The sequence below is a fragment of the Amblyraja radiata genome, chromosome 38 (assembly GCF_010909765.2).
Source record: "Amblyraja radiata isolate CabotCenter1 chromosome 38, sAmbRad1.1.pri, whole genome shotgun sequence".
NCBI lineage: Eukaryota > Metazoa > Chordata > Chondrichthyes > Rajiformes > Rajidae > Amblyraja > Amblyraja radiata.
The window spans coordinates 17,691,232-17,763,320 of NC_045993.1; the positions used below are offsets into that span (position 1 = coordinate 17,691,232).

General features: G+C 47.2%; 1 protein-coding gene, 1 long non-coding RNA gene and 1 pseudogene across 2 annotated transcripts; 1 reads left to right on the forward strand and 2 right to left on the reverse strand.

Annotated features, from left to right (window-relative positions):
• Positions 1-10,636: 10,636 nt before the first annotated feature.
• Positions 10,637-10,813, forward strand: LOC116967153 (annotated as a pseudogene).
• A 10,760-nt stretch (positions 10,814-21,573) lies between these two features.
• Positions 21,574-29,358, reverse strand: LOC116966991. Its single transcript, XR_004410107.1, has 4 exons — positions 29,315-29,358; positions 28,040-28,124; positions 25,389-25,504; positions 21,574-21,603 (listed from the first exon to the last, which is right to left on the reverse strand). It is a non-coding gene; the product is annotated as an uncharacterized LOC116966991 (long non-coding RNA).
• A 2,652-nt stretch (positions 29,359-32,010) lies between these two features.
• LOC116966987 lies at positions 32,011-52,290 on the reverse strand. Its single transcript, XM_033013410.1, has 8 exons — positions 52,253-52,290; positions 49,819-49,912; positions 46,300-46,352; positions 41,973-42,058; positions 34,916-35,137; positions 34,430-34,501; positions 33,201-33,244; positions 32,011-32,273 (listed from the first exon to the last, which is right to left on the reverse strand). Exons 3-8 carry the CDS (start codon positions 46,325-46,327, stop codon positions 32,099-32,101), a joined length of 627 nt encoding a protein of 208 aa, XP_032869301.1. The 5' UTR covers positions 46,328-46,352; positions 49,819-49,912; positions 52,253-52,290; the 3' UTR covers positions 32,011-32,098.
• Between the last annotated feature and the right edge of the window lie 19,799 nt (positions 52,291-72,089).

Below are 72,089 nucleotides of genomic sequence, written 5' to 3' on the forward strand. Positions count from 1 at the left end.
TTACCTGGTCACACTGATAATGGTTGGCCAATTTCCAGTCCATACTAAAATTGCTGATGTTTTCGTAGGTCTTTGGTCCAAGCCTTTCCAAAGTAATTAATTCAAGCCAAAGAAAGACACAAAAAGCTGGAGTAACTCAGCGGGACAGGCAGGCAGCATCTCTGGAGAGAAGGAATGGGTGACGTTTCCGGGTGGAGAGATGTAGTGAAAGGCTTGGGTTGGAGTGGATGTGGAGAGATGTTTCCACTAGTGGGAGAGTCTCGGACCAGAGGCCATAGCCTCAGAATAAAAGAATGTTCCTTTCGGAAGAAGATGAAGAGGGATTTCTTTAGTCAGAGGGTGCTGAATCTGTGCAATTCATTGCCACAGAAGGTTGAAACATATGACTGTCTCTGCCACAGAAGGTAGTTGAGGCCAGTTCATTGGCTATATTTAAGAGGGAGTTAGATGTGGCCCTTGTGGCTAAAGGGATCAGGGGTATGGAGAGAAGGCAGGTACAGGATACTGAGTTGGATGATCAGCCATGATCATATTGAATGGCAGTGCAGGCTCGAAGGGCCGAATGGCCTACTCCTGCACCTATTTTCTATGTTTCTATGATTTTATACATGCACACAAGCAAATGAAACAATCCCTGTTCCTAGGGGGCGAGTGAAAACCATCCCAGTTGCAAGGAATGCAGAAAGCCACGGTGGGGGTGTTGTGTTTGCCAGAATTTGCAACTGAAGGAGATGAGACGGAGCCGTTCACACCTTTTTGTTTCTCTGCTTTTTTTCTCTGTGTCATTACAATGGCTCAGTGGCTGTGCTTCCCTTGGAGGGACTGCCTTGCCTGTATTTGTGAGACGCAGGCAGGCAGGCCTCACCTCACAGGGTTCACTCCTTTTTGAAACCTTTCGATTTGTGCTCGCCCCAAGCGATCAGGACCCACCCCAACGCAACGGTGGTGTGAGCATTGGATTCTCTAATGTGAGGTCAAAAGGCAACAGCCCGCCCTCGTCTCTCTCTCCCTCACATCGTGTTAATATGGTGATAATAGTGACATTTAACAAGCGCTTAACAGTGACCGTTAACAGATCGTCTCAGAGGAATCTTTGACGGCACTGGGCCTGTACTCATGGACCCATTGCAGTTCGCATACCGTCCGAACAGATCCACGGACGATGCGGTCTCCCAGGTTTTGCACACCGCTCTCTCTCATCTTGACAGCCAGAAGGGGGGCTATGTGAGGATGCTGTTCATAGACTTCAGTTCAGCCTTCAACACGATAGTCCCCACCAGACTGGCCGGGAAGCTACTGGAATTAGGGCTCAACACCCCCCTGTGTGCCTGAGCCCTGGACTTTCTCACCGCCAGGCCCCAGGTAATCAAGATGAGAGGGAATACATCGAAGTCCCTCACCCCTCACCCTGAGCACAGGATCGCCCCAGGGTTGCGTCCTCAGCCCCCTATTGTACTCCCTGTACACACATGACTGTGTGGCTAGGTTCAGCTCCAACTCAATAATTAAGTTTGCTGAAGACACTGTGGTGGTGGGCCTGATCTCAGACAACGATGAGAAGGCCTACTGGGAGGAGGTGGCTGATCTAGCACTCTGGTGCCAGGACAACAGCCTCCTCTTGAACATCAAAAAAACTAAGGAGCTGATCGTGGACTTTAGGAGGGCACATCATCCGAGGACGTACACACCATTGAGGATAAATGGGGATACTGTGGATAGGGTGAGCTGTTTTAAATATCTGGGAGTCCACATCTCTGAGGATATGACATGGACATCACACGCCGCAGCACTTGCGAGTAAGGCAAGGCAGCGCCTTTACCACCTCAGGCAATTGAGGAAATTCAGAGTGTCTCCGAGGAGCCTCCAGTGCTTCTACTCAGCGGCTGTGGAAAGCATCCTGTCCGGAAGTATTACCATCTGGTTTGGGAACTGCTCTGCCCAGGACAAGAAGGCTCTGCAGAGAGTAGTGTGTTCGGCCGAACACACTATGGGAACTTCACTCGCCCCCCTGCAGGAACTATACATCAGGAGGTGCAACTCCAGAGCCAATAAAATCATGGGAGACCCCTTCCACCCATGCAACGGACTGTTCCAGCTGCTACGGTCAGGCAAACGCCACCGTTGCCATGCTGTGAGAACAGTGAGGTTGAGAAGGAGTTTCTTCCCAGAGGCCATTCGGACTGTAAACTCCTATCTCACCAGGGACTAACTTTACTGAACGTTTAATGTAAAAGAATATGTGTGTGTTTATGATTGTGTTTATATTTTGTTTGGTTGTTTGTTTGTCTTTTTGCACAAAGTCCATGAGCATTGCCACTTTTCATTTCACTGCACATCTCTTATGTGTATGTGACGAATAAACTTGACTTGACAAAGATGTTCAAAACAAATGTGCTTTCTGATCCTTTTATTTTATTTATATTTATTTATATTTATCATGGAGGGAGTGTAGGAGCATAAGGCCTCAAATGCAGAAAATCAACAGAGCGCTCCATTCCACCACTCTCTCATCTTCCATACCCATTTTTGCCTTACAGGCTACAGCTCATGGCATAAAACCCGTAGTAGATAAAAACAGGATGACTAATGGACAACGGTATGGGCCTGAAGTAAACTTTGTACCCACTGATAAAATTCCCCTGAGGCCCTGCGTATACCGTGTGTTTTGTGAACCTTGTCTTCCAAGCCGCGCACGTATAGTGAAGCATTTCTCAAGTTCGGCTTCACAAGCATTGTTCAAAAATTCGTGGTCAAGTCGCAATGTGTTATCTGTGCCAAGGTTTTCAGCCATGAGTGCATGAAGCCCAGCAAACTGAAGATCCATTTGGAGTCTTGTCACAGCGACCTGGCGGGGATGGGTGTGGACTATTTCAAACTAAAAGAAGCCGTACTCAAGGGTTCATCAAATTGAAGCAACGTTGGAGGCTTCATACCGGATTGCTTATCGAATCGCACAGACTAAGAAACCTCACAGCATCGGTGAAGAGCTTATCAAGCCATGCCTTCTCGAAGCAGCAAAGTTGGTGCTGGGGGAACAGCAGTCAAACAAGTTCAGGCAGATTTCCCTTTTGAATGACACAGTCAAAAGACGAATCTGGGATATGAGTAATATTCTGCTGCGTAGTGTTCACTGTGAAGAGCAGTCCAGTGTATTCACTGCAACTGGATGAGTCAACAGATGCTCATGTTCCCAACTGCAAGTCTACGTTCGTTACCTCGATGGAGAAGCCATGAAGGAGGAGTACATGATCTCAGAGCCATTGGCCATTACCACTCGGGGAGAAGATGTGTTCAGAATGCTGGAAGCCTTCCTCATCAAATATGAGCTTGGCTGGGAACGCCTTGTTGGGATGTGCACAGATGGGGCACCTTCCATAGTCTTCAGGAATTAATTGGAAAGCTAGACTAAGGAAAGGAGAGGGGAAGAAATGCAATCCGTGGGCAGGCTACGGAACCGGTGTTCCTGTGCCCAGTGGAGATGTGGTTCTGTTGTAAAATAGTAAGATTAAACGAGAACTTACCAGTTTGAAGTTTGATCGTTATTTTATGAGGAGTAACGTTGAAGGAATACGTGAAGAACCCCGCCAGGACGCATGTGTGTCATTCTTCAAAGCAGCGGTGTGAAATCACAGATAACAGTAATGACTAAACATAGTAAGATTAGAGAAGAGATACCAGTTGAGTATATGATCAAGGGTTGGAGCGGAGGGCACGTATTCCCTCAACGTTACTCCTCATAAAATAACGATCAAACTTCAAACTGGTAAGTTCTCGTTTAATCTTACTATTTTACTTCGGAGTCACGTGAGTGACTACGTGAAGATTTTAAAGCTCTGTGATTTCATGCCGTGGAAACGAGTCCATGCATCACATCTGCCTTGATTATGGGGAGAATAGAGTTAACATCATTAGACATCAATACGATATTGAGAACCCAACGATAAAAATATTAACACCAATTATTGCCCCTATTTATGGGGTAAACGATATTACAGAACTTAAATTTGTTTCTGCAAATGTTCCAGGTTCAATGACTGGTTTGTTATAAAGTCGTTGGAAAGATTCCTCCGTTGACCATCCTGCTGTCTTGAGGAATTGGTCCATAGGAACGTCCACCTTCATAGCTGCCGATGTAGCTGCAGCCCTGGTGGAGTGAGAGTTAAAAAATGCTAGTGTCTACTCCAGCCTTTATTAGGACCTGTTTTAGCCATCTAGAGATGGTCTGGGCTGTCACTGTTTTGAGTGGCTGTTTGTAGCTGATTAAAGTGACATATCTTCCCTCTGATGATCTTAGTATACTCCATATATAATAGTAAGTGTGTTACAATACAGAGACGACCATCTGTCGGGTAGGCCCTGAATTCTGTTTTTAGGCCTGCTGACCCGTCTGTTCTGTTTGACTATTTCATAGATGTGAAAAGTTAAATTTCCAGATGAATAATCATGTTGTCCAACCTTTGTTTCTGTTGAGACTGGACCCTTTGTGCCGTGACCAAGGCCATCAGCATGACTGTTTTCATAGTCAGTTTCTGTAGGGACAGAGCTGTAGCTGAAGACCAGTTTCTTAACATGGTCAGTACAATGCTCACATCCCATATTTGGGAGTACCTGGTTCTTGGTGGATTAATATTAAAATGCCCCACATGAATTTGGTTACCAGGGTGTGTCCCAACAGAATGCCGCTCTGTTCCTTGCGACAGGTATGTTGACAGAACACTTCTGGTGCAGTTGATGGCACTATGACTGAGCCTCTCATCGTAATGGAGGCTTGCCAGGAATTCCAGAACAGACGGGATGTTCTTAGATCTGTGGGTGATGTTTATTGTTGTGACAGTACTTCCCATTTCTTGATGACACCAAGTACTGATTTTTTGGTGGACTGTCTGTGGCCCGCTGAAATAATTCCACATTCGGTCCGTCAGTCCCAGGTGTAGAAGAGGTGCTTTCAACTCTATAAATTAATAGGTTTATATATAATTATGACATGGGTAACTCCCCTTGTAGCGGGAAGAAGCAGTAAATTAGGTCTATGATGGATGGTGATGCATGGTTCTAAAACCATGTCGATATCACCGGGACCCATGGTTGAGTAGGCCAATCAGGTACTATCAAAATACCAGACGCGGAGTCTACTGTTTATTCCTAAATACCCGACTGATGAGGCAGAAGGAGGGAATGCATAAATGATCCCCCAAAGCAGCGAAGATGCATCTGTAGCCACTGCCCCAGGTTCTGGTTCCCAAGAACATAATTCGATAACATGGATGTGAATAGGTCGTTATCTGGTGTTCCATACCGTGCTGTTCCAGCAATACATTTTTTATCCAACATCCATACAGTGTTTCTAGACTTAGCGTGACCTGTTGTCTGCCACTAAATTCAGTTTACCTGGTAAGTTGGTAGCTGATATCCAAATATCTATCTGGATACACTATTGCCAAATTGTGTTGGCCAGATAGTCACATGATGTCGATATGTTTCCACCCATATGGTTGACATATGCTACCACGGTGGTGTAGTCAATTTGTAGTCTAACATACTGGTGATATAACCCAGAACAATATGACTTAAAGCCATGGCATGCACTCACTTCCCCAGGTATTTATGCCCAGCGTTTGTAATGATGCCTCCTCTGCATTCCATCTCCCCCACAGCTGGAGATGGAATTAGTAGCATCCCAATCCAAGTGCCCATCAGTATGTAGTTCCATAGACGGGTAGCTGTTAATGTGTGGATTGGAACAATGCCTAATGTTATGTTTCCAGCATTTTAGTATCATAGTGGCCTCTGTTGGTAGCTTATAGGTCTTTCAGAATGACCCCCATAATTTTTGAGTGACGCATGATTGCGCTCAGTAATTTGATAATGTAAAGGTCCGATTTATGTGGCTGGAACACAGCCACTAATGCCAATTATTCTACTACCAGTCTGATGGATGGTTTAGTTTACTGCAAGCCTCCATTAAGGCTGTACCTTTTCTTACGGCAAAGTCACTGACATGTGAACTGTGTTAAGGGTGAACCGCAGATGATCTATTGTGTTAAATACATCTGTGGTCACCTCCAATGAGTACTGTATAGCAAGCATCCTCCGTGGTCGTTGAGGCGCTGGTGTCTGGATCTGTAGTTTGGTCTGTGTTGAGGGTTAGCGCATTCCCCAGGAAGTAGTTTTTAAAATAAGGCCAGTGCATCCTGGTGATCTAGTGTCATGTCTTTTTGTTTATTGTGCGGGCGAACCCGTCCCGCTGTTAGGACTTTTAGAACTTTCTTTCGTTTCAATTCCCTGCCCTGCCATGTTTTCAAATACACTGGTTGATACTGGGAACATTCAGTGTTTTGCAGTTCCCTGATGGTAAGTGTCTTCCAATAGGTTTTCTGCACCCCATGTGCACTAGGGGTATGTTCTGCACCCCTGTTCAGGTGCAGCCCAGAATTGACCCCCTATACTCCCCTCTGATGAGGGAGAACACTGTGCAGCCCTACAAGAGGTACTGCTGTAGGACTTATTAGCTGCCCCCTGTGACTAGTCTCCATCTCCCGGAGCCTGCCACTTACCTGCTCCAGCTGGCTCCGATGCTCTCGGGCACCCAACCGGCTCCAATGCACATGGTCACTGGCCATCGCAGCTGCTCCTGAAGCCGCTACTCCCGAGGCCGCTCCTGCTCCAGTTCCTGCAGCCACTCCACCCGGCTCCAATGCTCATGGGCACTGGCCGTCGCGGCTGCTCCTGAAGCCGCTCCTGCTCCAGCTCCTGCAGCCAGTCCAGGATTGACCCTCGGTGTTCCCCTCTGATGAGGGAGAAACACTGTGGAGCCCTACACGAGGTACTGCTGTGGGGCTTACTACCTGCCCACTGTGGCTAGCCTCCATCTCCCGGTGCCTGCCACTTTGGGGTATTTCCTCCAGCAGCCGTTCCAACTGGCTCTTATGCTCTCGGGCATAGGCCGTCGCGGCTGCTTGAAGCTGGTCCTCCTGCAGCCGCTCCAACCGGCTCCAATGCTCTCGGGCACTGGTGGGAAGCAACCAAGGAGAACATTAAGAGGTTCTTCATAGCCAAAGGGTTTCAGAGAGCAAGACAGAGTCAGAGGGAATTGTGCCAACTCCAGACAGATTTGCAACAACTGCTCCTTCTGCAGTCGAGGGGGGTGGATGTGAGGGAGGAACTTAGAGAGGTGAAGGACCGGCAAGCTCGGCTCTTTACCTCTGAATCCTCCAAGATCATCTTCCGATCCAGGGTCCGCCATGTGGAGCAGGATGAGACGTACTCACGTTTCTTCTTCCATAAGGTTCACAGGGGGAGCTCTGTGATCAACAGCCTTAGGGAGGAGGACGGCTCGGTAGCATCCTCGCAGACAGACATGATGAGGATCTGCAAATCCTTTTACACGGAATTGTATGACAGAAAGGCCACAGACAGCACCGCCTCCCAGAACTTCCTGTCCTCTATCACGGAGGTCTTGGAGGACAGCAAGCGGGAGAGTCTGGACCAACCACTGACCCTAGAGGAGCTGACTGGCTCCATCTGCTCCTTTGACTCGAGTAAAACTCCGGGAAGCGATGGCTTACCGGCCGAGTTGTATTCGGCTCTGTGGGACTGGGTGGGCCCGGACCTGCTGGAAGTGTACAACGACATGCTTCTAGCCGGCAGCATGTCAGACTCCATGAGGAAGGGCAGCATCACCCTAATCTACAAGCAGAAGGGGGAGAGGAAGGATATAAAGAATTGGAGACCCATAACATTGCTGAATGTAGATTACAAGATCCTGTCTAAGGCCATCGCCAACCGGGTCAAGTCTGCTCTGGGACAGGTGATCCACCCGGACCAAACCTGTGCTGTACCTGGCAGGAAAATCTCAGACAGCCTAGCGCTGCTGAGAGATACCATCGCCTACGTGAGGGAATCCGAAATTGGATCAAACTGCTCTACACCAATATCCGTAGTGCAGTCCAAATCAATGGGTGGGAATCAGACAGTTTCCCTGTAAGGTCTGCAGTCAGGCAGGGTTGCCCTCTCTCTCCTGTCTTGTTTGTCTGCTGTATTGAACCTTTTGCCGAGTCCATCAGGAAGGATGCGAGCATAAGAGGAGTGACATTGCCAGGCAGTGGGGGCATTCAGGTCAAAACCTCCCTGTACATGGACGATGTCGCCGTCTTCTGCTCGGATCCAAGGTCGGTCCGCAGATTGATCAGCATCTGTGACCAGTTTGAGTCGGCCACGGGAGCCAGGGTGAACCGCAGGAAGAGCGAGGCCATGCTCTTTGGCAACTGGCCCGACCGATCTTCCATCCCCTTCACCATCAAGCCTGACTTCTTGAAGGTGCTGGGGATCTGGTTCGGGGGGGCTGAGGCGAGTAACAAGAATTGGCTGGAGCGGATAGCCAAGGTGGGGAGGAAGCTGGAGCTGTGGAGGCAACGCTCCCTCTCCATAACCGGGAAAAATTTGGTCATCAGGTGTGAGGTGCTCTCGGGTCTGCTGTACTTGGCACAAGTGTGGCCTGTCCCTCTCTCCTACGCCACGGGGATCACCCGGGCCGTCTTCCAGTTCATCTGGGGGTCGAGGATGGACCGGGTGCGACGGGTCACCATGTACAAGTCGGCAGACAACGGGGGTAAAGCGTGCCCAACGTCGCCCTCATCCTGATGGCCACCTTTGTGTGTGGCTGCATCAGGCGGAGTGTAGAGCCAAGGCACGTGGGCACTAAGTGTCACTACCTGCTGAGGTTCTACCTGTCCCCGGTGTTGCGAAGGATGGGCCTGGCGCAGATGCCACGCAATGTGCCAGTCAGCTGGACACTGCTGCCCCATCTGTCGTCTGTTGAAAGGTTCTTCCGGACCAACACCTTTGACCACAAGTCCATCGGGCAGTGGTCAGCACGAAATGTCCTGCAGGCACTGCAGGGAAAGGACTCGATGGATCCGGTGGCGTGGTTCCCAGAGCAGACTGCCCAGCTTGCCTGGCAAAATGCCTCATCGCCAGAACTGACCAACAAGCACCAAGACCTGGCTTGGCTGGCGGTGAAGGGAGCCCTCTCAGTTAGATCCTTCCTGCACCGTCGGAACCTCACTACCAGCGCACGCTGCCCTCGGGACGGCTGCTATGGAGAGGAGACGGTTGCCCACCTCTTTGCAGAGTGTGGATTTGCAAAAAGAGTCTGGAGAAGTATGAAAGGGTCCCTGGACCGATTTATCCCGAACAGCTCCGTCACAGAGGACTCTGTGATTTACGGACTGTTCCCAGGGACACATTCAGAGACTGACATCGAGTGCTGCTGGAGGGTCATCAACTCGGTGAAAGACGCTCTTTGGTCTGCCCGAGCGTTGCTCACCACCCAGCAGAGCGAGATGTCCGTCAGGGAATGTTGCCGACTGGCCCACTGCAGACTGCAGGAGTACGTGCTAAGGGACTCGCTGAAGCTTGGTGCAGCCAACGCCAAGGCTCGGTGGGGGAGGGCCACAGTCTAGGGTCCTTCCGCTGCTGGACATGGGGGGCAGGTATGGTGGAGACGCCCCTCAAATTAAATTAAGGGAAGGTATCCCACGCCAGGGGGCCACATGAGTGGCATGGGTGGGGGACATTTTTGTGGAACTTAAAAGACTTATAAACGGTATTGAACAATCTCTATAGCCGACGAAAATGTCAGATGGAATTTTCGCACTGTGTACACATTGTATATATTTATTACTTGGACAGGGGCCACAGAGTGGCACGGGTGGGGGACTGTTTGGTGGAATTAGACAAATGTAAAAAAATTTGTATAGTCTCTGAAAATTTCGGATGAATTTTGTTTGTTCGAATGGTTCATGAATTGTATATATTTATCAATTGAATAAAGTCTATTTTGAAATTAAAAAAAAAAAAAAATCTGTTCTGATCAGTACTAGTCGGTTATCCTCAGGACCTCTGTAGTTGTAAATTTTCACTGGTGGTACATTCTGGTGGAAGAAGTCTGCAGGCATTAGATTTCACCCATGGATGTTCCTTCACACCGTTGAGGGGAAGTCTCAGTACTGGATTATGGCGAAGTAATTGGCTGATTAGACTCTTTGCACCTTCTGACATGCTCGGTTGAAACTGGACTTCAACCTTACAGAACTTTCTATATGTATCCTGATGAGATGAAGATTCAAATGGAGGATGACCTACAAGGAACTCCTAACACAGAATGCCCAAAGACCACAAGTCCACTCGCTCATCATGCATCCGTCCTTCAACCATCTCTGGAGGCAGGTAATCCAAAATCCCACAGAACGTCTTTCCTCTTGATGAAGGAGCATGGACAGACCAACCAAAGTCAGCTATTTTCAGCTCCCCACGAACTTTAAATGTATATTGAACGTGAACTTTGTAAATTATATGCTTTTCCTCCATATGAACCAGTCTTCCTGCATGTTTTAGTCATTGTTTGAACTGTATACACTGATATTTAGATTTGTCAGCAAATATGTAATGTAAGTCATATTTTCTACCCAGTTTTTCCACTTGCTTAAGTATTAAAGTGACCTGCATTTGCATTTTGTTTAAACTACATGCCTGTATCATAACCCTTAAACAGTAATTCAGAACTACCTGGAGTTGACTGTTTGTAGCTAAAGCAATGAAAATTATGCTTTTTAAAAGTTTTTGCATTGATTTGCAAATAAATCTGTTGAATTCTAAAAAATCTGTTCTTATCAGTTTAATATCTGATACGTCCCTTATCTAGGGACCATATATTAAATTGATTTTTGGAACAGGGAGATGGAATAGGGGCTTGCTCCGTCCACTCCACGCATCGACCCAGTATTGCAGTGCCTCTGGGAACGGTGCACCTCCCTTTTGGGAGATTTTCAAAGCTCAAAAGAAAAGACAAAAATTCCTCCTCACGCTTGCTCATAAGCTGTGTGTCTGCCTGCTGCCCTCTCTCACTCTGCGTCTGTGTGCGTGCGTGTCTGTGTTGACGGACTGCCCAAGTCAAATGCTCTGCCTTCCTTTATTTCACCAGTGGATACTTTCAAGGGAAAAGAGGTCGCATTTCAACCCAAACTTCTGGGAAGGAAAAAAATAATCTTCAGCAAATTCTTCAAAGTCACAATTGCCAGCTCTGCCAATCAAGTCGCCACAATCGGGGTGACGTCGGTCGGAAGAGAAGAGACTGAGCTGCACTTCAACCACAGCGAGTACCACACCGCTAAGGTAGGACTCACTGACTCTGACGGGAGCAGGGGTGAATTTAGCGCCTTCGCACCAGTGAGCGGCCGGAAGGCGAGCCATGGCTGTGTATTGGCAAGGCCTCTGTCTGTCTGTCTGTCCCTAGTGTGCCTGGATGGGTCGGGGGTTGCGTGGGTGTCGCCAGAGGTAATGACAAGGCCTTTATGGATTTGTCACAAGCCAGGTTTAAGGCTGAGGAGGAGAGGCAGCAAGCAGCTGGATGGCTGGCTGGCTGGTGGAGGGGAAAGGCAAGGCCAGGTGAGCAACTTTTCTAAATTGCTCTGAGAAGCCTCTCACGTGTTTGCAAGAAGTCTTCAGGTATTCATTGGAAAGCTAGGCTAAGGAAAGGAGAGGGGAAGAAATGCAATCCGTGGGCAGGCTACGGTGGCCAGTGGAGATGTGGTTCTGTTGCAAAATTTACTTTGTGTTGAGAGATGAAGCTTTCACAGAGGATCTAGTGGGAGGGAGGAACTGAAGGGAATCCACATTAGTCAGGGAATGGTGTTAGGTAAACTGTTGGGACTGAAGGCAATCCCCAGGGCCTGAAGGTCTGCATCCCAGAGTACTCAAGGATGTTGGTCTAGAAATTGTGGATGCATTGGTGATCATTTTCCAATGTTCTCTCGACTCTGGATCAGTTCCTGTGGACTGGAGGGTAGCTAATGTAGCCTCACTTTTTGAGAAAGGAGGAAGGGAGAGAAAAACGGGGAATTATAGCCTTACATCCGGAGTGCGGAAGATGCTTTATTAAAGATTTATTAGCAGCGACAGGATCAGTCAAAGTCAGCATGGATTTATGATGGGGAAATGTTGTGTATGAGAATATGATTAGCATATTGGAATGTCTTGCGCAATTGTACGCATGCGCAGAGAGACTCAAGATGGCGATTTCAATACAAGAAGCTTGTTAAGTACCTGTGTGTTCCGAGTCTTATTTAAGTCAGTTTCCTGCTCCAATACATAACAATTTGGAGACGAGGATGTCGATTCCGTTAGCAGGAACAGAATTGCGATCGTTTTGAGGCTTTTCTCAAGATCGAACAGAAAGTTAAAGACAAGTATGTATTTGGCGCGCAAAAAGTTGGAACGGAACGCACGATGGCCAGGCAACAAGCAGTGCTGTAGCGGGGCAGCGCAGCTAGAAGCTAGAAACTAGAAGCCCAGCAAGCAGAACAACGGCGGTAGTTGCTTAACTTAAACGCTTTCCAGTGCCGTGCTGACCACGGCCAAGTCCAGTAATCGCCACCGACATCGAGTGAGTGTCCAGTGCCGTGCAGCCCACGGCCGAACCGCCACCAATGACGAGAAGCCGAGTCTCCGAGAGCCGGTGATAACGGGGTGACACATCGGTAAGCGGTGCAACCGGTGAAGCCTGCAAAGCCAGCCCGTGAGGACAGCCCGAGAAGTCCTGATGCACCGGAGTCCAGAGACAGTCAAGTCGGACCGGTGAATTAATCGTAGCAAAAGCTGGACTTTACGAATGTATTGTTCATTGATAACAATAATTAAGAGGATATACGTGTGCATTGCATGTATATGGCTTGAAATATATTGGTATATTATTATATTAGTGCATTATTAATATTAGTATGTTGGTATAAATCGATTATTATATTAGTATATTATTATATTGGTATATTAGTATAAATCGATTAGTATAAGAGGTTTATTAGTAGTGAATTTACTGGATAACTGCTCAGTGAATTTTTTTAAAGGAATTAAGTCCATTGCAGAGAACATTGTGTAAGAGGACCTGAATGTTGTGTGCCTGAGTAGCAACAGTGTAACCATGGCTAATCTAATAGTGGGGAATGTGCCCCAGTTGGAATCTGGTTATACATTTGAGGAATGGACCAAAGTCTTAGAGGCTTGGTTCACTTCAAATGATATCACTACAGAAGAGAAGCAAAGAGCATTGTTCCTTACCGATTTAGGAAGCAAGGGTTATCACACCCTAAGGGCATTGCTGCAGCCAGCTAAGCCGGCTAGTAAAACGAACAAGGAATGTAAGGAGGCTTTACATGCTCACTTCTTGCCAAGACCAACAGAAATAGTGCAAAGATATCGATTTTATACATGCACACAAGCAAATGAAACAATCCCTCAGTTCCTAGCAAAGCTTCGACAGTTAAGTGATGGGTGTAATTTTAAGGAACTGGAGAATATGCTAAGGGATAGGTTGGTGGTAGGATGTACAGGTGTTAACATCCAGCGGAAACTGTTGGGTACACCGAAATTAACCTTTGAGAACGCAGTCAATATGGCGACAGTGATGGAGGTTGCTAATCTAGTCGTAGAGCAAATCAAGAAGATCGGAAGGTCTCAAGATGATTTTACCTCCGTCCATCAGCTTCAAAGGAAGGAGAGTGGACAAAAAAAGACAAGGAGCTTGTGAGAGAAGGGTTAATAGGGATGGTTGATTTATACTAAAACTCTGAAAATTATAACTTAGAAAGAAATAAGGTGTCAGCAGAAGCCAGACTGCTGGTCGAAGAAAGTAACAATATACAGGACAGAGGGAACTTCTAGATAAAGAAGTAACAGATAAAAACTCCAGCAGAAGCCTTTGACGTCAGGAGATGTTCCGAGACGTTTCTGGACGTTCTCGTGGGAATGTGGGCTTTATGTTATGATTGGACGAAGCTCGATGGGGAGACATGAGGTGGTGACCATAGTGAAGAAAGGTATAAAAAGATAGATACAACCTCCATTTTTGTGTGTCTCTAGAGGATGATAGAGGAGGGACACCCTTTTCTGCGCAGAAATGTAATAAAGGAAAACTTGTTTCTTTGATTTTGTCTCTGAAGAGTTTGTGATTGATTTTGAATCTCACAGATGGGGGCTCGGTTCCGGGATCAATTACTCCAGCCAGCTGACGGGAGTAGACGGACGAAGGGAAGGTGCACCCTGCTGAATTCAGCAGTCTCAGACTCCTTGCTTGCCGCCAGCTGTTTGAGCAGTAGTATCCAGGACCACACAGAGAGACACGAGAAACAAGTGATAGTGTGGGAGTGGTTGGAAATCGCGAAAAATCAATTGAGCAATTCCAGTGCATGGAACCCAGGTAGGAAAATGACTATTAAGTACTTCCTGGGCGATTGAGAATGATGAACACGGTATTAAGAATATAAGACCTTGTACAGGCAAGGCAGGTATGATGAACACGGTATTAAGAATATAAGACCTTGTACAGGCAAGGCAGGTATGATGAACACGGTATTAAGAATATAAGACCTTGTACAGGCAAGGCAGGTATGATGAACACGGTATTAAGAATATAAGACCTTGTACAGGCAAGGCAGGTATGATGAACACGGTATTAAGAATATAAGACCTTGTGGTTAACGCCCTGAAAGATTCAGGGGTCTATACGGGCAAGGCAGGGATGATAAACACAGTGTTAAGAAAAAGGGAGGGAAAAGGCTGTGGGCCAAATCCCCGCATTCTGCCCAATTGGGGCAAATGCTGGACCCTGGAGGGCAGGAAATACCCAGGGGTTGGTGAAGCCAACAATGATAAGGTATAGTCAGTTGGGGAAAATGCAGAGCTGCATATGGGCAGGAGATGTCCATGGAAAATGCAGAGCCGGAGGGGGCCAAAATACCCAAGGGAAAGAGAAGACAGGGGCCGGGGTGGACGAAAATCACCCGGCCAACAAGACGGGGAGTCAAAGGGCAGAAGGGGAAGATAAGAAGTTGGTAGAAATTAGACCCGAGGGAGGTACCTAGTAGAGGACCCTGAGGGGGAAGGGAGTTTGCCTCCTTGAAGATTCATTAGGTCTGACGAGAACAGTTAGATCGATTCCTGAGAGACAGAAAAATTCCTGAGACAGGATGATAAGGGAGTTACTCCCGAAAGTAGCAGATAAGAAGACGGCAGAGGCCGCGAAAGAGGGATGTGATAGAAGACGGCAAAGGCCGGGAACAACAGTGCAGGCTGGGAGAAAATATAAATTGAATTATCTATTTGAAGTAAGAATGAAACAAAGTGATTTGTTTGAAAACCGGTTTGGAACAAATGGTTAAAATGAGCAAGTTGTAAAATTGAACACAGACGCCCCGTGGCGGAGGTGGGAATTCCCACTGTGTTTGGGCCGTGGGGGATTGCGAACAAGCTGCAAAAATTAACTCTTTGTGTCCTGGTAACCTGAAAAAGAGAAGTTGTAAAAATCGTTTCTTGATGTTCTTTTAGATTTCTTGTCAGTAAAGTTAACTGGAAATAAGTTAATTGATGAAACATGACCAGCTTTTATGTTGTTTTATGGTAGACATAAAAGTTGAGAAACACAGACAGAGAGAGAGAGAGTGAGAAACAGACACAGAAACACAGAGAGAGCCAGATACAGAGAGAGAGAGAGAGAGATACAGACACAGAGACAGCCAGACAGAGAGAGAGAGATTTTATTTATTTAGCGAATGCAAAATCCTTTAGCCAAGCAGTTGCCTCTTGATCTGCTGTATGAAGGGTGACAAGTCCTCCTTTGAGTCTTTGTTGAAGGCATGCTTCAATGATGTGTTGTAAGGGAGTGCCACAAGCACACCGTGGGGTTGGGCTGCTGCCCCATTTGTGAAGGCTGGCCAAGCAGGGGCCATGTCGTCCTGAATCTATTCAGCGTTGAGAAAGAGAGAGAGAGAGAGAGAGAGAGAGAGAGAGACACACAGACACAGACAGACAGAGAGAGAGACAGACAGAGAAACAGAAGAGGCGACAGGTTATCCCTTGGAACACCCATGAACTGAGAGGGCTAAAATTAAAATAAAAAAATAAATTTAAAAAAATGGATTAGGGCTTTGGAGGAGGAGAACGTGGGACGATTGTTGGCCATGGAAGATTTGAAGGCACCATTGGTGAAGTGGTGGGAACCACTATGTAAATTGTTACAATGACCGGCAATAGACTACAAACATGGCCGCCGTTCACAAACTTACCGGCAACAGCGCCACCGTTAGGTCAGCTGCTGTTACTGCAGCCTGACTACCGGCTACAGCGCCATCTTCTGGTTGGATGCCGTCATGAACGAGGGTTTGCAGGCCCCTCAGCAAATGTTACCCACTTAAGGTGAACCCCAAGGAACAAATGGGAATGAAAAGGTGGAGAGTTGAAAATGAACAAGAAATAGAAGGCAACCAGTTGATGAACATTATATTATGAACTATTGTGGTGGAAGCGATTCTTCTTAAAGTCAAGCAGAATCAGTAAACAGTTGGTCTCTGCGGTCAATGTCAATGAACAAAGCCCCTGGTTGAAAAGACTGAAATAAGTGATGAACTGACACAAGTGAGTCCTATGACGGAACCAAGCGGGGCCAGAGAATTACATGCCAATAATAGATGTCTTGGGGAACTTTTCCTCGAAAAGTCCTATCAGGAGTGAAATTAATCTGGAGATGATAAGCCCTAACAGGACTGGGGTCCCCAAGAGAGAGGAAGGGATTTAAGGAAGGATGTCAAGAAAGGCTAGGATGAGGAAGGTTTTTTAAATTAGATGGGAAAGGCAGAGTTGAAAGTTGAGGAGGAACTTCTTTACTCAGAGAGTGGTAGCTGTGTGGTATGAGCTTCCAGTGAAGGTGGTGGAGGCAGGTTCGATTTTATCATTTAAAAATAAATTGGATAGTTATATGGACGGAAAAGGAATGGAGGGTTATGGTCTCAGCGCAGGTATATGGGACTAGGGGAGAATACGTGTTCGGTACGGACTAGAAGGATCGAGATGGCCTGTTTCCGTGCTGTAATGGTTATATGGTTATACCCTTAGAAAGTATTTGCTGATGTGGACAATTTGTTGGTTTGTTCCACAAGTAAAGAGAGAGAGAGAGAGAAACACTTCAGAATATAAGACAGCAGATGATGACCTTGGGAAAGGCAGGATATAGTTAAGACTAGGTCGGAAAATATGTTGAAATTGTATGGTGAAACGGAAAAAGTACATGTCAAAGAAGTTAAATTAAAATGCAGACAAAGCAGCTGAAGCAGCATCTTGAAGAGATGTCCAGGGTAAGTCTGAATCAATTTAGGTATAAACACTACAGTGTCGTTTATGATGAATAAGGTAATTAAGAGGTTTGGTAAACCTACAGAAATCAGCTTTGACAACGGATTGTTTTCATTTGATGAAAAGAATAAATGGAACATTTGTGTAATGCTCTTCCATTGGCACTGAAGAAATGTTGCATGCAAACTAACCAGCCGTGGGTGGCACAATAGAGAAGTCCCTGCAGGGGACCGAGTTTGGAACAGTTACAGATCGAATAATAAAAAAAAGTATATGAAACAGTTAATAATGATATACAAGTCTATTTATGAACAGGTAAAGTAAAAGCTGTCGGAGATGGACCAGGAGGAAGGACCCTTTAAACCTGAAGACAAGGTGTATGTATGAGTTTTCTAAATCACCGACCGATGTTCGTTTAGAAGGTTGAGATACCTAGTACCATTTCAATAATTACATGAGGGCTGTCCTGCAGGTATGAATAGATAATAGCCCTGAGGTAAGTGAACAAGAGGACAAAGAAGAGTAGAGTTTTAACAAGAACGTTGTTTGACATCAGTGGTGGGAAATAATGGAAAGGATAGTAAAGGCAATATTATAGGGATTTGGATAAATAGGGTAGGATTAGGAAGAATTAGCATGGATTTGTGATTGTGATATTTGACTAATCTTGATTTTTTTACCTTAAAAAAAGAGGTTATTAGGGAAATTGATGAGGTTAAAGTGGTGAACTTCAGTAAGGCCTTTGACAAGGTTCAATAAGGAAATAAGGTTGGTTAAGAAGAGGTTAGTAAGGAATAGCAAGATGGATTAAAAAGTGGCTGTATGGGAAATGAGGGAGAGTAATGGTGGATGGATGTTTGTCAGGTTGGAGGTCAATGACTAGAGGGGTACCTCGGGGATGTGTGATGGGTCCACTGTTGTTTGTCATGTGAATCAATAAAATGGATGTTGGTGTGGTAAAATAGATTAAGAAGTATGTAGATGATACTAAGATAGGTGGTGTTGTGAATAATGAAGTAGATTTTAAAAGTGTACAGAGAGATTTAGGTCATTTGGAAGAGTGGGTTGAAACATGACAGGTGGATTTAATGTTGATAAGTGTGATAAATCTTGGCAGGACATTTTAAATTATAAGTACATGGTAAAAGATTGTGAATTGAGGAATGAAGTTGAAATCAGAGCATTGTTTATAGAAGTTGGGTTGTAATGTTAAATTGTACAAGGTATTGGTGAGGTCAATTGTGGAGTATGGTGTATAATTTTGGTAGGCATAATTATAAGAGAAAGGTTGAACGAGTTAGATATTTGGGGAAAGAGAGAAGGAATACCCACCATAGAGGGTAGTGATGTTTTCTTAAGGAACTATTTACTGGCAGTATCTCGTTCTATTACAGAATTAAAAACCAAGGGGCTGCTGGCACAGAGTCCCGATCTCGACTTGCCACTCCATTCTGTGAAAGCAGAGAACTGGGATCTTGTAAAATCATGGAAGGAAGAAAAGCTGTAACCTAGGTGGACTGGACCCTACCTTGTGTTATTAATCACCGAGACAGCAGTACGAACAAAAAGAAAAAGGGTGGACACACGCAAGCCGATTTAAGGGTCCTGTGGAGGCCCCACCGGACAATATCAGCCCATGGACTGTGCGTGAAGGGAAGGAACCATTGACTTTGTGTCTATTTGGATGTTGTATCATTTTCTGCGCACGGGGTCTGGCTCAGCGATTTATAGAGACAGCCCTGACAAAGAACAGCACCGTCATGATGGCCTTCAGAACACAGTATGACTAGCGAGAGGAGGATAGGGAGGCGAAGAATCTGCTGCTAGCACTAGAAAAGGAAGATATAGTATAAATCAAGAGTTGCGTAGCAAAAAGAAAAATGGTGGATTGTGAGAGAAGGGTTAATAGGGATGGTTGATTTATACTAAAACTCTGAAAATTATAACTTAGAAAGAAATAAGGTGTCAGCAGAAGCCAGACTGCTGGTCGAAGAAAGTAACAATATACAGGAAAGAGGGAACTTCTAGATAAAGAAGTAACAGATAAAAACTCCAGCAGAAGCCTTTGACGTCAGGAGATGTTCCGAGACGTTTCTGGACGTTCTCGTGGGAATGTGGGCTTTATGTTATGATTGGACGAAGCTCGATGGGGAGACATGAGGTGGTGACCATAGTGAAGAAAGGTATAAAAAGATAGATACAACCTCCATTTTTGTGTGTCTCTAGAGGATGATAGAGGAGGGACACCCTTTTCTGCGCAGAAATGTAATAAAGGAAAACTTGTTTCTTTGATTTTGTCTCTGAAGAGTTTGTGATTGATTTTGAATCTCACAAGCTCACCAAGGGCATCCAGAGACAAGGTTCAATACTCCAAGAAGTGCTAGACATGTGGCGGCAGCCATGAGCCAGCGACGTGTAAATTTAGAGATGGGAGGTGCTTCAGGTGCTCGGGAACGGGTCACACCAAAAGCCAGTGTGATGCTGTTAGAGCTTACCAGCAGAGGAAGGGACGATTCCAGAAAAAAGCAAACCACTTGGAGGAGGCTGCTGGAAATTCATCAACCATGAGCCACTTGGAAGATGAATCGATCAACAAGTTGACGAACTCTGACCCGTATACAGCCACTTTGATAGTGAACGGCAGGGAGGTACAACTAGAAGTTGACACTGGAAATCCATGGACTATCGTACCAGAAGAAGTCTCCAGAAAACTCGGTCAGGACCCCAGACTAGATCCCTGTAGCCTCAAGCTGAAATCCTACACAGGCGAGAAGATTGACATTTACGGACAAGCAGCGGTACAGGCACAGTTGGAACCTCACAGGAAGCCAGAAACGCTGACCCTAGTAAAGAAAGGTGCAAGCCTATTGGGAAGACTGGTTGAGGAAGTGCCCTAGATTGCTGTCAAATCTAGCCAGCCAAAACACACCGGGTTTAAGTCTAAATCCACTGAATAGTATTCACAGTTTACAAGATGCCATGAACACAGTCCTCCTGCACCTATTGTCTATTGATAGTGTGAGTGTGCGGGGATCGCTGGTTGGTGCGGACTAAGGGCCTGTTTCAGCACTGCATCTCTAAGCTAAACTAAAACATGGGTGAAGTCAGCACCAAAACTCAGAATCACAGTTCAAACACCAGTGTCAAACTGGTGTCAAACCTGACATCAAACTGTCAAATATTGGCACATGCCAGATTTTGGTTAACAGTTACTACATCGCAAAGCATATTTTTGTAAAGGATAGATAAATATTTGAGGCAAAGAAAATTAAAGCTTACAGGAAAAGGCCAAGGTTATAGGATTGTTCCAGCAAATAATCAATGATCCTTTATGCACTTCCATACCTGCACCTCAAACGTCTGGATGGAATCCCCTTCCTCGTTATACGTGTATTTTCCCGAAAGGACCCCTTCGGCTTGATTTTCATCATCCAAGCCCTGTGAACAAGTAGAAATTAGCAAGCTTTGCACACAGAAAATTACTCTCCAGTCACCCCAACAATTATACAAGCTGGTGAAAGTAGGACTTTCACCCTTGCCTGGAAGAAAGCTTGGTTGAATATATAAAGTCATTTCATTTCAAACATAACTAGTAGTTCCCTAAAAGTCAATTGGAAAAATGTCATCACCTCATTTAGCACATGAAGTGAATCTGTACACAATCAAACAGAATGAAACGGTGGTAGAATCAGTGTGTCCCACCACAGGGGCCTCATCAGGCACCTCTATACCCCACAGAACTAAAGTGGAAGCAAGTCATCCTCAATCCTGAGAGAATACCAGTGAAGAATTGTTCACTCCCACTCAGGAAAGCACTTGCCATAAAAATTGTCCCTAGTATGTGTAGGGTGTGTTAACTTTAATCTCATCTATTGGTTGTAAAGTTGCTTAATCACTGTATGAAGCTTTTGTGGTTAACAGTGTTGAGGATTGTGCAATAAAGTGACAAAACTCAGTGAAGACAGTGAAAACCCAGAATCACAGTTCAAATACCAGTATGAGCAACTTGTGTAGCATGGAAGATTGAAGATTATATTAGTGGGCCTTCTATTTGAGGGATTATTGTTCTGGACTGTGAAATGGAATTTGCTCATTTTTAACAAAACTTGTTAATCCTATTGACGTGGATTGTGAGACCACTCGGGACCCTGAACATGGAATCCAATGTCCAAGAAAGCCTTGCCATGTTCAGCAGCATGCTCCAGACAAACACCAAGGTTACCAAACACACACTCATATTCTATAGGTTTCACTCACATAAACAGAGAAGTCTTGAGGGGCACTGCTAATTGATCTACCCAGAGAAATTGATCTGGGAATGTGCTCTAGGGTAAAGGCTGTAGGCCAGATCCATTCAGCAAGCTCGATGACAATAAAGCCTTGGGAGCCTTTAAATGGCCAACAGTTCCCAGGATGAACCTACGGCTGCAAGAGAGAACAAGAACAAAAAAATTAGGAAAGAATCTCAGTTTCATTTAGATATTCAGCGCGGAAACAGGAAATATTAACACTGGTGGCCGATTAGGAAAAGGGGAGATGCAACGAGACCTGGGTGTCATGGTACACCAGTCATTGAAAGTAGGAATGCAGGTGCAGCAGGCAGTGAAGAAAGCAAATGGTATGTTAGCATTCATAGCAAAAGAATTTGAGTATAAGAGCAGGGAGGTTCTACTGCAGTTGTACAGGGTCTTGGTGAGACCACACCTGGAGTATTGCGTACAGTTTTGGTCTCCTAATCTGAGGAAAGACATTCTTGCCATAGAGGGAGTACAGAGAAGGTTCACGAGACTGATTCCTGGGATGGCAGGACTTTCATATAAGGAAAGACTGGATAGACTCGGTTTGTACACGTTGGAATTCAGAAGACTGAGGGGGGATCTTATAGAAACTTACAAAATTCTTAAGGGGTTGGACAGGCTAGATGCAGGAAGATTATTCCCGATGTTGGGGAAGTCCAGAACTAGGGGTCACAGTTTAAGGATAAGAGGGAAGACTTTTAGGACCGAGATGAGGAAATCATTTTTTACACAGAGAGTGGTGAATCTGTGGAATTCTCTGCCACAGAAGGTAGTTGAGGCCAGTTCATTGGCTATATTTAAGAGGGAGTTAGATGTGGCCCTTGTGGCTAAAGGAATCAGGGGGTATGGAGAGAAGGCAGGGATGGGATACTGAGTTGGATGATCAGCCATGATCAGGCTCGAAGGGCCGAATGGCCTACTCCTGCACCTATTTTCTATGTTTATCCTACACACACTCGGGACAATTTTGTTTTACATTTACCAAGCCAATTAACCTACAAACCTGTCCGTCTTTGGAGAGTTGGAGGAAAAAACTCACGGGGAGAACATACAAACTCCGTACAGGCAGCACCCAGGGTTGGGATCGAACCGGGGTCTCTGGCGCTGTAAGGCAACAACTCTACTACTGTGCTGCCCACAATTATCCCCTTTGCTTTCAACAGAACACTGATTCTTCCGAAAGGGACAGGAGATGGATTTTTGGACCCGATCCACGTGAGGATACGAGGATACTTACACAGTAATGAAAGACATAGAGTGGATGTGGAAATGATGTTACCACTGGTAGGAGGAGTCTAGGACCAGAGGTTATAGTCTCAGAATTAAAGGTGCGCTTTTAAAAAGGAGGAGGAACTTCATTGTCACAGAGGGTTGTGGAGGCCAAGTCAGTGGATATTTTTAAGGCAGAGATGGACAAATTCTTGATTAGAACAGGTGTCAAGGGCTATTTTGGTAACAGGGATGGGTTGTTGGGATGGGGGTTACTATGGCAGGAATCTGCAGTATCGACCCCTCAATGTTTTCTGCCAATTTACCTCAACCCTGCACAATGTGAAAAGGCGATACAATTTTCCAGCAGAGCCCATTGTGCTTTTGGTTCATGGTGTGTCAATTATGAAGTTAATGCAGAAAAAAGGATTTACTGAGACATTTTTAACACACTGCCCCCAAGACAGATACTCTCACACCATTTACAAAGTACAGGGTATCAGGACAAGTACCTGAACCAGCAGGACCTCTGTCTCGAGCAGTGTGATCAAATGCAACCCAAAATATGCTTTCTCCGATTTCCTCTAAATCTTTCTTTGCTTTAAAATCTCAACCCTCTGGACTCAGGCACCTCTGTAAGCTACAGGCAAATGCTGGCAAATGGGATTAGTTGATGGTTGACGTGGACGTGTTGGGCACAAAGGGCCTGTTTCTGTGCTATATGACTAGGTATGTTGCAAAGCCTACCTGAAGCGTCGCTGAAAATCTGTCGCTGCGGGTGTGCGCGATTTTGGCGCCGTTTAGAGGGGGGCGGGTTTAAAACGCGATTTTCTCTAGGCTGTTCAAATCGAAGATGTTCAGCCTAGTTAATTATTAACGAAAAATCGCTGGAAGACCCCGTCGCAAAAGCTATTATTAGTTTTAAAGGCCTCGTATAATAGTTATAGTAGTTTAAAAATCAATCTCTAAACCCGCGGCCACCAGCAACCGCAGGGTCTCATAAAGCAAACCACAGAAGGTAAGTTATATATTTTTACATTAAATAGGGCTTCTAAAGATCCCTTTATACCAAGTTTAATATTACGAGTAGCTCATTTTGGCCCCATTATATCCCGCAGTATTTTTCTCGGCATTTGGGGCACAAATCTACCGCAATGTGAACGTTCTAAACCAGCGCGTTCCACAGGGACCCACTGGAAAGCTGATTTAAATGGGCATTTATTTACAGCAATTGAACACTAAATTCCTTCCATTTGGCCTATAAATTAATGTAAATGAGATTTAAAAATCATGTTTTATTGTGAATTATTTGTGAATATTATTTGGACATTTAGGCTATTTAAAAATGTTAATCATTTATTAAGAAATGGATAGATGTTTAGATCTAGTAATTGAAGTCTGAAATTAGCTACAATTAGGTAACTAACTAATTATATGCTTTAATTTCAGGTCATCCAAGTAAGATTATTTTATATTTGTTTCAGAATGCTTCAATCTATGATAACTGAAAATTTCATTCAGTTCTCTTAATTTTTAAGAAAGTTATGGGCTTTTGACTGTTCACGATCACAGCTTTTTTGTTATGTCCATAGAAAATCAATAGGGAACAAGATGCTCATTTCCCAGTATGAAAATGGCTATAACTTTTTTAATACTTGAGATATGAAAGTGAATTAGGTGTCAAATTAAACTTATTTTTATGCTTTATCTGATGGGATAAATTGCAGACTTGATTTTTAAAATCTCAAAATTTTGTAACATTGCTAATATGACTCCATAAGTGGATATAAAAAATCTGAACTCAATTGAAGTTTTGACAAACACACTGGCAATCTACATCCAGGTGAGAGGAATGGGGACCATAAAGCGTCGTAGTTTGGTTAAAGCAGATGGAAGGAGCCCACATTTCCTTAAGGAAGGATATTTTTGCTATGGAGGGAACAAAGCAAAAGTGCAGCAGATTAACTGTAGGAATAGCAGGGCTGACGTATGAAGAGCAATCTGGTCAATATTCACTGGAGTTTGGAAGGAATGATCATTTTATAGAACTGGACTGGAAGATTCGAGGTAAGATGTTCCTGATGCTGGGGAGTTTCAGGACCAGGATCACCGTGCGAGGATAAGGTGAGGTCATGTAGAACTCAGATGGGGAGAAATCTCTTCATCCAGAGTGGTGAACCAGAGGAATTCTCTATCATGGAATGCAATTGAAATCAGATCGTTGAATATACTCATGAGTTAAATATTGTTCTTGTAGCTAGAGGGACCAAGAGGTATGGGGGGAAAGGTATGGGAAGTCCCCCAACTGGGGACTCAATTTGGATGATCAGCCATGATCATACTGAGGGGTTGAGTGGGCTTGACGGGCCACATTGCCTACTCCTGTTTATAATTTCCATGTTTCTATTCCATATCCCACAACTGTGGTACTGAACAAGCACGCATGGTGGGCCAGTGCATGATTTTTTTCGACATATATATCAATACCTTACATTCTTCTGACAGGGAAGAACTGTTATGCAGACAGAGTATGTTTCACATAAACCTTGATAAAGTAGAAGACACACACTAGTTGTGGTGCCCCCAACAGCAAATCTTGAAGTTGTGGACCTATAGCGTCCCTGTATTTTGCTGCCTCTGGGAAAGTATTCAAAGGTCACTGCTTTCAAGACAGAAGGGAGCAGCAGTACAAGGATTATATACCTGAATGACAGCTCTGGGTGACCGAGATTGGTACCACAGTGGAAAGCCAAACAGACTAAGAAGAGCAGTCTTGGTCTCTAACGTCTCTGAGCAGCGCGTGTGGATCACACTGCCACCTAACAAGAGAAAAAAGAATCATTATCATATCACTGAATTGACAAAGTTAATCATGAATCCTTCAAGAAATATGCAGGTTTGCAGAGAACTGCAGAACTCTGGCAGAGGGATTGGAAAGTTTTTGCTTGAGTGCTGACCACTAAGAAGTACTTTCTAATTTGTCCAAGAACTCAACACATCCAGCACAACTGTAGAAATAATTTAATGTTACAATCACAATTGTAACAATTGTTTAAGTAAACTTGAAAACTAATTTTCATACAATGTCCAACAGGTTGGAGCACAGAATCCAGCTGAAACTTTAAATACAGCTGAATGGCCACCAGGTGGCAATGGTTGGATAAGTACCCTCCCAAATCTCAACCATTTACTTGCTCTCATCATTTTGCCATTCAATACAACTAGAATAAACAAGGATCTATTTTTGCAAAAAAAAAGTACAATGAGAATGATTTCTGTAACATAAAATGGAAACAAAACTTCTACCAGCTGACCAAGGTATAACAATATTGTTATTTGTGGGCAGTTAGCTGGGAACATGTGCAACAAATGACTGCTGTCTGCATAGATTCTTTTTCTCAATAATATAAAACCATATAGCATTACATCTGACCTAGTTTAGAGACTATCCAGAAAGGACAATTTATATTGTAGAACATATATTTCTCATATATTGTAGAACATTTATTTACATCGCATGAACAGGCTCTTTTGTCCCACTGTGTCTGCACCGACCATGATGTCAACCTAACACATCCATCTGACTGGACATGCTCTGCATCCCTCTACTCCCTGTCTGTACATGTATCTGTCCAAATGCCTTTTAAATATTACTATTGTATCTGCTTCCACCACCTCCCCTGACAGCACACCTACAGCTGTGCAAGAAACACTTGCCTCACATATCTCCTTTAAACATCCCCCCCTCCCCCCCCCCCCACACCTTAACTCGCGTATTTGACATTTCCACCTTGGGGAAAAGACTGCCGTTCCATCTATATATCTCTCATTATTTTATATACTTCTATCAGGTCTCGTCTCAGCCTCTGACGCTCCAGCAAAAACATTCCGTTTGTCCAACCTCCCCTTATAGCTAATATTCTATTCTAGCATTCTGCCTAATCCAGGCAGCATCCTGGTGATTCTGCAGATGGCTGAAACCTAAAGTAGATCTTCAGATTTCTACACAATTCCAATTGTCCAATGTTAGCTTGAGAAGAACCAAGCTTCTATCCACCCTTCAATCCATGAGCTTGTCTTCTTTTCTTGCATTTCTACAGTGTTTAAGATTTCATTCGTCTGCCACTAGTTGCATCTTCACCGATCCAGCTGGTGTCGATGTTCATCTCAAATGTCTCCTGGTCTCCAGTCCATCTATTTTGTTCTCACTTTCTCTGCAACTTAAACTTTGCTTCAAGGAATAAAACTGGCTAACCAACAGAAGAGGGGAGCAATTAAATCAGGGCAGCAGTGACGGATCGGTAGACCTCCTGCCTGACAGCACCAGAGACTTGGGTTTGATCCTGACTGGGTGCTGTCTGTACTGAGTTTTTACATTCTCCCTGTGGCTGCATAGGTTTTCTCCGGGTGCTCTACTTTCCTCCCACACTCTAATGATGTACAGGTTTGTAGGTTAATTGTAAGTTGTAAAATTGGCCAGAGGGCAGAATAAGACCCATCTTTTCTTCATACGCATTAAATGACTTGGAGTTCCAGATTTGCAGATGATACTGTGAACAGGAGATATTAATGGAATTGGAGGCAAATACAGAATAGGGTTTGAACAGGCTGGTTACAGCTGTAATTCAAATGCGAAATATTTCTTTTTGAGAGGAGGAATAAGGCAATGTAAACTGGAGGGCACAATTCTAAAAGGAGTTAAGAAACAACAGTGTCTCTGAAATGGGTGACGTTTCGGGTCGAGACCCTTCATCAGACCTTCACGTCCTTCTTACACACGTGGGTAATATATGTGCCTAGTTTACTGAAAAAAGGAAGTTTCGGATGTTGTTTAAAAACTGCTGTACCTTATAAATAACGGCTCAGGGTACAAGAGCAAAGAAGTGATGGGAGAACTTTGTAAAACACAGGCTTGGCCACAGCTGGAGCAATGCATCCAGTCCTGGCTGCCTTGCCCTCAGAAAGGCATGAAGCTTCGGAGAGAGTGCACAAGAGATTAACCAATATGTTTGCAGGGATGATGGAGCAGTGGACAGAATGAAGATAGCCAATGGTGCCCCAGGGCAAGGCCATCCCACCGATGGCTCGGCCTTTAAATGAGTTGTGGCTGGCGCAACATCAAGCAGTTACAAGTTAAATTAACATTCAGCAGTGTGAACCTCAGCAGCTCTGGGGAAACCTGTACTGTGAACATAGATCTGTACTTGCCTATTCAGGACATATTGCCCAGTGTGAAAGAACACCCCATTCCACAGGATCAAGTCAAGCATGACTAAAGTGCCAGCCCACACAACACCCTTTCAGTCTGTTACATTCAGAGTTTTATTTGGTCCGGGCTTTTGTCTGATACTTACCAGCAGATTCCAGTGCATAATCCACCAATCCAACCCTGTCAGCGCTGTACAGTTTCAAGGCTTGCTCCACAATGCTTTTCACTTCCTACCAAAGGAAAAAATAACAATAATCTGGGATAAGAAGGGGGCAGTAGAGTGCAATAGAGTGTAGAGCCCACACACATGCAGAAATCAGACGGTAACGCTCCCTTCAACAGTTCCCACAAAATGATCCCTCTTATCCATTCTCATAATCTGGAATTAGCAAGGTCCAATAAAAGTGAGCAATGGAGAGCCCATGTATACTGCATAGAAGGCAGCAGGATTATGTGATCAGGTCAATAATTATTAAAGTAGATTGACAGGGATAGGAGAGGTTTGGAGGGATATGGGGCAAACGCAGGCAGGTGGGACTAGTGTAGCTGGAACATGTTGGCTGGTGTAGATTTATGCAATGTTCTATTCAGTTTGACATTGCCTTACTATCTGTCCTTCACAGAAAGGTTCGTGTAGAAAACTACCTGTGACCACAAGTGATCAGCATGGAACGAGCTACAGGCACTGGGAGAAGGACTTGATGGATCCCATCAGATGGCTCCCCAAGCAGATCGAGGAACTCGGCAACAGTAGTGTGAGGAGCCCTCCCAGTCAAACGCTGCCTGCTCGGTCAGAAAAGCACCCCACTGCACGCTGCCATTGAGCTGGTTGTGGTGTGGACAACATTCACCTCCTTATGCACTGGGTGTTTGACAGGAAGGTCAGAAGAAGAATGCAAGGCCTCTTGTCATGGTTCACCCTGAGCAGTTGTGCATCAGTGATCTATGAGCTGTTCACAGGGACGCACAACAAGATAAATGTCAACTGCTGCTGGAAGATCATTATCTCAGCGGAAGACTCACGTTGGTCTGCACAAAAATTGATCTTCCTGTCGGTAAAGGTGTCGGATAAAATGTTGGTAAATGAATTGCTGCCGACTGGCACATTCCAAGGTGCGAGTGTATGTGGTGTGAGGGACACACTGAAGCTCAGTGCAGTCACCGCAGAGGCTGTGGGGGAGTGGCCTTGGTCTAAGGTCTGGCCACCACTAGACACTGAGGGACTCTCAGACACTTCATGGGAGCACTGTTAAGGATGTGGTGTTCATTGACACATTGCAAGCGAAAGTGCTGAATTCATGAAACGTAGAGCAAGACATGCCCCAATTTCATTAACTCTACATATTATGAATAAATTACTGTTCTGAACTACAATAATCTGCTCCAGAGTTAGAGCCACTGGATGCTTGCATGCTTGTACCTTCATAATCCCTGCTCTGACAGCTGCCGTGTGTGCCTCCATAGCCAGACCACGATGAAATGAAGCTTCTGCGAGGATCTTCCTCTCCAAGCCAGCAAGGAGGGCCTCAAGTTCCTTGCGCTTCACCAGCTGTGCTGTCAGTGGTTCCCCTGTGCTGTCTTCTGATGAACCGAAGAGCAGCTTGTGGATAAGTGGGAGCAACGTCGTCTCCTACTAAACACACAAGAGCTGGATAGTCAGTGCTCCTCCTTGTAAACTTTGAAATCAATGCAAAGCAGTATCTTTGTCATTTTAAAAAATGCATTATTTTACAATTGTTGATCCTTTGGCGAGGGAGACAAGGCAAGGGTGTACATTATAGCTGAAAGGATACTGAACCGTGGAGGGGCACAGAAAGATCTTGGAGAGCTTGTTGTGTAGGAAGGAAATGCAGATGCTGGTTTACACTGAAGATAGACACAAAATGCTGGAGTTACTCAGCGGACCAGGCAGCATCTAATGTTCCCTCCTGCTGAGTTACTCCAGCATTTTGTGTCTATCTTTGGAGAGCTTGTTCAAGCGTCTTTGAAGATAGTGGGACAGGCATCGTGGAACTGTTAGCTCAGCCGTACCTGTAACATTGTGTGGATTCTGGTTGCCTCCCTACAGGATTGATGGGAGTTCACTAGAGAAACACAAGAAAGTTTACAACATTGGCAGGACTGCAGAAGAAAGGTTGCAAAGAGAGAGTCGCTAGGAACTGCAGCAGATAGATTGTTTGAGTGGTTATAATATTATAGAAAAAAATACAAAATGCTGGAGTAACTCAGCAGCATCTCTGGAGAGAAGGAATGGGTCATGTTTCGGATTGAGACCCTTTTTCAGACGTCTCGACCCGAAATGTCATCCATTCCTCCCCCCCAGAGATGCTGCCTGTCTCGCTGATGTCTATCTGTGCAGCATCTGCAGTTTCTCCCTATGCATAAGATGATGATATTCTTACTGGCCCATTCAGAGTAAACAAGGTAACCATCTTTCCGACACAAAGTTGGGAATGTAATTCAATTGGCACAAGGGTTTGATGCAATTAGTACAGTGGGCCAAGGGTTCACTGCCTGAATGGCTGTTGGAAGCAGAACTCACATTTACTGGGCACCTGAACCAGCAGAAGAGGCTGTGAGCGAGATTCACCTGGCCTCCCAGCACGTAAAACAGAAGGTGGGAACTATAGGTCAATTGACAGGTACATGGATAGGACAAGTTTGGAGGGATATGGACCAAACGCAGGCAGGTGGGACTAGTGTAGCTGGGACATGTTGGCGGGTGTGGGCGTTGGGCCGAAGGGTCTGTTTCCACACTGTATCACTCTATGATTCTAATTCATCCAGCACTCATAGTTCGCAAGAGGAAATAACTAATCATTTGGTAAGCTGCATCTAATCAAACGGAGCCGACATGGTTTAATAAAAATCATGTGTGGCAAAACTTGACAGGATGTGATAGGGAGTTGACATTGGAAACCTGTAAATGTAGTGGGAAGGAACTGCAAATGCTGGTTTAAACCAAAGATAGACACAATAAGCTGGAGTAACTTAGCGGGTCAGATAGCATCTCTGGAGAAAAGGAATTTTCTATTTGTTTTCTCCAGAGATGCTCTCTGACCCACTGAGTTACTGCAGCTTTTTGTGTCAATCTCCTGTAAATGCAGTGTGCATTCAGATCTCCAAAAGGCATTTGCCACATATGAGGCTGCTGCTGCAAAAAAATTAAGAGCCCTCTTAATTTAGAGGAAGTGTTCTAACATGGACTGAAAGGCGGCAGTCATATAGAAAAAAAAGGTTAGAATAAATGCGTGAAAACTGCAGATGGAATAAATCTGAAAAACAAAATGCTGGGAGCACTCGGGTCAGGCTGCAGAATTGGGGAGGCGACAAAAGAAACTTGTAAAGCTGCACAGGTGGGTGGATGACTGATAGTGTAAAACCAGGTGACCATGGGGATAAGCTGCACACAAAGTTATCTGGTCATGGAGTGAATAAAAGCAGTTAGATGATAAGAAAAATAGACAAAAGATCGTAGCAGTTGCAAAATGCAAAGAAGACATGTCTAGGAAGGAACGGCAGATGCTGGTTTAAACTAAAGATAGACAACGGGACAGGCTGCATCTCTGGAGAGAAGGAATGGGTGACATTTCAGGTGGAGACGCTTTTCAGACAAGACATAACTGGCAGGTCAGCATGGACATGCCCTCCACTTTTGGATAGAGATTTTAAAAAACAAGCCAACCCAATTATCACAAATGTGCAACTGATACCAACAGAGGAATCAAGGTACCCAAAATTATCGAATTCAGTTCAAGCCCAGAGGACTGCCATGAGCCCAAATGGAAGGTGAGATGCCATTCCTCAAGATTGCTTTGAGCCTCATTGCAACAGTGCAGGAAGTCGCAGACTGTTCAGTCACTCCCACATCCAAGAGTCAGATTGAGATAACATGAAGCTCAGGAGTGCCCCATGGAGCGAACACAGGTTCTCCACAAAGTAGAAACCCAACGGCAGTTTGGTTTCTCCGTGTAGAGGAGACCACGTCGTGAACACAGGGAAAGGAGCAGATGGGGAAAAGGAGAGACAGTGAGAGAAAGGAAAAAACGCAGTAGAGAGGGAGGGAGTCAGTGGGAGTTGAGTGTGAAAGCAGGGGAGGGAAGAGGGCAAGATACTTTCCGCACTTTCCTCTTCATCTCAATCTCTGATCATCTTCAAGGCAGAAGAAGTGCTAAGCTTTGACCTTTTACAGTTAAATAAAAGACTATTTGGGAAAACTTACATCAATCATACTTTTAACTCTGCTTTCCAGAGCTTGCATGCTGGAGTCCACGTCCTTCTGGCCCGCACGTGCAGCCTGCAGCTCCAGCCGTGTCTGGCTGAGCTGCTCCTCCAGCAGCGCCAGTGCAGTCAGTAGCTGCTTCTGTTCATCTGTCAACCTATAATAATAATAATAAATATAATTTTATTAGCCAAGTATGTATACATACAAGGAACTTGCCTTGGTGCTTTGCTTGCAAAAACATGATATACAGTGGACAATTAAAAATAAAACATTATGATTCAAACATGTGGAAATAAAGTACCAGAGTAAAAAGAGTCGACAGACTTTTGGCTGTTGAGTAGAGCTACTGCTTATGGAATAATATTGTTTTTATGTCTGGCTGTGGCCCAGACAAAACTTGTCCTATTCAGGACAAAGCAATCCATCAGAGTGCAGGAGCAGAGGTGGCATGGTGGTGCAGCATTAGACCTACGGCCTTACAGTGCCACAGACCTGGGTTCAATCCTGACTACCGGTGTAAGGGTGATCATTGGTCTGCACGGACTCGGTGGGCCGAAGGGCCTGTTTCCACGCTGTACCTCTAAACTAAAAATGACGTTGATCTGTTTCACGCAGCAGCCGACGAAGCCCCCCCCAAGGGTCTGCTGCTACTCCACTCCTATCTGGAAACACACAGCATCAGCGTTATACTGCTCACAGCTCAGCCACAGGCAAACCTGCTGCCGTGCCACACCCCAGGGGCATCTGCAGATAATGTGGCCTACAACATCAACACCCAACACCTAAAGGGCCTGTCGCACGTGCCGAATTTTTCAGCGACTGCCGGCATCATTGACGGACGTATCAGGTCACCGAAAAATCTGCGGCGTGACGCAGCGTGATGACGTATGACGCGCGGTGTTTTTTTCAGTGTCGCGACATTTCTTGTCCCCGCTGGATTTTGAAATGTTCAAAATCGTTTGGCGATGCCGGCAGTCGCCGAAAAAAACGCCAAGTGGGACAGGCCCTTAAATTAATTATTTATCTCTATCGTTGTGAACAGTTGGTGCAGTCTAGAAACTGCCACAGCGCAGCTCTGTACCTTTCCACAGCAGATTCCATTTCCTTCACCTTCTGCAACATCATCTAGGAATAGAAATTTAAAAAAAAGTTTATTTTCAAGTTCGGAGGCTTTTTAATTCTACTCGCAGCTACTTATTTCACAACATACACGTCAAATTTACAAATATGTCACTTTTCCACACTTCATATTTCCTTATAACATAGGCCATTTCAGCCCATCAAATCAATGCCAGCTCTCAGAGAATCCCAGTCCTTCACAAATTTTCCTTGAAACTAGTTCCTCACAAATTCCCATCAATTGCCCGCAGAATCCACCACTCAATTTAAAGCAAACTTCACTGAACTGTAGCAGCTTAACACCCTGAGGATGGGAAATGCAGGGAATTCTCTGCCCAAGTGGCTACGGAGACCAGTCCTTGAGACCAGTTCAACACCGAGGTGACTGGCCTTGATATCACGGAATTGAGAGTATGGTTAAATGATGCCGAGATATATGGTCTGACTGAGAGGTAGAGCAGCTGAGTGGCAGCACGGTGGTGCAGCGGTAGAGTTGCTGCCTCACAGCACCAGAGGCCCAGGTTCGATCCCGACTACGGGTGCTATCTATACGGAGTTTGTACGTTCTCCCCGTGACCTGCGTGGATTTTCTCCAGGTGTTCCGGCTACCACCCACACTCAGACGTACAGGTTTGTAGGCTAAATAGCTTAGTAAAATTGTAAATTGTCCTTAGTGTGTGCAGGATAGTGGTAGTGTGTGTGGATCGCTGGTCGCGCAGACTTTCCACGCTGTATCTCTAAAACAAAACAATAAAAAGACTAAAAGCAGCCATTTCAGGCAGAAAGTGAAGGAAAGCTTGCCATGCTTGGACCAGAGGCCTTAGCCTCAGAATAAAAGGACATTCCTTTGGGAAGGAGTTGAGGAGGAATTTCTTTAATCATAGGGTGGTGAATCTGTGGAATTCACTGCCACCGTAGGCTGTGGATCTTGTGAAGGAAGTGATAGATATATTATTGATTAGTTCCAGCGACTCGAAGGGCAGCATGTTATTGATTAGTATGGGTGTCAGGGGTTATGGGGAGAAGGCAGGGGAATGGGGTTAAGAGGGTAAGGTAGATCAGCCATGATTGAATGGCGGAGTAGACTTGATGGGCTGAATGGCCTAATTCAGCTCGTATCACTTATGAACCACGACTCCCTGTGCCCTCTCTACCCCTTCTCCCGCACCAGCTCCCTCTCCCCGCACCCACCTTGCAATCATCTGGCGACAGCGCCGGCTCCGTCAGCTCCTCATGCATCTGCTGGATGGCGGCGATGTCAGGCTGGAAGCAAACACAAGCAGCGTTACAGTCTCACCAGGGGCACGCACCCAGCCCACCTCTGTCCAACACAGAGTGAGAGCATTTGCAGAGAAAGATTATGAAATGTGTGCAGATTCCTAAGTTAATTGTCCGCGGTAAATTGCCTCTTCCATGTCGGCAAGTGGAGAATCGGGGAGGGGGGATTGAAGACAATATGGAAAGAATAAAGTTTAGTTTATCGTCACGTGTACTGTGAAAAGCTGTTCAGTTCAGTTTTATTTGTCATATGTAGGTTAACACAGGGTCAACGGTACAATGAAATGTGTTAGACAAGACAAAGGGTCACCGCAGCAATGATATTACAAGGATAAAAATAAGAATCACTGCCAGACAGGGATGGGGGAAGAGGCCAAGCTGCCAGCATTTGACACTCACCTCCACCCTTTCCAGCGACTCGAAGGGCAGCATGTTCTGAAGCTCATCCTGGTTCTGAAGGGTTACCTTGCCCAGCAGCTTGATGATGTGGGCTGGTGTCAGCGAGAGAGGGAGGCTTATGGTTTCAGACGACTCACCGCCCCAGTCCAGCCGAGCCCGGAAGGCAGCGGTCAACTGATCCAGCTCCTTCTCCATTCTGTGCACTCGCACCTGCAGGCCAGCCTAAGAACAGAGCAAGACGGTCAGCTTGGGCAGTATGGAGGCACAGTGGCAGAGTTGCTGCCTTACAGCGTCAGAGACCCGAGTTTGACCCTGACTATAGGTGCTGCCTGTACGAAGTTTGTACGTTCTCACCGTGACCTGCGTGGGTTTTCTCCGAGATCTTCGGTTTCCTCCCACACTCCAATGTAGATTAATTGGCTTAGTATTAATGTAAAATTGTCCCTAGTGTGTATGGGATGGTGTTAGTGTGCGGGGATCACTGGTCGGTGTGGACCTGGTGGGCCAAAAGGCTTGTTCCCGCGCTGTATTTCTAAACTAAAGTCCATATCAACCTGACCCAGAATATAGCCATCGCCGCCCTTCAATGAGACCGTGCACCACACATTTATTGTCAAGGCCACGTTCCACAGCATGGAGGGGGACACCTCCAACCTAATGCAGGCCAACTGCAGCCAACACAGGCAAACTCTCCATCCTGCAACCCCATCTCAACCCCCAACTCTCCACCCCATTCACTCTGCCCCCAACCCACCCAGCAGCCCACCCCTTCTCCTCCACTTATCTCACATCCCTCCTCTATTTTCCCCTCAACTACTTTCTCCCCAGGGTGGAAATGTCAAAGGCCAGAAGGTACAGCTTACGGTGAGAGAGATAAAGTATAAAAGGTGATAGATTTTTTAAACCAGGTGGATGCTTGGAACACGCTCTGCCAGGAGATGCGGTGGAGGCAGATACGATAGAGGCATTTGATAGTCGTATGGAGATGCAGGGAATGGCGGGATATGGATCGTGTGCAGGCAGGCAAGATTAGTCATCTTTGCATTATGTTCGACATTGACATTGTGGGCTGAAAGGCTATTTCCCTGCTGCTACCTCCTCCCACCCACATTTCCAGCACTCCTCTGCCTTTCATCTCTGCTCACCCATTCCCCCACTGGCCATGGGAAAGCTTTGATCAACATTTCTCCAGTGACAGCCTGGTGCTCGGGTTCAAGTCGTTCCAGCAACAACACTTACGGGCTGCAGGAAGGTCAAATCCCACCTCGGGCGTGAGCGTGTGTGTGCGTGCGCGACACCTCTCGGGTGTGAAATTAAACGCTGCCTTGTCCCTGGGTGGCAACTCTGACCAACACCTCCCAACCACAGCCACAAAGCTGCAAGTCTCACTGCACTTTCTGCCTAGGGATTGTGTGCAGTTTAGTTTAATTTAGAGATACAGCAAGGAAACAGGCCCTTTGGCCCACTGGGTCTGCATCGACCAGCGATCCCCAAGCACTAACACTGTCCCACACACACTAGGGACAATTTATACCAAGCCAATTAACCAACAAACCTGTACGTCTTTGGAGTGTGGGAGGAAACCGAAAATCTTGGAGAAAACCCACGCGATCACGGAGAGAACGTACAAACTTCATACTGACAGCACCCATAATCAGGATTGAACCCGGGTCTCCGGGGCTGCAAGCGCTGTAAGGCAGTAACTCAACCGCTAAGCCACAGTGCCGTCCTTGATTCCACATTTACTGACCGGAGCAGACATCCATACCATGTGCGGTAATTGTCAAATGACAAAGATTACCCCCAGAATGGTTTGGATCTAAATAAGTATGAGTTGGCCCACAGGGATTTTTCTCACGAGGGAGGTGAGCTGGCCACACAGAAGCGGGCAGCTAACAAAGAGTGTGCAAACCCCAGACACGGGCGGGGAGCTCAAAGCTGCACAACACGGCTAGTGTCGAGAAACCAGCTAGCAAGCTGTCAGAATGCATAGGAGGGAACTGCAGATGTTAGTTTAAACAGAAGATAGACACAAAAACTGGAGTAACTCAGCGGGTCAAGTAGCATCTCCAGAGAGAAAGAATAGATGACGTTTCGGGTCGAGAACTTCCAGAAATGTCACCTATTCCTTTTCTCCAGTGAATCTGCCTGACCTGCTGAGTTAGTCCAGCATTTAATGTTTCGCAAGTCTGTGCTGTTGTGCACAGTGGTCAGTTCAGTGGTGTTGGGAGCGTGGACGACTGCTCTATCTCTAAAGTAAACTGCACCTGCAGAAATCAGTTAGGGCAGGCTGGAGTGGGATTCAGAGGTTGAATTCAAGGAGATGCACTACCCCTGCTGTCATCCTTGGGTACTCTTTCTCTCCCAGGGGCGGAAATCGCTATCAAAACATGAGGGACACACAATTCCTTGGTGGCCACGCACATGCGCGCGCGCACACATACACACACACGTGCGCGCACACACAAACTCGCGCACACGTGCGCGCGCACACACATACACACGCGAGGTTTCGGCCATGTGCCCTGTGGACAGTAACATCGGGAGCTGACCTGGTTGGTGACCGACTCCGAACTCCAGCAACAGCAGCTTCGTCCGCCCCGAATTGTGGGGCTTGAATCGGCCCGTTTGCGGGGCCTTTCATCGTCCGGCTTGGTTTAAAATCGGCCGGTGGAGGCTTCAACATTGGCAGCCTCGATCTCGATGCAACAGATTGATTTTAAGCCGCGCTGGGCGATGAAAGGCCCCGTGAATCAGCTGATTCAGCCCTTAGAAAATTTTTGATACCCGCTTGAATCTTTCAATGTGATAAATAACACTTAAACAAATAAAACTGAAGAAAATAAAGGCAAACAGAAGAACCGACCCTGAAGGGGGAAAAAAATACTAAATAACGTGACTGACCTGAATGAGGGACTTACCTGCAAGCCAGCCAGTAAACCCGTTCGAACCATTTTAATCTTTCCCATCCACCAATACATACCTAAGATGGCGGCGCGCACGGTCGCAGCGGCTCACGGCTCTCCGTCTCGGTGCTCTTTCTTGTTGTTCGTGTACGTTTTATTGTCCGTGTACGTCTTCACTATCGGTTCTGTGAACATCCGCTACACCCGCCAGAACCTCATGGACATCGGTGACCAGCATCAGACATCTGTTTCGAGTGTCTTTCATCACACGCATAACACTCCAGACGACATAGCGAGACCATCGGGCTCCCCGTGGATTGTTGTCAGGTCTAGGAGGCGGCGCAGACGGAGGAGGGAGAGGAAGCAGAAGCGAGGCCGCAGGTCTGGTGTTTTGCTAAGGCTAAGAAAACAACCACATAAGCCACCTCTACCGAGTCTGTATCTCTCCAATGCCAGATCCCTGGTTCATAAAATGGATGACCTGGAATTACAACTCGCTGGAAATCGATATGTTCGTGACTGCTGTGTTTTGATTATCACCGAAACCTGGCTTCACCCGGGGATACCTGATGCTAGCATGCAGCTAGCAGGACGCTTTCTGCTCCGCGGGGACAGGACTATGGACTCCGGTAAGAGTAGGGGAGGGGGCCTCTGTATCTACGTGCATGAGAACTGGTGCAACAACGGGACAATCATAGACAAACATTGTTCCCCTGACCTCGAGTACATGTCTGTAAGATGCCGGCCTTTTTTTCTACCGAGAGAACTAACAGTAGTGATTGTCACGGCTGGGTATATTCCACCCGACGCCAATGTAAACACGGCGCTCTCTCTCCTGCTGAACACCATTAACGAACAGCAGCGGGCCCACCCCGAAGGTGTTCACATAATTGCAGGGGACTTTAAAAAGGCCAACTTGAAGACTGTACTGCCGAAATTTTATCAACATGTCAGTGTTCTACTAGAGGGGAGAACACGCTGGATCTTGTCTACACCAATATCAAGCACACGTATAGAGCCATTCCCCTCCTCCAACTCGGCCAGTCAGATCATCTCTCCCCAGCCTACACCCCCCTCAGACGCAGTGCCAGGCCCACCATAAAGTCTGTTACAACCTGGCCTGAAAATGCACTCTCCAAACTACAGGACTGCTTCATACAGACAAACTGGGACATATTCGAACACCAGGATCTGGAAACATTCACAGGAACGGTACTGGACTATATCAAGTTCTGCATCGGAAACGTGACTGTGGACAAAAACATTTGGGTTTTCCCAAACCAGAAACCCTGGATGTCCAGCCAGGTCCGCACACTCCTCAGAGCCCGCGATGCTGCCTTCAGGTCAGGTGACAGAGCTCTGTACAGGGCTGCTCGAGCCGATCTGAAAAGTGGAATTAAAAAAGCCAAGGTGGACCATAAGAGGAGCATAGAGTTCCACCTGTCCAGCAATAATACACGGGAGGTATGGCGGGGCATACAAGACATCACAAACTACAGAGGCTGTGCCACAACGACAGAAGACCTGAGTGCGCCGCTGGCAGAGAAGCTAAATTGCTTCTTTTCCCGCTTTGAAACACCACAACAGCAGCACTCATCTGCTACAGCCCTGCTCCCACCCTCACCTGGCTCCTGTACTACTCCACTCACTGTAAGGGAGCACGATGTCAGACGGGTGCTCCTGGCAGTGAACCCCAAGAAGGCTGCCGGCCCAGATGGAGTACCTGGTAAAGTGCTCAAAGCGTGTGCCCACCAGCTCACCGTCATCTTCACCAGAATCTTCAACCTCTCCCTGGACCAGGCAGTTATCCCGTCCTGCCTAAAATCAGCCACAATCGTCCCAGTGCCGAAGAAGTCTCCCATCACCAGCCTAAATGATTACCGTCCCGTGGCCCTCACTCCGGTAATCACGAAGTGCTTCGAGAGATTGGTCCTCCAGCACATCAAGGACTATCTCCCTCCAGACTTCGACCCCCACCAATTCGCCTATCGCCCAAACAGATCCACAGAAGACGCCATCACCGTAGCTCTCCACTCTGTGCTGAGTCACCTGGAGCTGGGGCAGAGCTACGTCCGGATGCTCTTTGTGGATTACAGCTCAGCTTTCAATACTATCATTCCGGACATTCTCATCGACAAACTGGTCACTCTCCGCCTCCCCACTCTCACATGTGCCTGGATAAAGGACTTCCTCACCAACCGGCCCCAGACTGTAAGACTCGGCCCCCACCTCTCCTCCACTCGCATGCTGAGTACCGGCTCCCCACAGGGCTGTGTGCTAAGCCCCCTCCTATACTGTCTCTACACCCACGACTGTAGTCCGGCCCACAACAACAACCGCATCGTCAAGTTTGCTGACGACACTACAGTAGTTGGACTCATCTCAAGGGGAGACGAGGCAGCTTACAGAGAGGAAGTCCTGAAGTTGACAGCCTGGTGCTCAGAAAACAACCTGGCTCTGAACACCAAGAAAACAAAAGAGCTCATTGTTGACTTCAGGAGGCACAGCACCGACTTAGCCCCCCTATACATCAACGGCGAGTGTGTGGAGGGGGTCTACACCTTCCGGTTTCTCGGCGTCCTCATCTCCGCTGACATCTCCTGGACAGACATCACATCAAGAAGGCTCAGCAGCGGCTGCACTTCCTGAGGGTCCTCAGGAAGCACAACCTGGACTCCAACCTGCTGCTGACCTTCTACCGCTCGTCCATTGAGAGCCTGCTGACATACTGCATTACAGCATGGTACGGCAGCTGCACCATGGCAGACAGGGAGAGGCTTCAGAGGGTAGTTAGGGCAGCACAGAAGATCATTGGCTGCCCTCTCCCCTCCCTGATGGACATTTACACCTCCCGCTGCCTCAGCAGGGCGAAGAACATCATCAAGGACAGCTTCCATCCTGCATTTGGCCTGTTCGACCTGCTGCCCTCAGGGAGGCGCTATAGGTGCATCAGAACAAGGACAAACAGACTCAAGAACATTTGCTTTCCAAAAGCCATAACCTCCCTGAACTCGCACATGTACTGACTTCACAGCCTAACCCCCGGACTTCCATCTATCCACCTACTGTAATTTGTACTGTAACTGTAATTTTTTTAAATATGTGCAATAACCCATACTGTATATAGGAATCCTATTTATTCACTCTATTCATCCATTGTCTTTTTATAGATATGTATATAGCGCCGCAGAACTGTGCACCTTATCCCCCCCCCCCCCTTTGTTTTGTATTTTGTTTTTTGTACTAATTACATGTCTGCACTGAGTAGGAGCTGCTTTTAATCTCATTGTACATGTGTATAGTGACAATAAAATGGCATTCTATTCTACATCCAATTAGTTCAAATGGTAACTGTACCCGCATCAGACAACTTTAAGAAATTCTCCGTGAATACCTTCAGTAATACTTGAAGGTCAAAACACAATTGGTGACACATTGTGTTAATACGATGTTACTAGAGACAATTAACAAGCGCTTAACAGTGACACCCCCACTGTCTCGCGGAAAGCGGAGATTTTAATAGAAGTTTTTTTTTTCACCGAATTACAAAACATGGGGGGGTCAACACCATGACTATCCTGGAGTCCCAGGGTCAGACAGCTAATGGCATGTTGGCCTTCATAACAAGAGGATTTCAGTATACATAGAAACATAGAAAATAGGTGCATGAGGAGGCCATTCCGCCCTTCGAGCCAGCACCGCCATTCATTGTGATCTTTGTGAGTATAGGAGTAAAGAGGCTCTGGTGAGACCACATTGTGTCCAGTTTTGGTCTCCTAATTTGATAAAATGGCCTCCTCCTCCACCTATTTTCTATGACATGATTGTGCCGATGACCTCGTGTGATTGTGCACGTTACTGGGTTGCGTGTGGCTGTACCAGAATGTGGGAAAGGGGTGAATGGACTGCGAGGGATCCTGCAGCCAGGACAGCTCCAGGGTAATAAGGTCATAAGTGATAGGAGCTGAATTAGGCCATTCAGCCCATCTACTCTGCCATTCAATCATGGCTGATCTATCTCTCCCTCCTAACCCCATTCTTCTGCCTTCTCCCCATAACCCCTGACACCCGGACTGCTCACGGGCAGCCGTGACCTGCGGAGGCGGAGGGCTCCAGGAGGAAGAGCTTGAGTGCACGAGGATGGGACTCACCTGAGGGCTCACCTGAGTGCTTTCCAGCGCGCCCGGATTCTCGGCACGAGACCAGATACTTCTGGATGACATCAAGACGCCAATACCTGCAGAGGCAGAAAGGTTGCACTGAAGCAAGCAACATTCAAGGTATGCAGTCGCCTCAGTCCGCTCACTGCACTCAGTCTGCCTGGACCTACCAGATCTCCCATTTGCCAAACACTTCAATTCCCTTTCTCATTCCCACACTTAACCTTTCTGTCCTGGGCCTCCTCTATAGTCAGAGTGAGGCCAAATACAAATTGGAGGACTAACATCTCATTAAAACCCAGCGGTATGAATATGATTTCTATAAGTTCAAGTAAACCTTGCATTCCCTCTCTCTCCATCCCTCCCCCACCCAAGTTGTACCAGCTTCAAAGTCGTCTTGATGAGTTTCATTGTCTGTAGACTTTCTCACCCAACAAACAGCTAACAACGGCCTGTTTCTTTTATCAGTTACTTTTTTGCATAGCTTTCATTCATTTGTTCTATATCTCTCTACATCACCGTCTATATCTCTCATTTCCCTTTCCCTCGACCCTCAGTCTGAAGAAGGGTCTCGACCCAAAACGTCACCTATTTCTTTTCTCCAAAGATTCTGTCTGACCTGCTGAGTTACTCCAGCATTTTGTGTTTATCTTCGGTGTAAACCAGCACCTGCAGTTCCTTCCCACACATTAACCTTTGCTTTTTACAACAAATCTAATTTTGGTTCCAATGTACCACTCACCTTTTACCTTTTGACCAGCCTGCCATGTGGGGCCTTGCCAAAAACCTTAATGAAAACCATAGTCTCCATGAAACATGCTGCCCTTATCAATTCTTTGTCACCAACTCAAACATTAAAAAATCAGTCAAACAGAGCTTTCCTGCATGAACTCCATCCTGATGACCTCTCCTTAACTCAACTTTTAGACAATAGACAATAGGTGCAGGAGTAGGCCATTCGACCCAGCACCGCCATTTCATATGACCATTGCTGATCATCCACAATCAGTACCCCGTTCCTGCCTTCTCACCATATACATTGACTCCGCTATCTTTAAGAGCTCTATCTCACTCTCTTGAAAGCGTCCAGAGAATTGACATGCACTAGCAAGAATGTCCTTCCTCAAATTTCGAGACCAAAACTCAGATTCAGATTCAGATTCAACTTTAATTGTCATTGTCAGTGTACAATACAGAGACAACGAAATGCAGTTAGCATCTCCCTGGAAGAGCGACATAGAATATGATTTCAATAAATAAATCTATTTACATGACTGCATGTAAAACTGCGCACAATACTCCAGGTGTGGTCTCACTAGGGCTCCGTACAACGGCAGAAGAAACTCTGCTCCTATACTCAACTCCTCTTGTTATGAAGGCCAACATGCCATTAGCTTTCTCCACTGCCTGCTTTACCTGCATGCTTACTCTCAGTTCTAAAAATCATTCATTTCTAAATTAATTTTATACCAGTTAAAATCTATTGCAATCATTTGTCCTCCACAGGTTAAGCTAACTGGCCTGTAATTTCTTGGGCTCTCCCATGCTCCCATTTTAAACAACCGTATGTTAGTAATCTAATCCTCCAGTATTACTCCTGCAGTGAGGAAGAATTAAAATGTCATGGTTGGAGCATCTATAATTTCTTCCCTGGCTCCGTTCAACATCCTGGGATACATTTCATCCGAGCCTGGTGAGTTACCCATTGACTAAAATGACGGACTCTTGATGCCTCCCCTTATTCTCTGCACGTCCCATACAATATTTCACATTTGTTTACTGTAACAATATTATCCCCCTCGTATGAATAGTTACAATTAATCAAGGTCCACCTCCGGGGAATTGAAATCCAACAACATTGTCCTTGCACATTTAAGGTAGACAAAAGTGCTGGAGAAACTCAGCGGGTGCAGCAGCATCTAAGGAGCAAAGGAGCAATAGGCAACGTTTCGGGCCAAAACCCTTCTTCAGACTGATGATGGGGGGGGGGGGGGGGGGGGGGGGGGGGGGGGGGTTGGCGAGAAGAAAGGAAAAAGGAAAAAGGAAGAGGAGGAACCCGAGGGCTGAGGGAGAGCTGAGAAGGGGAGGAGACAGCAAGGGCTACCGGAAATTGGTGAATTCAATGTTTATGCCACTAGGGTGCAGACTGCCCAAGTGGAATATGAGGTGCTGTTCCTCCAATTTCTGGTGGTGCTCACTCTGGCCATGGAGGATGCCCAGGATAGAGAGGTCGGATTCGGAATGGGAGGGGGAGTTGAAGTGCTAAGCCACCGGGAGATCAGGTTGGTTAATGCGGATCGAGCGGAGGTGTTCATCGAAACGATCGCCAAGCCTACGCTTGGTCTCACCGATGTAGATCAGCTGACATCTAAAGCAGCCTTGCACATTTACACTTGTTGGAAATATCCTTATGAACTTGTTCTCTCTCACACCCTGTTTGGGGTCAACAGTGCACTCACAAGTCAGCAATTGCCCATTTTGATCTTACATTCGACATTGACGACTTTCTAACATATTCCTTCTGAAGATAGTCGCAAATGCTGAAATAAGATCAGCAGGACAGGCAGCATCTCAGGAGAAAAGGAATGGATGACGTTTTGGAGCAAGACCCTTCTTCGATTCAAACCAGCAGCTGCAGTTCCTGCCTACACATATCATCCCTTTGACAGTTTACAGCGTTTCATTAACTAGTACTGTCATCCCTCAGTCTCCCTTCTCCATAATGAGCTGCCCAGAACAAAACCAGAGTGAAAGCAAGTCATCCTCCAACATAGACCAGTACAGCACAGGAACAGGACCTTCGGCCCAATGTCTGTGCCGAACATGATGCCAAGTTAAACTAAGCTCAACCTGCATGTGATCCATTTCCCACCATTCCCTGTATATCCATGTGCCTATCTAAAATCTAAAATATTCTTAAACATCAACTATCGTATCAGCTTCCACCATTATCCCGGGAAGCACGTTCCAGACACTCACCATTCTTAAATAACAACTTTGGGGCCATATCTCCTTTAAACATCGTCACTCTCACCTGAAAGCTATGCCCTCTAGCCATTGACATTTTCCCTTCGATGGAATCCTTGCATCAAGTGGGGCCACACTCCTCCATTGGATTTTTCCTCCTTTCTTTCCTCTTCCTCCCAAACACTCACTAACTTCATGCCCTTGTTCCCTGTTCTGCCCATCTTCCCCCCAAATCTTAGCTCAAATTTCCTTCCAAACCAAAGCATATCAACCCATCCAAACGGCGTTAGCAAACCCATCGAGGAGATTGGTCCCAGCCTCGAGGTGCCACCTGCCCTCAGAACCAGTGCAAGTGCCCGAGGAATATTCAGCCTTCTCTCCTGCACCATCACTCCCCTACTCATCACCCACACTCCCTTCCCACACCTACACTCACTGTACCAGCTACTGGGAGCAATCTGGAGATTAGCATCTTTGCACGCGTTAGAATAGCAAGATGATCAAATACAATCACCCTGATGATAGAATATGAAGACAGGGATGTAACGCTGAGGCTTTATAAGGCACTGGCCAGACCACATTTGGAGTATTGTGAGCGGTTTTGGGCTCCACCTCTGAAGAAGGAAATGCTGGCGTTGGAGAGGGTCCAGAGGATGATCCTAGGATTGAGTGGGTTGACGTGTGATGAGCATTTGTAGGCACTGGGCCTGTACTCACTGGACCTGTACTCGCTGTAGGATGAGGAGGGACTTCATTGAAACTTGCCGAATAGTGAAATGCCTGGATAAAGTGGATGTGGAGTGGAATTTCTTTAGTTAGGGGGTGGTGAATCTGTGGAATTCATTGCCACAGACAGCTGTGGAGGCCAAGTCAATGGGTATTTTAAAGTGGAGATTGATAAGATTCTTGATTAGTACGGGTGTCAGAGGTTATGGGGAACAGGCAGGAGAATGGGGTTGAGAGGGAAAGATAGATAAGCCATGATTGAATAGTGGAGTAGACTTGATGGGCCAAATGGCCTAATTCTGCTCCTATAATTTATGAACAATATAACACAACCACAATTCAGCTGCTTGGACCTCACTCTGTAATTCCAATAAGAACCTTGGGCTCCGGATACTCAGTTGACACTATAAATTCACCAGTGTTGTTCTGTCAAACAGACTGCTAAATACAGCCCAGGACCCAACCCAATCCTTCCCTCCACCTTTAATCCTTTACTCTCAACATGACTGTTTCTCCTCATGCTTTGCCTCAACTGCTCGAACCCTCAGTGAAGATTTTCTCTTCATATTGTCCTGCAGACATCAATGATCGATGAAGTGAGATGTGAAATGGAGCAGGTCCTTACCCAGTAATGCCAGCAACACCAGCAGCATCCACTTCTTCACGTGAGGGACACATCTGGAGGGGAAACACACACGTCAGCCGGCTATTGAACCCAACCCTGTCTCAAGCGAGATGGACACAAAAAGCTGCCGTAACTCTGTGGGTCGGGCAGCATCTCTGGAGTCTGAAGAAGGGCGTTGTCCTGAAACGTCACCCATTCCTTCTCTCCAGAGACGCTGCCCGACCCGCTGAGTTACTCTAGCTTTTTGTGTCTATCTTCGATTTAAAACACCATCTCCAGTTCCTTCCCACACACACGTTTCAAGCAAATCGAATGCTGCCATCAAACAGACAGAATCAGGTCAATGATTATGGTCAAGAGATGGACAGACCCCTCCATGGACCCACGCTGCTGACAGACCTTCACTCCACACACCCAAAGCTCAGAGCCATGGTGAGACTGGTGCAAAGATTAGTCAACCTAGGGTACAGTATCAGAGGGCTGTTCTGTGCTGGATGTATCTGCGGTAGAGTGTGGGCAGGCTATCTTATAGTCTGTGGCTCGAAGGGTCGAATGGCCTACTCCACCTATTTTTCTATGTTTTTTCTATGTTTCTAGTGGGTTTATCTGGGGTAGTACAAGTGGGTTGGCCTGTGGTGGGTTTACCTGGGGTACAATAAATGGGTTATCATTTTTCAAGTTTAGTTTAAAGACACAGCCAGAAACAGGCCCTTCGGCCCACCGAGTCCGCACCGACCAACGATTCCCATCCATTAACACTACCCTGCACAGACTAGAGTAATAGAGTGATACAGTTTGGAAAAAGGCCCTTCGGCCCAACTTGCCCACACTGACCAACAATGTCCCAGCTATACTATTCCCACTTGCCTGCGCTTAGTCCATATTCCTCCAAACCTGTCCTATCCATGTACCTATCTAACTGCCTTTTAAAACAATGGGATAGTCTCAGCCTCAACTACCTCCTCTGGCAACTTGTTCCATGCACCCACCACCTTTTGTGTGAAAACGTTACCCTTCAGATTCCTATTAAATCTTTTCCCCTTCACCTTGAACACATGTCATCTGGTCCTCGATTCCCCTACTCTGGGCAAGAAACTGTGCATCTACCCGATCTATTCCTCTCATGATTTTGTATACCTCTATAAGATCTGCCCTCATCCTGCTGCGCTCCATGGAATAGAGATCCAGCCTTCTCAACCTCTCCCCATAGCTCACACCCTCTAGTCCTGGCAACATCCACGTAAATCTTCTCTGAAGCCTTTCAAGTTTGACAATATTTTTCCTATAACATGGTGCCCCGAACTGACACAATATTCTAAATGCGGTCTCACCAATGTCTTGTACAACTGCAACATGATCTCCCAGTTTTCACATTCAATATTCTGACTGATGAAGGCCAATGTGCCAAATCCTTTTGTCGAACAATCTTTGTTCGAGCTGTACCGTGGCCCTATCCCTGAACTCTACCTCCGCTACATTGACGACTGCATTGCCCAACACCTCCGCACACTTCACATTAACCAACCTGATATCCCGGTGGCTCAGCACTTCAACTCTCCCTCCCATTCCGAATCCGACCTTTCAGTCCTGGGCCTCTTCCATGGCCAGAGTGAGTCCCACCGCAAATTGAGGAGCAGCACCTCATATTTCGCTTGGGACGTTTACACCCCAGCGGTATGAACATTGACCACCAATTTCCAGTAGCCCTTACTGTCTTCTCCCCTTCTCAGCTCTCCCTCAGCCCTCAGGTTCCTCCTCTTCGGGTAGTCCTTGCTTTCTCCCTCCTTCCCTACCCCTTTCCAGCTCTCCCACAACCCACTGTCTCCTCCTCTTCCTTTCTTCTTCCCGCCCCTCCACCCCCATAGTCTGAAGAAGGGTCTCGACCAGAAATGTCACCTATTCCTTCGCTCCATAGATGTTGCCTCACCCGCTGAGTTTCTCCAGTATTTTTGTCTACCTTCCGTCCTACTGTCTTTTGCCTCGGTAAATACAGAGGAGAAATATTCATTGAGGACCTTGCCCATTTCCTGTAGGTCCACACAGATGTGACTGCTTTGATTCCTGACAGGTCCCACTCTCTCTTTTTCTCCCTTATGTATTTATAAAATCTTTGTTGCTACCCGCCAGAGCTATCTCCTGGCCCTTTTTTGCCCTTCTGATCACCTTTTTCAGCTTACTCTTTAGTTCATGAAACTCCTCCAGTCAACTTGAGCGAGACCTTCAACCTGCTCCAGTCAACTTGAGCGAGACCTTCTCTCATACCCTCAAAGTTGGCCATACCCTAGTTGTGCATTTTAACACATGGACCCTCTCCGTCCCTATCCATAACTATCTTAAACCTAATCGTCCTGTGGTCACTGGACCCAAAAGGCTCCTCCACACACACTTCAATAACTTGCCCTTCCCAATTTTCCAATACTAGATCCAGCGTTGCCCTCTCACGTGTGGGGGCCTCCACATACTGTTTACGAAAACTCTCCCGAACACTTTTGAGGAATTGCACCCCATTTAAATCCTTCACGCTATGATTTTCCCAGTCTATATTGGGAAAGTTAAAATCCCCTACTACAACAACCTTATTTGACCTGCAGCTGACTGCAATCTCCTGGTACATTTGTTCTTCTAATTCCCGTTGACTATTCGGGGGTCTGTAGTACACCCGCAACAAGGTGATCATCCCTTTCTTGTTCCTCAGCTCCACCCATATAGCTTCACTAGACGAACCGTCCGTAATGTCACCTCTGAACACTGCCGTGACATCCTCCTTAACCAACAATGCAACCCCCCTCCTCTTTTTCCCCACGCCTGTCCGTCCTGAAGCTCCTGTACCCCAGGAACATTGATCTGCCAGTCCTGCCCCTCCCTTAACCAGGTTTCAGTCATGGCTACAACATCCCAGTTGCTCGTACCTATCCATGCGCTCAGCTCATCTGCCTTACCCGTCAGACCCCTTTACGTGCAGTTTAAACCAACCCTCCTTCCTCGTTCTCTGCCTTTCACCTGCCTATTCTGTCCACTAACCTTCCCCACACCACCCTCCATACCAACTTCTAGCCTCTCACGTGTCTCTGTCCTGTACGAGATCCCCCCCCCGCCCGCCCGGCCTAGGGACAATTTACAATTAAACTAAGCCAATCAATCTACAAACCTGTACGTCTTTGGAGTGTGGGAGGAAACCAGAGGTACCGGGAAAAACCCACTCAGTCATGGGGAAACATACAAACTCTGAACAGACAGCACCCGTAGTCAGGATGGAATCTGGGTCTCTGTTGCTGTAAGCATTGTAAGGCATTGTCGGCTACAGTGAGAATGGGCTGTTCTATGGTGAGTGTACCTGTAGCTGTGAGAGTGGGCTGTTCTGTGGTGGGATTATCGGGGGTTCAGTGTGACTGGGTGTCCTGTGGGACGGTGTGTTCAGTACAGAGGTGGGGAGGAGATGGAGGAGGCAGTGGGGATGGGTGACTTTGCTTCAGTTAACCAGGTGGAGGAAGGGAGTCTGTGGATCCCAGGAGCACGTACCTGGACAGAGTAAAGACATCGATCAAGGAGATGGCCGTTGTTAACTGGTACTAGGCTGTGCCCAACCACCAGTACACCAGGGGCAGAGCTTTTTCTGAAAAGTCAGTAACACAACATTAGACAACGTTGGGCCCCGATGCTTCCCATCAGTGGAAGCGGAGAGAGCTCAGACTCTCAAAGGTTCATTTATTGTCACATACACCAATATATGGTGGAGTGAAATTCGAGTTGCCATTGCACCACTCTAATAAGAATACAACTTAACATTAAAAAGGAATTTAACATAAAACATAAAAACATCCCCCCACAATGGTTCCCACTGTGAGGGAAGGCACAAAGTCCAGTCCCCATCCCCTTGTCCACCCATAGTCGGGCCTATTGAGACCTCCGCAGTCGCCGCTACGGCAGCCCGATGTTTCAGGCCCTTCTCGCCGGGTGACAGTGCGTCGGGAGAACCCTCTCAGCGGCTTGGGATACCTGGGACGGCCGCTTCCTTGCCAGAGACCGCGGCTTCCGAAGCCAACGCGCTGGACGGAGCTCCACCACTGGCGATCTCCGCAAAAGATCCCAGGCTCCGTAATGTCAAAGTCAGCGCCGTTCCAACACGGAACCCACTGATACTGTGGAACCACGTCAGGCTGAGAGACCTTCTCCCCGCAGGGACCACCACAGAAAGTCCACCGCAAGGTGGTGGCAGGAGAACCCAGGGGAGCTATAGGGCACCAGAGAAAAAATAGGTAGCAGGGATATCAACAGGATTACAGCACTGATGGGGGTACTCCAGAGGCCACGACGGGCCGAATGGCCTCCTTTAGTGTCCAGACTAAATAAACGGGAGATTGTCAATGACACTTCCACCGAGCAGGGAGTATCACCTTTCAACACTGAGATCCAGGACGACATTGAAACTAGTACAACGACTAAGGAGGGGGAGAAACGGAGAGAGAGGGTTACTTGAAGTTAGAGAAATCTAGATTTATTGAACATGGGCACGTCTGCTGATCCAGGCCCGTACAATGCTTTTCAAAAAGGGGGTGGCATGACAGGATTACAACATTTTATGTGAAATAATATGCACGCAGCGCACATCACAAGCCGGAAGCCGCTTGCGTCCGGGTTCCAGGCCCCGCTTACAGGCCCTGAAAGCTCTGGGGTTTTAGATGCTCTCTGATGCATTCTGAGCCTTATTTTAGAGCATTTTTGCACCAAATTTATGTTAGGCTGTTAGGCGTCACCACACACACACCTTTAGTGCATCTTTAATGGTCCTCCTGACCTAACAACTTCACATCACATCAACTTCAACATGAAATAGTGATGTGACTACAACATTTAGTTCAACTTCAATTTCCATTATGAAAATTGAAGTGAAACTAAATGGTACATTTACATTACTATGATCGCTTTCAAACTAATCTATTTTACTGTCATGCTATTATAACAAATTCTAGTTCCATGATGACTCATAAACAAGATCACAAATCACATTTTGAATTCTCAAACATAACGTGATTGTGAATAATTGCGCTCCATAATTTTTTTTTAACTCTGGATCGCACCCAACGCACCCCCCCCCTTCGGACGACCATGTGATCAATGCTGTGTGCGAGCTTGGTCACGGTCCACCACGTTACACTACATTTCAAAAGCGTCCTCGGTGCCACAGCTGGGGAAATCTAAAGGAGATCCTATTCTTTCATCACCCCAGTGACCCTGGAGCACAAACCAGGCCTCCCCTAGGTGTTACAACATGACTTCAGTTGGGATCGAGTAACCGAGCTTTGACAGTCAGTCATCCCTTGACTCTATGGTCCTTTCGGCAGCTCACCACTCATCTCAGTGAGTGACCCAGTCAGGCTGAGGGAACACACTGAAGGACCGAGCTGGAACCCTCCGCACTGACTGTGGTCCTAGGCTGCATGAACAACACAGCACTGGGGACCAGGCCTTCTGCAAACCCTGGGAGTTTAAGGAGGGAGCAGTGGGCTCTACCTCACCACTGGGTCCAGTATCAGCAGGGCACTGGTTGACTGTAGCAGAGGTTTGGTGCCATGGACCACAGAAGAGGGAAGATTAGTAATGCAGGTACCTGGACGACAGATGGCACAATGGGCTAAGTGTTCGGCTGGCGACCGGAAGGTAGCCGGTTCGAATCCCGCTTGGAGTGCATACTGTCGTTGTGTCCTTGGGCAAGACACTTCACCCACCTTTGCCTGTGTGTGAATGTGTGTGAGTGATTGGTGGTGGTCGGAGGGGCCGTAGGCGCAGAATGGCAGCCACGCTTCCGTCAGTCTGCCCCAGGGCAGCTGTGGCTACAGAAGTAGCTTACCACCACCGAGTGTGACTGAGGAGTGAATGAATAATGCGATGTAAAGCGCCTTGAGTATTAGAAAGGCGCTATATAAATCCCATCCATTATTATTATTATTATTACCTGGAGACAGCAGCGAGATCCAGCCCCACAGCTTGACAAGGGGAGAGAACGATTCAGTGTAGGCCAAACCTGAGGGGTGGGAAAGAACAGCAAGATGTCAACAACGCAAACCTCTCTCAGGGTTTACAATGTTCAAAGGGCCACGTGGCCCTATGTTTGTGCTGCTTTTCACAAAAGCACCATGCAACTGATCGGCCCACGACTCAACTGTTAGCGTGCGGGGATCGCTGATCGGTGCCGACTCGGTGGTTCGAAGGGCCTGTTTCCACACTGTATCTCTAAACTAAACTAAAGGAAGGATGTCAAAAGCCTAAGATAGACACAAAGTTCTGGAGTACCTCAGCGGGTCAGGCCAGGCACGAAAATAGCTAGGAAAATATGGAGGGGACAGGAGGGACACAATTCTTAGGCGGCTGCGCACGCAAGCGCACACTCATACACACGCGCGAGGCTTCGGAAGCTCAATCCAGCGCTAAATGCAGCTCAACTCTGCCTGTCTCGCCGGGTTAACCTACAACCCTGCCTGGACTGACGGGACACCAGCGCTGCTTCTCCGCGCTGGCTGTAAACCTGGGCCATATTTCCCGCAAGTCCAGGCAGGGCTGTAGGTTAACCCGGCGGGACAGGCAAAGTTGAGCTGGGTTTAGCGCTGCTTCTCTGCGCTGGCTGTGGGCCTGGGGTCACCGCTCCCGTCTGACTCCCGACGTCTCTGGCCACCCGTGGGGGGGGGGGGCACTCGGGTGGGGACGGGACATGCCGGAGATTCGGGATCGATCCTGGCTGCGGATGAGGCGCAGGTCTGTGCAGACAGTGTTTTGCAAAGATTATAGAGCGGAGCTATAATCTTTGGTGTTTTGGCACGTCTCCCTCCTCCAATCACCGCACTCTATCCTCAGTCCCAACCCACCTCTGATCGACACCTCCCTCCTCCAATGATCGCGCTGAATCATCATCCCGCCCCCATTGCCTGCTGACCAACGTCTCTCTCGTCCAATCGGCGCCCTCGATCATCAGTCCCACCCCCACTGTCTCGCGGAAAGCGGAGATGTCACCAGGTTTTAAAATCCGGATTACAAAAAATGGCGGGGGGGGATCGACAACCACCTCTCAAAACAGAGGGGGGTGTGTCCCCCCTGGGCCCCCCGGGATTTCCACCCCTGGGTCAGGCAGCATCTCTGTCTGAAAAAGGATGGGTGACGTCTTCAGACTTCAAGCCTAAGAATTGATTTAGTTTCTAGAATTACAGCAGAGTAACAGGTGATAAGTGATAGGAGGAGAATTAGGCCATTCAGCCCATCAAGTCTACTCCGACATTCCATCATGGCTGAACTATCTCTCCCTCCTAACCCAATTCTCTTGCGTTCTGCCCGTAACCCCTGTACTAATGAAGAATCTGTCTATCTCTGCCTTAAAAATATCCACTGACTTGGCCTCCACAACCTTCTGTGGCAATGAATTCCACTGATTCACCATCCTCTGACGAAAGAAATGTGCCGGTGCCCTGCTTCCATCCCCCGCTCTGCCATCCCTGCGCACGTACCGACGGGCTCCTGCCAGTTTCTGCTGCCGCCGAGGTGCTGAGAGCGCTTGGAGGCATTGCTGACGTTGCTGATGTAGCTACTCAGACTGTTGACTGAACTGTTAGACGGAGAACGTTTGACGCCAGGCACAGGTCCCGGCCCCTTGCTGTTTGACCTTTTCTTGTGAAACCTGAAACGATAACGGGCAACGATTTAGGACGGAGGCAGACCAGGACTGCGAAAGAGAAGCTAAAACGTAACGATGATAAAGGAAACTGGCCATTGTTAACCGTTGGCTAAGTGAGAATGAGAAGCTGGTGCGACTTGGGTGGGGGAGGGATGGAGAGAGTCGCTTGTCAGAGCTGGGAAAGGGGGGGGGGGAGAAGATTGGTTCACACGGGGAAGGAATATCATGACTCACTCTCTCTCCCTCCTCCTCAAGGAACTGCAGATGCTGGTTTATTAAAAATAAGTCACAAAGTGCTGCAGTAACTCAGCGGGTCAGGCAGCCCCTGTTCACGTTCCCTCCAACATCCCTCATGAGCCCATCAACCGAATGGCTTCATAAACAACTTATTGGCATGGCAACACTGTCCTTGGCCTATGGAAGATATACCCTACATCCGATATCCTCCACCTGAGATTCTAAGCAGGAAAGAAGAGGCTGTTGGAACTTTCCTTGAGTTTTTGTCAAGAACTTTTTCCTGTAGGGAAAGATTCAGTTGGGGTTGGGGGGAGGATGTAATGGGAGGGAGGGGAGGGGGGGGGTGGGAGTTGGGAGTTGGGAGGCAGGGCTGGGGGAGGAGAGAGTAGGTGGGAAGAGTTGGAGTTGTGATACACAGCTCCCTGAGTGAGGTACTAGGGTGGAGGCTGCATCTTTACTGTTAGAAAGGAGCATAGCTTAGAGAGGTAAGAACGAGAGGGAGGGGGTGGGGGAACGAGACTAGAGAGAGTTAGTGAGACTTACTTGATGGGAGTCTCCTTGTAAGAGGGAGCACCGGATTTGACGGAGCTGCCGCTGCTGCTGGAGGTGTCGTTGCGGGGCTGGTAGTAGCCGTTGGCGGCCAGACGGGGACTGCGGCGAGACATCCTCACTGTAGCACCACAACCCCGAGCCTCAGCCCGAGCACGGCACGTCGAGTCTTCCGCACAAACTGAGCAAAGAGAAAGACAGTGTGAGGGGCAGCCCTGCACTGGGTACTGGCACCCTGCTTGCTGGCCCAGAGAGGGAGGGGGGGGGGAACACATTGCTGTCATCCTACACACCCTCCCTGCACATGGCAGGGCACATGGTATTGGAGGAGCATCCTTACCAACTGTATCACAGTATGGTATGGCAACTGCTGTCTCCGACCGGAAAGCACTGCAGAGGGTAGTGAAAATTGCCCAACGCATCACCGGTTCCTCGCTCCCCTCCATTGAGTCTGTCCAAAGCAAGCGTTGTCTGCGGAGGGCGCTCAGCATCGCCAAGGACTGCTCTCACCCCAACCATGGACTGTTTACCCTCCTACCATCCGGGAGGCGCTACAGGTCTCTCCGTTGCCGGACCAGAAGGTCCAGGAACAGCTTCTTCCCTGCGGCTGTCACTCTGCTCAACAATGTACCTCGGTGACTGCCAATCACCCCCCCCCCCCCCCCCCCCCCCCCCCCCCCCCCGGACACTCCTCCCACAGGAAAAACACTATGTCTGTATACATGTAAATAGATTTATTTATTGAAATCATATTCTATGTCGCTCTTCCAGGGAGATGCTAACTGCATTTTGTTGTCTCTGTACTGTACACTGACAATGACAATTAAAGTTAAATCTGAATCTGAATCTATTGGGGGTACAATGCTGACATGGGTAGAAAATTGGTTGGTAAATAGGAAACAAAGAGTAGGGATAATCATAAACTGTGATGTGGAGAGGATGTTTCTAGGATCTGAGAATTGAGACCTGAGAGTCATAGCCTCAGAATTAAAAGATGTTCCTTTAGGAAGGGGATAAGGAGGTATTTCTTCAGTCAGAGGGGGATGAATTTGTGGAACTCATTGCCACAGAAGGTTGTGGAGGCCGTCAATGGATATTTTTAAGGCCGAGATAGGTAGATTATTGATTGGTACGGGTGTCAGGAGTTATGGGGAGGAGATGGGGTTAGGAGAAAGGGATAGATCAGCCATGATTGAATGGCGAAGTAGACTTGATGGGCCGAATGGCCCAATAATTCTCCTATCACTTATGAACTAATGAAACTAGGGTACTGTCCGATTCACTTCCACCCCATTGCGCACATTGGACAGTCTCTGGAACTGATGCGCTACAATGCTGAACTATATTCTGCACTCTGTATCTTCCCCTTTGCTCTACCTATTGAACTTGATTTGCCTTGATTGCATTTATGAATATTTTTTATCTGATTTGATTGGACAGCTTACAAAACAAAGCTTTTCACTGTACGCCAGCACATGTAACAAGAATAAAGCTAAACGTGAGGTACAGAAAGGATCCAGGTGCCTTGGCCCATCGAGTCCATGCTGACCATCAATCTCCCTTTCATACTAGTTCTATGTTCATATGCTCGAGGAGCAGAATTGCCATTCGGCCCATCATTTACTACACCTTTCAATCATGGCTGATCTATCTTTCCCCATCATCTCCATTCTCCCGCCTTTCCCCATAACCCCAAATGTACCTCATTTTCACATCCACTCCCTTACACACTAGGGAAAATTTACAGAGGCCAATAAACCTACAAATCCGCACGTCTTTGGGACAAGTTATAACTAGCTGTATCAAGTGTCTAACCCATGGCTGCCTGCTGCCTGAACGGAAGATAGTCACAAATGCTTGAACAATGACCAATCCTCCTGCCCTCACTCTTCCCCCACTGGCCTGCATCATTTCCATCATTTTCCAGTTTCTTTGAGAAGTTCATCGGATCTGCTTCCTTCTCTGTTTTAGAGCAAATCTGACTGAAAACCAAGAAACCCAGAGGCAGCGCTGGTTGTTTCCAACCACTGTAGAGTTTAGGTACAGCACGGAAACATGCCTTCGACCCACCGAGTCCACACCGACCAGCAATCCCCGCACATTAACTCTACCCTACACACACTAGGGACAATTTTACATTTATACAAAGCCAAATAACCAACAAACCTGTATGTCTTTGGAGCTTGGGAGGAAACGGAAGATCTCGGAGAAACCCACGTGGTCTCGAGGAGAACATACAAACTCTGTAAATACAACCTGTAGTCGGGATTGAATCTGCGCCGCCGTACCACCATTTTAAACCTGCACTGTCAACATAATGACTTTGTCGTCCTTACTCACGACTTCTCCTCACTCACTATCCTTTGTGATTTTACACATCTCCACCAACCCCTCCTAGTCACCCCCACCGGCCTGCCCAAATGGTTTGTGTAGGAAGGAACTGCAGATGCTCGTATACATCAAAGATGGACACAAAATGCTGGAGAAACTCAGCGGGACAGGCAGCATCTCTGGAGCAAAGGAATGGGTGACATTTCCGGTCGAGATCTTTCTTCAGACTGATGTCAGGGGAGTGGGAGATATCCTTATCTATACACTTATAGATTTCCTTGTCAACACTGCCTTATCTATGTACCTCCCACTCCCCTGATATCTATCTAAAGTGTCTAAACCAGAAACGTCACCCATTCCTTCTATCCAGAGATGCTGCCTGTCCTGTTAATTTATTCCGGCATTTTGTGTCTATCTATGACAATACAGGGACCAGACAATCCAACTGGAACCAAGTGGAGCTTTACAGCCCCCACCTGGCTGTGAGCCCATAAACAAGGCTTCCTCAACAGTCTAAAGGGCCTGTCATACTTAGGCATTTTTTTTCGGCGACTGCCGGCATCCGCCATAGTCGCAGCAGGTCGCGGAAAACTTTCAACATGTTGAAAATCCAGCGGCGACCAGAAAAAGGTACGACTCTTTGGACGACTATTCACGACCATACAGGTGTCACGTGTCGACAGGTCTGGAGCCATAGAAGGGCTGCGGTCTGGGGGATGGAGAGGACGAGGCTGCAGCCTAGTCCTTGCCCCAGGTCCCGCTCCTCTCCCTCCCCGGGGCCCCGGAGCAGCAGCCCCCGGACCCCACACCGGCTCGAGCCCAGCCCAGGGCCCGGAGCCACACTCAGGGCCCAGTCCATGTCTGTATCCGCTCCCCAGCGCCCAAAGCTCGGGCCCGGCTACAGCCCCTGGGCTTGGCCCATACCAGGCATCTTCACCTTCCCTCTTCTTTCCCCTCTCCTCCTCCCTCAATCCAATCCAACTTTATTTGTTAAGCACTTTAAAACAACCAATGTTGACCATAGTGCTGTACAGAAGAATAAACAAGACATCATAAACAGACAACATAACAGAACATAACATAACAGCTCACATAAGGCGCAAAAATTACATATGAAATACAACAATAAATTAAAAGACATAAAACATGAGTAAAAATAATAGCCACGCAATAAAAGCAATCAAAATAAGAAATTAAATCAAGTAAATAAAGTCGACATCTTACTGAGTATCGAAGGCCACGGAGAAGAGATGGGTTTTAAGAAGTGATTTAAAAACAGACAGAGAAGAGGCCTGTTTAATGTGGAGAGGCAGATCGTTCCATAATTTGGGTGCCGACACTGCAAAGGCACGGTCCCCTCTGAGCTTCCGCTTAGTTTTAGGCCCACTCAGGAACAGCTGATTATCTGACCTGAGAGAGCGGGCGGGTGTATAAGGGTGTAGAAGCTCAGATAGGTAGGGCGGGGCAAGACCATTCAGGGATTTAAAAGCAAATAAAAGAATTTTTAAATGGATCCTAAACTGAATAGGCAACGAGTGGAGTGAGGCTAAAATGTGCGAAATGTGCTCATGTTTACGTGTGCCAGTTAAAAGACGTACAGCTGCATTCTGTACCATCTGGAGACGGGCGATGGAGGACCCACTAACCCCCACATACAATGCATTGCAGTAATCCAGCCGAGTGGTAACAAAGGCGTGGATTACCGTCTCAAAGTGCTGCCTTGACAGAATTGGCTTTATTTTGGCCAGCTGCCTCAAATGGAAAAAGCTTGATTTAACAGCCTTGATCTGACTGTCAAATTTAAGCTCAGGGTCCACTTTAACCCCTAGGTTTGTGATGCTTGGTTTGATATACTGGGCCAGGGAGCCCAGATCTACAGGGGGTCCCCAGTGGTGCCACCAAAAACCATTACTTCCGTCTTTTTATCATTAAATTTTAAAAAGTTCAGAGCCATCCAGGCCTTTATGTCGTTGAGACACTCAAGTAACAGTCCGAAAGAGTGTTCATCCTTCTTTTTAAGAGGCACATAAATCTGACTGTCGTCTGCATAAAAGTGGAATGAAATTCCGTGCTTCCTAAGTATGGAACCAAGTGGGAGCAAATAGAGAGAAAAGAGGAGAGGGCCAAGAACTGAGCCCTGTGGGACCCCACACGAGAGAGGAGCAGATGATGATACAGAGTCCCCAAGGCTGACACAGAAAGTTCGATTAGCCAGGTACGACCTGAACCACTCTAGTGCTATGCCCCTGATACCCACCCACTGCTTCAAACGTGAGATCAATATTTCATGATCCACTGTGTCAAAAGCAGCAGTCAAATCTAAAAGCACAAGGGTAACACAGTCACCACGGTCAGTAGCTAAAAAAATATCATTAAAAACTCTTAAAAGGGCTGATTCGGTGCTGTGCAGGGATTTTAAACCGGATTGGAAAACTTCTAAAATATTATGTTCTTCCAGAAAGGCCATTAATTGACTGTGCACGATCTTCTCCAGGATTTTTGATAGAAAAGGCAGTTTGGAGATAGGCCTGAAATTTCCAAAAACTGCAGGGTCAAGAGCAGGTTTTTTAATCAGGGGTTGTACTACTGCATGTTTAAAATTTTCAGGGACAACACCTGAGGACAGGCTTCTATTAATGACTGCAATAACAGATGGTCCTACAGTGGGGAAAACCTCTTTAAATAGTCGAGGGGGGACAGCATCGTTTGGAGAACCTGAGGGCTTCAAATGACCAACAATCTTCTGTAAAAAGGAAAGAGTCACAGGCTTAAACTGGTCAAATACAGCAGAGCAGGGGACAGAGATTGAGGGGTCATAAGCAGATGGTGGGATTAGAGCTCTAATAGAAGTGACCTTATCAATAAAAAAGTGAAGGAAGTTTTCACACACAACAAGGGACACCTCCATACAGACAGTCTGCGGGGCATTAAGAACTGTGTCAATGGTGTTAAACAAAACACGAGGCTTGTGACAATTTGACAGGATAATATCCGAGAAATGTTTTCTTTTAGCATCTTTCACAGTTTTCTGATAATGACACCAACACTCCCTTAACATTTGAAAAGACACCTGCAGTTTGTCCTTCTTCCACTTGCGCTCAGCTCTACGGCACTCACGTCTGACAGCATGGGTTGTGTCATTCAGCCAGGGCTCAAATTTAGTTTTAGGCTGCCTGGATTTTAATGGAGCCACAGTGTCTAAAACAGTTTGGCAGGTGGAGTGAAACCATGAGCTAAGCTCCTCTGTATTGCACACAGACTCAGGAATGATGGAGTTCCGATTGAAAGCAACCGAGAACTGAACAGCAGTGGAAGGGTTAATAACGCGACAGCGCCGAGCAGCAGCGCGAGGTTTAACTGTATTACAGGCAAGAGCAAAGATTATAGATTTGGGCAAGAGCAGCCTCAAATAATACAGGCATATGGTCTGAAAACACTGCGTCACATATCTCTAGGTATAGTATCTCTAGGTTAGAAACGGGCAAACCGTATGATAGGACAAGATCACCTCTCCCTCCCTCAGTGTCAGTCCCTCCATAACCCCTCTCCCTGCCTGCTCCCCCACTCCTCATCTCTACCCTATCCCACCCCCCCCACGAACTTTTATGTAAACGAGATTCGGATTCCCTGTGTGACGTTATTGTGAATGAAAACGGAAGAATTTTAATGAAACCGGTTTTGTTTAGAATTTTATGTAAATGAGATTCGGGATTCCATCGTGATGTCATTGACAGGCAGGGCAAGTGGAAGAGGCTTTAAAAGTAGTTTTTGCAAAGTTTCAAATGTCAATAACTTGTACAATATTTCTTTAAAGTGTGCGGTTAGTTAATTCAGCGGTGAAGCGCCCCTGGGCTCTGACAGCGCTGCCGTGGGTCGGTGTTTAAGGGGAGGCTGGGAGCTGCCCCCGTCCGTAGGGCCCCCGTTGCCGAGAGGAGCGGTCACCTGTGCGGGGCCAGGGACCGACACGACAGACAGACAGACAGACAAACTCACCGAGTGATGGTCCCTGCGGGGTCCGAGCGGCAGAAGCTGCCCTGCGGCGCCGGGAACAAGGAGCGGGAGCGTGGCCACTTCAACCACTCCCCTTCTGGTCGCCGCCTGTCCTCGCCGCACCTAGAGTATAGTATAGTATATTAGATGATGGTAGATGAGGGTCGATGAGGGTAAAGTATAGCTGAGCTGAGCAGAGCAGACACGACCTCCTCCAACGCCGTCTGTCTGTGTCTGTTTCTATGTCCCGCCCCCCGGTGTCGCTGCCCATTGTCTGCATCGTTCAAAATGCTACATTCTAGAGTGTTAGTTTGTGTCGCGGTTCCACCCCCACGTTCCAACCAGCACCACCCTCACCTCCCCTCCCTGAACCCCACCTCCACACAATAGTCTCACTCTGACTATAAAATATGAAATAGCGGCACATTTGGATAGCAGTAGCAAGATTGGTCCAAGTTCTTTGAGGATGTAACTAGGAAAATGGACAAGGGAGGGCCAGTGAATGTAGTGTACCTGGACTTTCAGAAAGCATTTGATAAGGTCCCACCTAGGAGATTAGTGGGCAAAATTAGAGTGCATGGTATTGGGGGTAGGGTACTGACATGGATAGAAAATAGGTTGGCAGACAGGAAACAAAGAGTAGGGATAAACAGGTCCCTTTCAGAATGGCAGGCAGTGACTAGTGGGGAACCGCAAGGCTCGGTGCTGGGACCGCAGCTATTTACAATATACATTAATGATTTAGATGAAGGGATTAAAAGTACCATTAACAAATTTGCAGATGACACAAAGCTGGGTGGCAGTGTGAACTGTGAGGAGGATGCTATGAGAATGCAGGGTGACTTGGACAGGTTGGGTGAGTGGGCAGATGCAGTTTAATGTGGATAAATGTGAGATTATCCACTTTGGTAGCAAAAACAGAAAGGAATATTATTATCTAAATGTTGTCAAGTTGTGAAGGGGGAATACAGCGAGACCTGGGGGTCCTTGTTCATCAGTCACTGAAAGTAAGCATGCAGGTACAGCAGGCAGTGAAGAAAGTGAATGGCATGTTGGCCTTCATAACAAGAGGTGTTGAGTATAGGAGCAAAGAGATCCTTCTGCAGTTGTAGAGAGCCCTAGTGGAGTATTGTGTGCAGTTTTGGTCTCCAAATTTGAGGAAGGACTTTCTTGCTATTGAGGGCGTGCAACGAAGGTTCGCCAGGTTAATTCCAGGGTTAGCAGGACAGTCATATGTTGACAGAATGAAGCGTCTGAGCTTGCATACTCTGGAATTTAGGATGAGAGGGAATCTTATTGAAACAAATAAGATTATTAAGGGTTTGGACACGCAGGAAACATGTTCCCGATGTTGGGAGAGTCCAGAACCATAGTTTAAGAATAACGGGTAAGCCATTTAGAATAGTGATGAGGAAAAACTTTATCACACAGAGTTGTGAATCTGTGGAATTCTCTGCCTCAGAAGGCAGTGGCGGCCAATTCTCTGGAGGCTTTCAAGAGAAAATTAGCTAGAGCTCTTATAGACAGCGGAAACAAGGGATATGGGGAGAAGGCAGGAATGGGGTACTGATTGTGGATGATCAGCCATGATCACAGTAAATGGCGGTGCTGGCTCAAAGGGCCGATGGGCCTACTCCTGCACCTATTGTCTTTTGACCCCTCCTGATCCCGACACAGCAGCACCACCCCCCTCCCACACCTTCACACTCCCACACCTTTACCCCTTTCACCTCCTACACCCCCACCACCCTGACCCTCACACCACCAATACCCTGACACCAGCAGCACCACCCTGACCCTGATCTCCACCACCCTGACCTCAACATTACAGCACCACCCCCACACTCACACACCCTCACCACCCTGACCATCACACACCAGCACCACAGCAGCAGCACCACCCTGACCCTGATCCCCACCCCCCTGACCCCCTCACAAAACAGCACCAGCACCCCTACACCAGCACCACTCCTCCCGATCCCCACCCTCACACCAGCCCCACCCTGACCCACACAACACCAGCACAACAGCATCACCCCCTCTCCTACACCCTCACCACCTGACCCTCACACCAGCACCAGCCATACCACCATGCCCCCCCATCCCACCCCACTCCCCCATCACCTACCCTCCAACCCCACAAAAGCTCCTCCCACCCCTACCCCAACTTCCTGACTCCCATCTACCCCCCATTCCCACACCCACCATATCCACCCCCGCTCCCCAACCCCCACACGCCCCGCTCTCGCCCACCCCCAAAACTCCACACCCCCATTCCCTCCATCCTCGCGCCACACCCCGTCACTCCCCACCCACCATCCCCCCCACCAACCCGAACGCCCAGCAACCCCCCATCAACCTCAATCTCTCCCAACACCTCCAGCGACCATCCACCACCACTCCCCTCACCCACTCCCCTCCATCCCCATCCCCCGCCACCACCCCCATCCCCACACCCTGATACTACCCCCACTCACCACCACCAGCCACACCCCCCAATCCCCATTACTACCCGAAACCCTTCAATCACTCCCACCACCCCTACCAACCCACCACCACTCCCACACCCACCCCCCCAACACCTTTACTCAGTCCGCCTGGGCCTACCCGATCTCCCGGTTGCTAAATACTTTAATTCTCCTCCCACTCAGACATAGAAATATCGAAAATAGGTGCAGGAGGAGGCCATTCGGCCCTTCGAGCCAGCACCGCCATTCATTGTGATCATGGCTGATCGTACCCTATCAATAACCCGTGCCTGCTTTCTCCCCATATCCCTTGACTCCACTAGCCACTAGAGCTCTATCTAACTCTCTCTTAAATCCATCCAGTGACTTGGCCTCCACTGCCCTCTGTGGCAGGGAATTCCATAAATTCACAACTCTCTGGGTGAAAACATTTTTTCCCACCTCAGTCTTAAATGATCTCCCCTCTATTCTACGATTGTGGCCCCTGGTTCTGGACTCGTCCAACATTGTGAACCTTTTTCCTGCGTCTAGCTTGCCCAGTCCTTTTATAATTTTATATGTTTCTATAAGATCCCCCCTCATCCTTCTAAACTCCAGTGAATACAAGCCAAGTCTTTTCAATCTTTCCTCATATGACAGTCTCGCCATCCCAGTGATCAATTTCGTGAACCTACGCTGCACTGCCTCAATCACAAGGATGTCCTTCCTCAAATTAGGAGACCAAAACTGTACACAATACTCCAGATGTGGTCTCACCAGAGCTCTATACAACTGCTGAAGAACCTCTTTACTCCTATACTGAAATCATTTTGTTATGAAGGCCAACATTCCATTAGCTTTCTTCACTGCCTGCTGTACCTGTAAGCCAACTTTCAGTTACCGGTGTACAAGGACGCCCAGGTCTCGCTGCACCTCCCCTTACCTAACCTAACCCCATTGAGATAATAATCTACCCCCTTGTTTTTGCCTAACCTCACATTTATCTATATTATACTGCATCTGCCACGCATCTGCCCACTCACTTAATCTGTCCAGGTCACCCTGCAACCGCCTAACATCCTCTTCACAGTTCACACTGCCACCCAGCTTTGTGTCATCCGCAAACTTGTTCCTAATTCCCTCTTCCAAATCATTAATATATATGGTAAACAGTTGCGGCCCCAACACCGAGCCTTGCGGCACTCCACTCGCCACTGCCTGCCATTCTGAAAAGGGACCGTCCACTCCTACTCTTTGCTTCCGGTCTGCCAACCAATTTTCTATCCATGTCAACACCCTACCCCCAATACCATGTGCTCTAATTTTAATCACCAGTCTCCAGTGCAGGACCATATCAAAGGCATTTTGTTACTATATGTTCAGTGTCGCACAGTCTATCCTAAGTCTTCAATATAAAGAGGAAAGAGCCTTGCATTGAGCGATCCCCCACTGGGATCTCCCTCACTGACAGAATGGACTGTCGTGGTATGTTCAGATGAGGGTGCAGAAGTTGAGAGTGTACAGGAGCAGCCAATATAAGAAATAGCTCAGTATTGTGTGGAAAGGCAAAGGGAACATTTCTAATATAAGCCTCAGATTGTTTGACACCTACTGTAGTATGAATGTTACTGGTCACCTCTCAGCCCATACTTGAATGATGTCTAGGTCTTGCTACATTCCTTGAAAATTAAACTATGTCACCTTCCAACGATGAAGAATTCCATTGTGTTATAATCAGCCTTTTCAGTTCTTCCAGGAACATGAGGGGTTACGAAGAAAACTGAGAGATGCAAAAGTGTGAAAGGAGTTGAGTGAGAAACTACTCTGGTGGAGGGGTCAAGAACAAGGGGGAGTAGAATGAAACTGATCCCTAAAAAACCCCAAAGTGACTTGGAGATAATTTATTTACACAGTGAGTGTTTAGAACTTGTTCTAGTGACAACCTTGGGTTTGAAGCCAAATGAGCGTAACTTGACGTAGGTGCTGTCGTAGGTTGTCATTGGTTGTTGACAGGTGACGTCGGTTGTTGCCGGTGCTGACTTCGGTGAATTTCAATGTTGTAGTCGCCGGCAGTCGTCTAAAAAATCGCTTAAGTGGGACAGGCCCATTAGTCCAGTCGCCGGTTTTTCGGCAACTTGCTACGACTATGACAGTCGCCGAAAAAAATCACCTAAGTGGGACAGGCCCAGAAAGAGCAGCATATTCTACAGACTCCCTCTGTACAGACTCCCTATACCCCTACTCGAGCGCTCAGGTCTTCTGAAGCTGGCCTGTTAGCCTCTCAGTGCCACAGCATTAAAAACAATTGGTGAAGCAGCCTTTTTCAATGACGCCCCCAAGCTGTGGAATACTTGACCCAGGGCTATGAGAGTCGCCCACAGTTGACATTTTTAAATGGCAGCTAAAAATCTTTTAATCTGACTTTACTCTGTATTTGACCTCAGTGTTTCAGTTTTTTGTCCTTTTGCATTCTCAATTTTATATTATAAATCTATATTACTAAAAGTCTGATCTTGATCACTTCCTGTTGTTCTGTATATTGATTTTAGAAAAAACGCTGCCACTTACGACACTGATTTTTTGCCATCTTCCTCGGAGTCCCCCTCCGCTGATCAGGTGCCGAGGGTTTTTCCCATCGACGAAAAATAAAAGTTATTAGTGTTTAAAAAATGTTGAGATTCTCCTGTCAATCACGCCATGAAGGCCATGTCCCTTCTGGTGGGAGGGACTATAAAACCCAGAAGTGTGGGCGTGGCTCAGTCTCTGCAAGATGGAGGACAGAGAGGTCACGACTCGCTGTCTTTAGTGGCCTTGCACCCAGCTTGAAATGGAATTTCAACGAATAGCCATGAGTCAACTGCCAGCCCACCAGCCGTGAGTGAGTGAGCTGCCAGCACAACAGGCTTGAGTGACTAAGCCGCCAGCCCAAGAATCCATTCGGCCCACAATGTCCATACTGGCCCTCCGGGAACCAGTCGCATCAGCCCACAACACCCATACTAGCGCTCCAGAAAGCCCCCCCCCACTGGTCACCAATATTGGAATTGGTGGAGAGGGGGAATATTGCGTTGGGGGACCAGGCCTCCCATTGGGTCCCACTTAGTCTAGTAGTTATATAAATCTGTGCTTTTTATGTTATTAACTACCTGTCCTTACTGTTTTAAATTGTATTTTTGTTTAGACCTGGGTTTTTGTGCAGCCTAACCAATTTTTTACAAAGTTGTTGACAGACCTCCATGCTATGGAAAGATATGAAATGCCGGAGTAACTCAGTGGCTCACCATCCCTGGAAAACATTAGTACGGGAGTCAGGGGTTATGGGGAGAAGGCAGGAGAATGGGATTGAGAGAGAAAGATAGGTCAGCCATGATTGAATGGCGGAGTAGACTTGATGGGGCCTAATTCTACACCTAGAACTTATGAACGTGCCAAACATGGATGGGTGACATTTTGGGTTGGGACCCATCTTCAGACTGATTGCAGGGGTGGGGGGAAAGAAAGCTGAAGAGTGGGGCAAGAGCCAGTTCCATAGTATGCCATGTCTAAATGAAACTAGCATTCCATCTGCTTTCCTCACCACCTGATCTACATGTCCTGCCACCTTCAGGGCCACCAAGGTACACGAGTTCCTCAGTACTCCTCTGGACCCTTCCATGTGAGGTATGTGTCCTACCCTGATTAGACTACACAATATCCATTGCTCCATACCTCGACGTTTAGAGAGACAGCGCGGAAACAGGCTCTTCGGCCCACCGAGTCCGCACCGACCAGCGATTCCCCGCACATGAACACTATCCTACATACACTAGGGAACACATCACCGGGGACTTTATCACCCGTTTCAAATTGCCAGCGAACGGCCACATGAAAAGTCAGATTACCAGAAAAAAGTCCGGAAAACTCGGCGGTAAATTTGCGGCGCCGCCCCCGCATTTTGTCCATTGAAAGTTCAGAAAACATTCTCAATACTTTCAATTGACAATTTCACTCCAGGAAGACAGTTTCGGTCTCCAGAGCAGAGAGTGAAACTGACATTGACTCCTAGTAACAGAATATCAAGATAAAAACATTGATTATTTTGCTTTAGAAGCCTAATTTGTTGTTGTTTTGAACAAGCGCTTTTCAGCAGCGGAGTCGTGCATCTGTCTCGCACGGATGGATCCAGGGATTTGGCGAGCAGCAAGGTAGGATAACCCGGGAAGAAGCGCAGGTAGACAGCAGCGCCACACACCTGCAATCCATCTCGACTTCAGGTGCTGTCTGTACGGAGTTTGCACATTCGGAATCAAGGGATATGGGGAGAAGGCAGGCACGGGTTATTGATTGTGGATGATCAACCATGACCGCATTGAATGACGGTGCTGGCTCGAAGGGCCAAATGGCCTCGTCCTGCACCTATTTTCTATGTTTCTATTCTCCCTGTGACCTGCGCGGGTTTCCCCCGGGATTAACTTCTGTAGGATAGTGTTAATGTGCGGTGCGAACTCAGTGGGCTGAAGAGCCTGTTTCCGCGCTGTATCTCTGGTGGTGTGCGTTTTCACACTTCTATATTACCTGATGGGAGAAGGGAGAAGAGGGAGTGGCTGGTGTGAAGTGATGGGGTGGGTACAATTTGTTTACTTGTTTATGTATCAGTCTTTACTGAGTCGGTCTTTCACTGAAAAAGTCCATCTTGTTTGAAATGTATTCTTACTTGTTTATGAGGCATCATCAGGGTGAAGCAGAGGCCGTAGCGTTCAGGTGAGAGGGGCAACGTTTAAAGGATGGGGCGGCTAGTGTTTGTACACGTTGAGTGATGAGGCCTTGTGGGACAGACAGCATCGACGTTTCGGGTCAGGATCTTGCAATAGACAATAGACAACAGGTGCAGGAATAGGCCATTCGGGCCTTCGAGCCAGCACCGCCATTAAATGTGATCATGGCTGATCATCCCCAATCAGTACCACATTCCTTCCTTCTCCCCATATCCCCTGACTCCGCAATCATTGTTTGCCCTATCTAGCTCTCTCTTGAATGTATCCAGAGAACCGGCCTCCACTGCCCTCTGAGGCAGAGAATTCCACAGACTCACAACTCTCTGTGAGAATAAGTTTTTCCTTGTCTCTGTTCTAAAAGGCTTACCCCTTATTCTTAAACTGTGGCCCCTGGTTCTGGACTCTCCCAACATCGGGAACAGGACTGAGAGTTTAGAGGGAGGGAGTTAAGTGTCAAGAGTTTTATTGTCATATGTCCCGAAACGGAACAATGACATTTTTACTTTAGTCAGTGTAAGGTAGTGTAAAAATATGAGGGTGAGGGGTGAGATAGAAGATATGAGGGTGAGGGGTGAGACAGGGGCTGGTATGTCATAGGTGGAACCAAGTGACACATTTAAGGCATTAGATCTGCTGCCTCACAGCGCCAGAGACCCGCATTTGATCCTGACTACATGTGCTGTCTGGAGCAGGATGAGACGTGCTCACGTTTCTTCTTCCATAAGGTTGACAGGGGGAGCCCTGTGATGAACAGCCTTAGGGAGGAGGACGGCTCAGTAGCATCTTCGCAGACAGGCATGCTGAGGATCTGTAAATCTTTTACACGGATTTGCATGACAAAAAGACACAGCACCGCCTCCCAGAACTTCCTGTCCTCTATCACGGAGGTCTTGGGGGACAGCAAGCGGGAGAGTCTGGACCAACCACTGACCTTAGAGGAGCTGACTGGCTCCATCCATTCCTTTGACGCGAGTAAAACTCCCGGAAGCGATGGCTAACCGGCCGAGTTGTATTCGGCTCTGTTGGAATGGGTGGGCCCGGACCTGCTGGAAGTGTACAACGACATGCTTCTAGCCGGCAGCATGTCAGACTCCATGAGGAAGGGCAGCATCACTCCGAATAGGAAGAGCCGGAGGAAGGAAAATAAGTAGTTAGGGGCAGGGAACTAATTTTCTTTTCTCATTCCTAGTGACCATCAGAAAATCCCCCTGCAATAAATGACATTTTCTTTTTTTTCACCGAGCACCATTTTTCATTCAGGGTATTACCTCTGGACTCTTTCGTGAAAATAAGTATTACTTTCTTGGTAGATTTGTCAACAAGTTTATTATTAGAGAATCAGGGATTTTTTTCGCAATGGGCACATTTATTTCTGCTGAATGTCTCGAGTCTGAGCTCACCGGTGAACAGTCCTCGGACCACTGGGTGGTGCAGTGGTTCAGCAGGTGGCGCTGTTGTGGGCAGGATTCGATCGGGATCTCTGGCGCTGTCTGTGTGGAGTTTGCATGCTATATCTGCTAGAAGAGAGCAGAAGAGAGAGAGTTTTACGTTCTCCCCATGACTTGCGTGGGTTTTCTCCGAGATCTTCGCTTTCCTCCCACACTCCAAAGGCATTCAGGGTTGTCAGTTCATTGGCTTCGTATTAAAAAAAAGTAAATTGTCCCTAGTGTGTGTAGATAGTTAATTTTTAGTTTAGTTTAGTTCAAGTTCAAGTTCAAGTGAGTTTATTGTCATGTGTCCCTGTATAGGACAATGAAATTCTTGCTTTGCTTAAGCACACAGAAAATAGTAGGCATTTACTACAAAACAGATAAATGTGTCCATATACCATGATATAAATATATACACACATGAATAAATAAACTGATAGTGCAAATAACAGAAAGTGGTTGGTAATAATCAGAGTTTTGTCCGAGCCAGGTTTAATAGCCTGATGGCTGAGGGGAAGTAACTATTCCTGAACCTGGTTGTTGCAGTCTTCAGGCTCCTGTACCTTCTACCTGAAGGTAGCAGGGAGATGAGTGTGTGGCCAGGATGGTGTGGGTCTTTGATGATACTGCCAGCCTTTTTGAGGCAGCGACTGCGATAAATCCCCTCAATGGAAGGAAGGTCAGAGCCGATGATGGACTGGGCAGTGTTTACTACTTTTTGTAGTCTTTTCCTCTCCAGGGCGCTCAAATTGCCGAACCAAGCCACGATGCAACCGGTCAGCATGCTCTCGACTGTGCACCTGTAGAAGTTAGAGAGAGTCTTCCTTGACAATCCGACTCTCCGTAATCTTCTCAGAAAGTAGAGGCGCTGATGTGCTTTTTTGATGATTGCATTAGTGTTCTCGGACCAGGAAAGATCTTCAGAGATGTGCACGCCCAGGAATTTGAAGCTCTTGACCCTTTCAACCATCGACCCGTTGATATAAATGGGGCTGTGGGTCCCCCTCCTACTCCTTCCAAAGTCCACAATCAGTTCCTTGGTTTTGCTGGTGTTGAGGGCCAGGTTATTGCGCTGGCACCATATGGACAGTTGCTCGATATCTCTTCTGTACTCTGACTCATCCCCATCAGTGATACGCCCCACAATAGTGGTGTCGTCAGCGAACTTGATGATGGAGTTCGCACTGTGGTTCGCTACGCAGTCATGGGTATAGAGTGAGTACAGCAGGGGGCTGAGCACGCAGCCTTGAGGTGCTCCCGTGCTGATTGTTATTGAGGCTGACACATTTCCACCAATACGAACAGACTGTGGTCTGTGGACAAGGAAGTCAAGGATCCAGTTGCAGAGGGATGCGCAGAGACCCAGTTCTGCGAGTTTGGTAACCAGTTTGGAGGGGATGATTGTGTTAAATGCCGAGCTGTAATCAATGAATAACAGCCTGACATATGAGTTTTTGTTGTCCAAGTGGTCCAGTGCGGAGTGGAGGGCCAGCGAGATCGCATCCACCGTTGATCTGTTGTGGCGGTACGCGAACTGCAGTGGGTCCAGGTTTTTGTCGATGTAGGAGTTGATTTGCTCCATGATCAACCTCTCAAAACACTTCATCACCACCGGCGTTAGTGCCACTGGTCGATAGTCATTGAGGCATGTCACCTTACTCTTCTTGGGCACCGGTATAATTGATGCCCTTTTAAAGCAGGTGGGGACCTCAGACCTCAGAAGTGAGAGGTTGAAAATGTCCGTAAAAACTCCCGCCAGTTGGTCCGCACAGGTTTTTAGAACACGACCGGGTATACCATCAGGACCAGGTGCTTTTCGGGGGTTCACCCCCCTGAAGGATTTCCTGACATCGGCCTCTGTGACTGAGACTGAAATGCCATCGCAGCGAATGGGGGATCGGGAAGGCACATCAGTATTTTCCCTGTCAAAGCGTGCGTAAAACGCATTGAGCTCGTCAGGGAGTGATGTTACACCGGCATTCGAGCTGCCTCCTGGTTTTGCCTTGTAGGAGGTGATTGCATTCAGACCCTGCCACAGCTGCCGAACATCTGTCTCGTCCTCCAGTTTGGAGCAGAAGTCCCTTTTGGCCTTTTTGATGGCCTTACCAAGGTCGTATCTGGTCTTCATGTAGGCCACTGTATCATCGGAGGTGAATGCCCTGTGTCTGGACTTCAGGAGAGTGCGGATCTCAAAGTTCATCCAAGGTTTCTGATTGGGAAACACTAATGTTTAGAGATACAGCACGGAAACAGGCCCTTTGGCCCATCGAGTCCGCGGCGACCAGCGATCCCTGCACACTAACACTATCCTACACACACTAAGGATAATTTACATTAATACCAAGCCAATTAATGTGCGTGGATCGCTGGTCGGCGCGAACCCGATGGGCCG

Excerpts from the sequence above, each read along its gene's own strand:
- LOC116966987 (XM_033013410.1), bottom strand. The coding sequence starts at position 46,327 with ATGCTGCTGGTGTTGCTGGCATTACTGG. Across the intron at positions 35,138-41,972 it reads GCACTCAGGTGAGCCCTCAG|GCTGGCCTGCAGGTGCGAGT; the intron begins GTGAGTCCCATC and ends CTCTGTTCTTAG. Across the intron at positions 33,245-34,429 it reads TGTCGCCAGATGATTGCAAG|ATGATGTTGCAGAAGGTGAA; the intron begins GTGGGTGCGGGG and ends TTCTATTCCTAG.